This window comes from Globicephala melas, chromosome 2, assembly GCF_963455315.2.
Source record: "Globicephala melas chromosome 2, mGloMel1.2, whole genome shotgun sequence".
Classification (NCBI taxonomy): Eukaryota; Metazoa; Chordata; class Mammalia; order Artiodactyla; family Delphinidae; genus Globicephala; species Globicephala melas.
The window spans coordinates 132,600,366-132,672,454 of record NC_083315.2 but is presented as its reverse complement, the minus strand read 5'-3'; the positions used below and the strand labels follow the sequence as shown (position 1 = coordinate 132,672,454).

The following is a 72,089-nucleotide window of genomic DNA, read 5'->3' as shown; positions in this document are numbered from 1 at the left end:
AATCCAAAGCTTTACAGACAAGCAAAAGCTAAGAGAATTCAGCACCACCAATCCAGCTCTACAACAAATGCTAAAGGAATTTCTCTAAGTGGGAAACACAAGAGAAGAAAAGGACCTACAAAAACAACCCCAAAACAATTAAGAAAATGGTCAGAGGAACATACATATCAATAATTACCTTAAACGTAAATGGATTAAATGCTCCAACCAAAAGACACAGGCTTCCTTTATGGATACAAAAACAAGACCCATATATATGCTGTCTACAAGAGACCTACTTCAGAACTAGGGACACATGCAGACTGAAAGTCAGGGGATGGAAAAAGATAATCCATGCAAATAGAAATCAGAAGAAAGCTGGAGTAGCAATTCTCATATCAGATAAAATAGACTTTAAAGAATGTTACAAGAGACAAGGAAGGACACTACATAAGGATCGGGGGATCAATCCAAGAAGAAGATAAAACAATTATAAATATATATGCACCCAACATAGGAGCACCTCAATACATAAGGCAACTGCTAACAGCTATAAAAGAGGAAAGCAACAGTAACACAATAATAGTGGGGGACTTTTAACACATCACTTATACCAATGGACAGATCATACAAAATGAAAATAAATAAGGAAACAGAAGCTTTAAATGACACAATAGACTAGGTAGATTTAACTGATATTTATAGGACATTCCATCCAAAACCAGCAGATTACACCTTCTTCTCAAGTGCACATGGAACATCCTCCAGGATAGATCACATCTTGGGTCACAAATCAAACCTCAGTAAATTTAAGAAAACTGAAATCATATCAAGCATCTTTTCTGACCACAACACTATGAGATTAGAAATGAATTACAGGGAAAAAAACATAAAAAACACAAACACATGGAGGCTAAATAATACGTTACTAAATAACCACGAGATCACTGAAGAAATCAAAGAGGAAATCAAAAAATACCTAGAGACAAATGACAATGAAAACACAATGATCCAAAAGCTATGGGATGCAGCAAAAGCAGTTCTAAGAGGGAAGTTTATAGCTATACAAGCCTACCTCAAAAAACAAGAAAAATCTCAAATAAACAATCTAACCTTACACCTAAAGGAACTAGAGAAAATAACAAACAAAACCCAAAGTTAGCAGAAGGAAAGAAATCATAAAGATCCGAGCAGAAATAAATGAAATAGAAACAAAGAAAATAATAGCAAAGATCAATAAAACTAAAAGCTGGTTCTTTGAGAAGATAAACAAAATTGATAAACCATTAGCCAGACTCATCAAGAAAAAGAGGGAGAGGACTCAAATCAATAATATTAGAAATGAAAAAGAAGTTACAACAGACACCACATAAATACAAAGCATCCTAAGAGACTACTACAAGCAACTCTACGCCAATAAAATGGACAACCTGGAAGAAATGGACAAATTCTTCGAAAGGTTTAACTTTCCGAGACTGAACCAGGAAGAAATAGAAAATATGAACAGACCAATCACAAGTAATGAAATTGAAACTGTGATTAAAAATCTTCCAACAAAGAGAAGTCCAGAATCAGATAGTTTCACAGATGAATTCTATCAAACATTTAGAGACAAGCTAACACCCATCCTTCTGAAACTCTTCCAAAAAATTGCGGAGGAAGGAACACTCCCAAACTCATTCTATGAGGCCACCATCACCCTGACACCAAAACCAGACAAAGATACTACAAAAAAAGAAAATTACAGACCAATATCACTGATGAATATAGATGCAAAAATCCTCAACAAAATACTAGCGAACAGAATCCAACAACACATTAAAAGGATCATACACCATGATCAAGTGGGACTTATCCCAGGGATGCAAGGATTCTTCAATATACGAAATCAATCAATGTGATACACCATATTAACAAACTGAAGAACAAAAACCATATGATCATCTCAATAGATGCAGAAAAATCTTTTGACAAAATTCAACAGCAATTTATGATAAAAGCTCTCCAGAAAGTGGTCATAGAGGGAACCTATCTCAACATAATAAAGGCCATATACAACAAACCCACAGCAAACATCATTCTCAATGGTGAAAAACTGAAAGCATTTCCTCTAAGATCAGGAACAAGACAAGGATATCCACTCTCACCACTATTATTCAACATAGTTTTGAAGTCCTAGCCACGGCAATCAGAGAAGAAAAAGAAATAAAAGGAATACAAATTGGAAAAGAAGAAGTAAAACTGTCACTGTTTACAGATGACATGATACTATACATAGAGAATCCTAAAGATGCCACTAGAAAACTACTAGAGTTAATCAATGAATTTGGTAAAGTTGCAGGATACAAAATTAATGCACAGAAATCTCTTGCATTCCTATACACTAATGATGAAATATCTGAACGAGAAATTAAGGAAACACTCCCATTTACCATTGCAACAAAAAGAATAAAATACCTAGGAATAAACCTACCTAAGGAGATGAGACCTGTATGCAGAAAACTATAAGACACTGATGAAAGAAATTAAAGATGATACCAACAGATGGAGAGATATATCATGTTCTTGGATTGGAAGAATCAATATTGTGAAAATGACTATACTACCCAAAACAATCTAAAGAGTCAATGCAACCCCTATCAAATTACCAATGGCATTTTTTATGGAACTAGAACAAAAAATCTTAAAATTTGTATGGAGACACAAACGACCCCAAATAGCCAAAGAGTCTTGAGGGAAAAATATGGAGCTGGAGGAATCAGACTCCCTGACTTCAGACTATACTACAAAGCTACAATAATCAAGACAATATGGTACTGGCACAAAAACAGAAACATAGATCAATGGAACAAGATAGAAAGCCCAGAGACAAACCCATGCACCTATGGTCAACTAATCTATGACAAAGGATGCAAGGATATACAATGGAGAAAAGAGAGCCTCTTCAATAAGTGGTGCTGGGAAAACTGGACAGCTACATGTAAAAGAATGAAATGAGAACACTCCCTCACACCGTACACAAAAAGAAACTCAAAATGGATTGAAAACCTAAATGTAAGGCCAGACACTATCAAACTCTTAGAGGAAAACAGAGGCAGAACACTCTTTGACATAAAGCACAGCAAGATCTTTTTTGATCCACCTCCTAGAGTAATGGAAATAAAAACAAAAATAAACAAATGGGACCTAATGAAACTTCAAAGCTTTTGCACAGCAAAGGAAACCATAAACAAGCCGAAAAGACAACCCTCAGAATGGGAGAAAATATTTGCAAATGAATCAACGGACAAAGGATTAATCTCCAAAATATATAAACAGCTGGTGCAGCTCAATATTAAAAAAACAAACAACCCAATCTAAAAATGGGCAGAAGACGTAAATAGACATTTCTCCAAAGAAGACATACAGATGGCCAAGAAGCACATGAAAAGCTGCTCAAAATCACTAATTATTAGAGTAATGCAAATCAGAACTACAATGAGGTTATCACTTCACACCAGTTAGAATGGGCATCATCAGAAAATCTACAAACAACAAATGCTGGAGAGGGTGTGGAGAAAAGGGAACCCTCTTGCACTGCTGGTGGGAATGTAAATTGATACAGCCACTATGGAGAACAGTATGCAGGTTCCTTAAATACTAAATACAGAATTACCATATGATCCAGCAATCCCACTACTGGGCATATACCCAGAGAAAACCATAATTCAAAAAGACAGATGCACCCCAATTTTCACTGCAGCACTATTTACAACAGCCAGGCCGTGGAAGCAACATAAATGCCCACTGACAGACAAATGGATAAAGAAGATGTGGTACATATATACAATAGAATATTACTCAGCCATAAAAAGGAATGAAACTGGGTCATTTGTAGAGACGTGGAAGGATCTAGAGACTGTCATACAGAGTGAAGTAAGTCAGAGAGAGTAAAACAAATATTGTATATTGACCCATATATGTGAAACCTAGAAAAATGGTACAGATGAACCAGTTTGCAGGGCAGAAGTTGAGACACAAATGTAGAGAACAAACGTATGGACATCAAGGGGGGAAAGCGGCTTGGGGTGGGGGTGGGGGTGGGATGAATTCAGAGATTGGTATTGATATGTACACACTGATGTGTATAAAATGGATGACTAATAAGAACCTGCTGTTTAAAAAAGTAAATAAAATTAAAATTTTTTTTAAAAAAGGTGGTTGAGACAACATGTATACAACTTTTTTAAATATTTGGTAAAAATATAAAGACAGAAAGGAGTAGCTAAGATGCATGTATGTATTTAAAATGATTTTTCAATTATCAAACCACATCACCAAGAAATGCAAAGCCTGTAGTAAAAAAAGAAAAAAAAATCCCTCTACCCCAAAACAAATATGGTTAAAATATTGCTTAAAAATTGATTAAATTTTTTTTCTAGCATTTCTCCTATAACAACAATAATAATTATTAGGTACCATTTAGTAAGCTCCTATGCTAAACTGTTTTCTAAATTCTTTAAAAATGTTCTTTCAATGGATGAATGAATAGCTAAAATGTGGTATATACTAATACAACGGAATATTATTCAGCCTCAGTAAGGAAGGAAATTCTGACATATGCTACAACTAGATGCACCCTGAAAACATTACGCTAAGTGAAACAAACCAGACACAATAATATAAATATTGAATGATTCCACTTATATGAGGTACCAAGAATAGGCAAATTCACAGAGACAGAAAGTAGAACAGCGAGGTGGCCAGGGGCCAGCAGAAGGGGAGAGTGGGGAGTTATTGTTTAATGAGGAGAGTTTCTGTTTGGAATGATTTAAAAATTTTGGAAATGGACGGTAGTGATGACTGCACTATATTGTGCATGTACTTAAAGCCACTCAACTGTACATTTAAAAATGGCTAAAGTATCAGTAGTAAATTTTATACGATGTATATTTTACCACAAAAACCTATTCTCATTCATATCTTCAATTCTATAAGATGAGTTATACAACTAATAGATGGATTTGAATCCAAGCAATCTGACTACAGAACCTAGGTTCTTTGCCCATATTTTTAAAAAGAAAGAGAGAATAGTATAAAGAACCTCCACACCGATCACCCTGTTTCAACAGTTATCTGCTTCTGGCCAACCTTGTTTCATATGTTCCCTTACCTATTCCCTGCCCTGCCTCTAGGATATTTTGATGTAAATTTCAGACATCATGTCATTTAATCTGTAAATATTTCAATATATAGCTCTAAAAGAATTTTTTAGAAGTTATAACACTTTAAAAAATCTAACGATTTCTTAATATCATCAAGTATTCTGTTACTGTTCACATTTCCCCAATTGCCTTACAAATTTTTAAGTTTGTTTGAATTAGGACCCAAATAAAACTTACACACTGCAAAAAAAAGAGAAAAAGCACTGGTCTTGCATCCAGCTCCCCCTGTGTCACGTGGAACAGACTACTTAATGTGTCTAGGATCAGGGAGAACAGGTGCTTCATGGATGTTTGGCAGGTTAGTGATATTGTATGTGAATGTGTCTAAAACAATATCTAGGTTTTCTATCTCAGCCACCTTCTGTTCTGACACTGCATTTATTGCAACTTGTAATTTTATTACTTTGTGTTTTGACTTCATTATTTTTATTGTTTTTGCTGTTGTTTATATCCCTCACCAGACTATAAAATCCCTGAGAACACAGAGCACGGCTGTCTTGCTCACATGTGTCCCCAGAGCCTAGCGCATAATAAGTACTCAATAAGAATATTTTCAATAATGTATTAATTCATTCAATAAAAATTAGATTCTCTTGTTCTTTTGACCCCCTGGGTAAGTCAAATATTCCTGAGATAGCAACCAAAGCTGGGTGGCTTTTCCGAGATACTCATTGCAGCATTTACACCCAAAACTACTGAGAAAGGAAACCAGTAACCTCGGGCAATCACTAGACACGGTTCTGGTGTTTACCTGATGAGATATTACTAAGTCAGTCACCTAGGAGCAACTTTAGAATGAAGCAGTCAACCAGCTCACTCCTGGAGGATAGCAGAGTAGGGACGTGTGGCTCTGGCCCCTCCGCCCACCCCTCCTAGGAACAACAGCAAGACCCTCTGGTCCTGGGGGTAGGCTGCTGGGAGAGCAAGCTTCCAGTAATTGCAATGCTGTTTCTTCAAGAGATGGAGGGAAAAGCATTTCAGTAATAAGCAAAGACGAGGGAAAATCAATAAGGATGTGTGTAATGAATTTTTGTTTCCTGAAATAGCCTGGCAGGAGCCTTGCCAGGAAAAGTTAGGAGTGATCAGCGACAAGATTAGAGACACAAATCCAAGAACATTATTCAGCTCTGCAGGCTCCCCTGGTGGAAGAATGTCAGTGTAAGGAATTAAAGAGAGCCCAGGCTTTGTCCAGAAAGACAGTCTTTAAGAGAAGCTGGACAAGGTAACAATAGTATCTATTGGGGAGGAAAACTGTGCTTCTCTTGCCACTTGGAATTTGAGAGGGGTCTGATCAGGTTGGACAAATTGTAATGGTTTTTGAACCCTTCAAGTCAAATAATCATCCTCCATTAATATTATACATATTCCACGTTTGTGCTACCACATAATGGTTATGAGCAGATTTCAACTCTGCCATTTACTACTCATTAACTGTGTAATCTTGGGTAAGTTACTTAACATCTCTGAACCTCTGCTGCATCTTCTATAAAACAGGGAGCTAACAGCACCCATGTTGTAAAGCTGTTGGGAAGATTAAATGAGATAATATGTCAATCATGGAGCTCAATGCCTGCCACAAGGTAAACACGCAATAAACAGTAGTTATTATTGTTATCATCATTGTTAACTAAGCCCACTGTGCTGAGTCCTTGATAAGATCACTGGGTCTTTTGCTAGACTGTTTGTTCACCCTTAACGTGCTGGCATCGTGTTTTCATCCTAGAACACCCTTTACCTGGCAGAACCAATAAACATTAGCCCAACAAAACTGCTGAACTGAAAGCTAGAAATTAGGATAAGGAGTTTCTCACTTTAATCTTCTCCCCTGTATATCTCATCTTAGTTTATGTCTGTGTGTGCATGGTTCACCTGAAAAATAGAGGGAATTCCCTTACAGGGACTTCAAACATCTAACAATTCACTCACTGATGACAGAGCAATTAGCCTCATATTAGCACTTTCTAAAACCACTCTGAAGTAATTTCACTTCTTGCCATAATTACTTGCAACACAGTGAAGTGGTTCTGAACCACATTATCATCATTTTGTTAATTCCTGTAACTAAAGTTTTAAAATCAATTTTATTTGAGGCACAATTTACATGTAACAAATAGACACATTCCAGTGTACGGTGTAGTGTGTTTTGATCAATTTCCTCACTCATGTAACCACCAGATAAATCATAAGGTAGAAAATTTCCAAACAGGCTCCCTTGTGCTCTTTGCCAATCAATCCCTACCTCCACTTCCCATCCCCAGACAACCACTCTTGCATCTATTATAGATTAGACTTGTCTTTACTAGAGTTTGACTTAAATGGAAACATACCATATGTAGCCTGTATTGTCTGTCCTCTTTTGATCAACATAATGTTTTTTCTTTGTTTTTTTGCGGTACGCGGGCCTCTCACCGCTGTGGCCTCTCCTGTCGCGGAGCACATGCTCCGGACGCGCAGGCCCAACGGCCATGGCCCATGGGCCCAGCCGCTCCGCGGCATGTGGGACCCTCCCGGACCGGGGCACGAACCCGCGTCCCCTGCATCGGCAGGCAGACTCCCAACCACTGCGCCACCAGGGAAGCCCCAACATAATGTTTTTGATATTCATTTATTTTGTTGCATGTATCAGTAGTACATTCCTTTCTATTGCTAGGCAGTATTCCATTGTATGACTATAATACATTTTTTAAAAAAATTGATTCACCTACTGATGAACATTCTAGGTTGTTTCCAGTTTTTCTTACTCTTATGAATAAAGCTGCTATGAATATTCATGTACAAGTCTTTTGACATGTTTTCATTTCCCTTAGGTGAATATCTAGGAATGATATTCCAGGGTCATATGACAAGTTTATGTTCAACTTTTGAAGATACTGCCAAACTATTTTCCAAAGTGTCTGTGCCATTTTTCATTCTCACCAGCAGTAAGAACTCCTGTGGCTCCATACATTCTCCAACATTTGGAGTTGTGACTACATCTTAAATGACTTATTCTATTTTACTTGGACCTTCTGAGAATTTCTTCTTCTCTCCCCCATCCCTCCAATTTCTAGAACCTCTGCCATTCCATTTAGTGTCTCTGGAGGGCAGAAGTAAGGTTGAAGTGTTTATTATTAAATTCCAAAACTTGTTTTAAATATACTTTAAAGTGCTCATATGGAAACAATCTAAGTGTTCATCAATGGATGAATGGATAAAGAGGATTGTCTCATATATATATGACAATATTATTCAGCCATGAGAAAGAAAGAAGTCCTGCCATTTGCAACAACATGGATGGACCTTGAGGACCTTATGCTAAGTGAGATAAGTCAGACAGAGAAAGACAAATACTAATACTGTAGGATCTCACTTATATGCGGAATCTGAAAAAACCCAAACTCATAGAAACAGAGGGTAGAATAGTGGTTACCAGGGGCTGGGGAGTTGGGGGAATTGGGGAGACATTGGTCAAAAGAGTACAAGCTTGCAGTTAGAAGATGAATAATAAGTCCTAGAGATCTAATGCACAGCACAGCGATTATAGTCAACAATACTGCATTGCATACTTCAAAGTTGCTAAGAGATGGGATCATGGATGTTCTCACCACAAAAAAATTAATAATTATGTGACATGATAGAGGTGTTAGTTAATGCTACAGTGGTAATCATATTACAATATATAAGTGTATCAAATCAACACAACTTAAACTTACACAATGTTATATGTCAATTACATCTCAATTAAAATAAAATAAAATGCTCAAAAGATGTCAGAAGCTCCTCTACCAGAGAAAGATCTTCCACAGCAGGATCGCTCTTGTTTATGTCACTATAACCCACACATACAAATATACACACTTAAAATCTTCTTATCTTTGGGCAAATGTGGCTCTGGAATAATTTAATTACAGCAGACAGAGGAAAGAAGAAAAAACCCAGCTTCCTTTAGACACTAAACTATTAGCTTCCAGGACCTTACTTTCAACAACTGCTCAGAAAATGGAATTGTCTGGCTCACCTTCTGTGGTGTCCTTCCCTCTGGGCTTGTTTTCAGTCACTCTTGAGCCCAGTTTGGCCTTCATATTACATGTCAGTCACTAAATTCACAGTAGCCAACCACTGCACCTGTAAACAGATTCGTTGCTTCATAAAATTTATTGTCTAGGCTGTGTTTCATTCAGTGCTATCAGTTCTTGTTTTAGAAAATAGAATCTCAATCTGTAGCAAAATGAAGAACACACACAAGGTATTTCATTACGAAGATTTTGACTCAGGGAAATAAAAACCTCATGTACTTTAAATTTCCAAGATTTCAACATAACCATGTTCTTTCTAGGATTAAAAGAAGAATAATAATAAACAACAAATCTTTGTGATGGAAATGCCAAGGTCTTTTTAAAAGATGTGCAAATGATTTCTTAAGGCAAGTAATGGGGTCTATCAGGCTCTGAGGTTCAGATCATGTTTGGATGGTCAGATTATATTCCTTGAGGAGCCTACAGTTATTTTCCAAACCCCAAGTATAGGAAAATGCAAACCTTTTTTTTTTTTTTTTTTTTTTTTTTGCCAAATACTTTCCAGTTTTAAAGCCAAGTAATTTAAGGAAGATGTTTATGCCACTACTCCTTTCTACTTAAGTCATTAAATGTTGTATGACATAAACTCTTTGATACCTTTGAAAGCCATGTGCAAGGGCTTTTCTGAGTTCTTTTTCTTAGAAAGAGAACATTTTTATTTTAAGAATAAATTAGCTTGAACATCAGAAGTTTCCACTTCAGGTGAAAACGCTGAACCCAGGAGGTTTGGGTGAGTTATGAACTTGACAAAATGCACGCTCTGCCATCCCCAGCGATCAGTGCAGCTTCCAGCAATAGAAATGCAATGGTCAAACGCTGCAGGAGCAGAACATGGCCAATCACTGTGACAGGCAGGTGATCAATAATGCTGTCAGCCTCTTCTTAAGGTCTGGAAGGATAGAAGCCCAGGGGCTCCTCAACACTCTAGTAAATGAACAAAAACAAATGCCTCCACCACAAAAACAAGACACTACAAACCCAAGCTAGAAACTCTCATAAATGTGAAAGGTTTTTTGCATTCTTATATATAAGCTGTTATATTTTTTGCAAATAGTAATACTGTTTCATAACTGCATTACTATTTCATAACTATATTTACTATTATATTTCTTATTATATAACTGTATATACTATTACTATGATATATATTACATACCATATATAACTGTTATGTAACTGTACACACTGTTACATTTCGTAACTGTATATACTATTTTATAGCTACATATTACATATGTATGTGTACATGCACACACACACACATATATATAAAAGAAAATACATCAAAATGTTAATAGCAGGGCTTCCCTCGTGGCACATTGGTTGAGAGTCTGCCTGCCGATTCAGGGGACACGGGTTTGTGCCCCGGTCTGGGAAGATACCACATGCCGCGGAGCGGCTGGGCCCGTGAGCCATGGCCGCTAAGCCTGTGCGTCCGAAGCCTGTGCTCCGCAACGGGAGAAGCTGCAATAGTGAGAGGCCCACGTACCGCAAAAAAAAAAAAAAAAAAAAAAAAAAGGTCACTCAAAAAGTTAAGAAAAAAAAAGATCAAGATGAGAAACAAAATCTAACATGACCCATTTGGCACAGTGTGTTGGACTTGGCCTGGGAAAGGGCCTTGAACTTTAAGCCCTGGACACAAAGTTTAGCTTTGGAGCATTCAGTGTCCTACATGAGGCTCTGTGGGCATCTGTATGGGAACCCAAGCTCAACTTGTCTTCACCTCTTTTATTCCAGGGACACTGTTAGGGACTCAATTACTTTACAATGCCTGTTCTTCATGGGAAAGCAGCCCAGACAACTGATTAGATTATTTTTAATCCCTTTTTTAGAAAAGCCCAAGTTGCTACAACTGATGTTCTATCCAACTGGATGAACACAAAGTGAGTAGCCAAAAGGTTCAGTAATTGCTGTAGCTAGAATATATTAATTACTCAGACAGAGGTACAGCATTTTAAGTCCATGGAATTCACTGTCCACTGTCCCAAGCAGTAGAGAAAAAATATCAAGTAGATTCAAATCTCATTTGAAGAATGGAAGAGAAATAAATATGTTAGCATTAACACAAATGGTAATATATAAATAAAGTAAAATTTCTATTAGAGCTATTGATCCTGCAGAGTGTATTAAACCAAAGGTAGTACCAGGAGGAGGTGTTGCAACCTATTCCCTGAACTAGACCCCTCAAGGCAAATGTGAGCATCAACAATGTTTGGCTTAAAACAACGATAAACCAGAATGACAATGTGTTAATTCAGAGAGAAATCCATTTTTTATGGGGACAGTAATATATCAATCCATGTGACTAGCTCATGGCATAGTGAAGTGCATAGGCATCTGAGCTAGACAGATCTGGGTTCAAGTCCTGGGCCCTGCACTTAATTGCTGGGTGATCTTGGGTAGACATTGATCCCAAGGTTTAAGCCTTGGTAACAAGAAAATGTTACTGAGGTGTTTTGCATTAAATTAGATAATGCATACAAAGCACTTGGAACATTGTCTACATATGGTGACAGCTCATTAAATGTTAGCTATTATTATCCCATTTTATAGATGAAATTCAAAAAGGTGGAGTAATTTGCCCAAAGTCCCAGAGATAAAACACAGATGTGAATCCAAGTGAACCAGGTCCTCATATACAGATCATAGATAATGAAAAAAAAATGATAATAAGTTCCATATTATCAGAAGGAGACTCAAATGTATTCTCATTTCTGTAATATTTATAATCAACCCTGACCCATGTTCGGGGAGGAAAGAAAAATCTCTCAAATTACCTTTCAAAGGTAATTTGAAACTGCCTGAATTGAGGGTGGCATATTCAGTTGTACAAGATGTACACTGCACAACTCTAGAGTTTGCCTTTCACACAGACAGCAGCCTTAAGGGTACCTGACGCATGAACTGCAGAACCACTGTTATGCACTGGGATTAAGAGGACACTGGGAGTGAGGAGCTAAACTGCAGAAGCTATATATTGTTAAGGAGCTCCTGTAGATATAATCAGAACTTTCTATCATTTCCAGAAGCACAGTGCTTCTGGAATAGTGCTCAGTACCACTACCACCTCTCTTTGCAATGCTAAACAGTTCTCTCTTCGGAAAGGACAAAGCACTTTTATAAGTATCCTCATAATACCAATTGTTACTTTGGTAGTGCTTAGTCACAACAGGATCCACTGTTTAAAACAGCTCTGGGCCAAAAACCTAAAATAGGATTTTGATGTGTAAAATAAGTGCTCTGAGTGATGAAATGATTCTAAGAGAATTCTTCTATGAAGCAAGAACAGGCCAGTCATCAATATTCCCCAGCTGCCAGGACTGGGTGGGCTGTCCACTTGTGGGCCTTAGTTAGAGCTAAGGCTCACCCTCATTGTAGTGTTTATTGCAGTGCTGAGCACGTCCGCCTGTGTCCTGGGAGCTTCCCAAGCTGGGAGGCTCTGGCGAGCCAGAAGGACTGTGTGTCTCATCTCTGCATCACCAGTGCCTGGCACAGAGCAGGGTATCAATAAACGTTCAGTGAATGGATGAATTTATAACTTCTGAGGAGGCCTGATTATTAACAGATCCCATATTTGTAGAAAATTTTGTTGCGAAACTGAATTTTTGTCAAAAACGAATCAGAATGACTTGCCTGACCCAGGGCTGCTGCTAAAAAGCTTTTCCTCCCACATCACAGCCAGCAAAGGAAGGCCAGGCACCGGAGAAAAATCCCAAGACTCTCTGGGATTCTCATGATATTGGGTTCATCCCAATCTAGTCCAAGAAGACATGTTCTGTTCTTCACTTGGAGTAAGGCATGAAGTGGACTATCTCTATAAGTCTTCTCAGGACCTCACTCAGTGACATTTACCCTTCAAAACTCTCACCAGAGCTATGTTCTTTCAATTGAGTCCCTTCTAGGAGGACACCGTAATAACCATACATTTATCTGTTTTTGGCTTCCTGAAAGTCTTGTTATGATGCAGGCAGAACAAATCTATTTCCACACTATGTTCAGTAGACTTCCCCCCACTCTTTTGGCCCACTGCTATTTTTAAAAAATATATAAGGAAAATATTTTAAATATAATAATTAGTAATTATAATAATGACATAAATAGTTTTCGTGACAGACACTGCTAGGATACACACACACACTACTATAATATATATACAAATGTGTGTGTGTGTGTGTGTGTGTGTTTACACAGTAGGCCCTTGGTACCTGCAGAGGATTGGTTCCAGGACATGTCCCCCACAACGGATACCAAAATCCACGGATGCTCAAGCCTTCTATACAAAAGGCATAGTACAGTTGGACTCCAAATCCGTGGATGCAGAGGGCTGACTGTATATGCTAAAAAACTTTATATATTTTAAAAATCTCAGAAAGTCCTTACAATAACAATACCATGTTAGTTCTGTTCACCAATTCAATTCAACTGATGGCGAGTCTGAGGCTCACTAACTCCCACTGTCACATAAATAATAAGCGGTGGCATGTGGATCAGATCTCAGACCTACCTATAGCCCAAACCCCACTCTTTACACTAAGCTTCACCAGTAAAGCCACAAAGCTGCCCCATCCTGTTAGGTTCTTAACATATTTTTTAAAATTCATGCAATCCCCTCCCAACCTTCCAGCCTCCCAAATAATAAGTAACCAAATAATAAGATTGTCTCCCAGGGTGAGATTCCATCTGTGCGATGAGGGGTGCACACCTAGGGCTTTGATTTAATTCTCTTGCACTAAACTGATTAAGTGCAGAGCAGTTTAGAATCTTTTATAATTTTATTAGGTTAGATCATTAGATTTCAGAGATGAAATGAATGGAAGCCTGACCTGAGACTAAAACAGCCAAATCCAGCTGCATGGAAGGTTCCTCAGGGCTAGCTTTCAGGACTCAAACACTCAATAATACTGCAAAGCATGACACTCTGAACAACAAGGATAAAATTTCGATATTAAAATAACTTTTATGGTGCCAGGAAGTACAGTGACATGCCTTTGTCTTGAAGCAACATGCTTTTGCTTTAGTGAAACCATAGATTATCGATTCTCAGAGTCGGGAACACTGTCCTAATGGATTTGGTCTCGAGTTATATTACTACTACAGCCATTAACTCATGCAACTAAAAGCAAATGACTTCACCTCCTTGTGCCTTATCTCCCTTGAACCTTTCCCGAAGAATTTAGAAAAATGAGGGCATTCAATTAAGAAAACATTTGAGTCCACATGTAAAAGACACAGTAAAATGGAATGTGTAGCTGCTTCTTATGCTTCTTGCTGGATTCCCAGGGTCAGAATTCCTTGGGCAAAGCCACTTTTGTAATATTTCAACAGACACAAAAATAGCATCAGGTGTATATCATACCTGGCTCAGTCCTGAGATGGTCATTCTTCTCTATCTCTATACTCCTTCTTGAGGTCCTATAAAATGTTCAAAACCCGCCACATGGAGTTCTCTCCAAGCCTCTAATTTCTAGCCCTAATTCCTCATCCTGTCCTGAATTTTACATCTCCAGTTAACCATGGACTATCTCTACTTGGATATAAAAATTAACAATCCAAGCACTGCTTTGCCACCATCCTCTCTCAATTTCTCCTTCCATCCGTGGTACCAGGTTCTCCAGGCTCAGAACCTCATCCTTTTTCGCCTCCCACATCAGACCAGTCACCATGTCCTGCTCATTTTTGTTGCTATTGATATCTCCCTTTTTATTTCTTTAGTTCCACTCTTAATCCAGGACTCTTTACCTTATCTCTAATTTTTTGGCAGTTGCCTTCCATCTCATCCAGATTCCTCTGATTTTTCTCTATATTATTCTACACATAGATCCATAAGAAAGAACTCTCCTCTTGACTGTCATATATACTCTGATTTCCATCATGGGGCCTTGCTCTTTTATCTGTTCTCCCTACTCCATTACCCTCACAAGCTTCTTCTCCATGTTGCAACCTTAACATGGGCCCTGTCCTCCAGACAAGCTTATTTGTGTTCTGACTCCAATCTACTGCTTGCTTGTTCCTATTATTGGTATTCCAAAAGAATTAACTGAATCAAAGAATGGATGGATGGATACACAGAACGGGTGTATATGCCCAAACCTGAACTCTCCTCTACTATCTCTGTCCCTCACCACAATAATCAGAGCAAAATACATTCATAAAGCCTTTGGAAATGGATCATCTACACAGACTGCTGCTACTCAGAATTGGTGTTATTCTTCCCTGGGTTCCTGTCTCAGACACATGATTTTCAGTTTCACGTGTGTGTGTTCTCCTTCCTTGTGGCAGAGATTGCTAGCTCTTTACCAAACCCAGTTCCTCTTCTTGTATGTAACTGGGCATGTAACTGGACTACATTTCCCAGCCCCCTTTGCAGTTGGCTAGGTGTAGCCATGTTACTACTGGACGATGGAATGTGAGTGAAAGCAACGCGGGCCACTTCCAGGCTGTGGAAGCTTAAGACCAGGTTGTACCTCTCCATGCTTCTTTTTCTGTTTCCTCTGGGGTGGGGAAAAGCAAAGAGCAAGTGGCTTTGGGAGTCAGGTGTTGAAGATGGCAGTGTTGCCACCAGCCTGGGCCCCCAAAGAGGAGAGTTAGCCACTAACCTGGAACATTTCCCTGGATGAGGGTATAAAAACTTCTGTATTTCTGGGGCCACTGAAATTTTGCTGGATCTTGTTACAACAGCTCAGCCCTCTCTAAATAATTCATTCCTCAACTGGATCACGAGTGCCCTGAGTAGTTGCAGCAGCATGAGCAGTCAGGACTACACCTGGATGTGCATCAGAGCTGTAGAAACACCTTGAGTAGGACTAGATAATCCAGCTGAAGGTATAAAGCAAGGTGGACTAGGCTGAGCTCTGGGATTCCTCCTAAGCGTGGATGTAGCTGAATCACGGACAAGGAAGAAGGCATCTTAGAAGAATTAATGTGTGATCAGTGCTGGAGACTGTTGAGGCAGAAGCCTGGAGAATGGATTAAAATAGCACTAGGGATCATTCTCACTGGGTTTGGTTCTATTGCTAAGTTTGTAAAGAATACTGGGCTCTGTTCTAGAAGAGCATCGGCTTTTCTTCTAATCATACCTGGTAAATCTTTCGGAGTCTTATTTCTGCAGGTTCATGATTATTTCCTTATCTGTGCCATCTCCCAGGGATAGCACAAGGTTGGACTGAAATAAAGTCTTCTGAGTCCCTACAACAGGATGGGCTAGAGTCCTGAAAGCTGGGTTTGGGGGCAGGGCTTAAACTCCATTCACATTGCCAGGACAGCTCAGGCCAGGCAAAGTGGCAGAAGGCTAAAGAAAAGAAACTCTGTTCTGGGGCTTCCCTGGTGGCACAGTGGTTGAGAATCCGACTGCCAATGCAGGGGACACGGGTTCGTGCCCCGGTCCGGGAAGATCCCACATGCCACGGAGCGGCTGGGCCCGTGAGCCATGGCCGCTGAGCCTGCGCGTCTGGAGCCTGTGCTCCGCAACAGGAGAGGCCACAACAGTGAGAGGCCCGAGTACCGCAAAAAAAAAAAGAAAGAAAGAAACTCTGTCCTGGACCCCTGGATCAGACCCCCTTCCAGAGGATTGAGGGTACATAGGAAGATCTGAGGCTGGTGAAGGGGTGCAATGGAGAAGCATTTTGGCATTGTGCTAAGGCAGAGGAGAAAGCAATGGAGGTAGGATGGGTCTTTAGGTCACTAAGGAACTGAAATTTGTAGATTTCAGGTTCATTCACTGGAAAAACAATTATACAACATCTTTTAAGTTCCAGGAACTACAGAGGTAGAATTCTGATGCTACGTGAGCATCTAAAGAAGCAGTGTACCTATTTTTTAATAAAGCTAAATGGAAACCAAGGGCAGAGTGTATGGCCATATCTCTCCACCACAAGGTCTTCCTTTGCTGAAATTGTTGAAATTTTATACAAGTGTTTCAGCTGGGCTATTTTGAAGTCCCCATCTTGAACAGTCCATGGGTAGGAAGGGGATGAGGTAGGGAAAAGCAGCAGCACAGGTAAAAGCCATGATCTATGGGTAAGAGGCATCCCCAACCAGGATGTCAAGGTGTAATTATAAGCATAAGAGTCTCTAATGTGACAGTTGGAAGAGTGGCAGATCAGAGAGCTAAGAATTGCCCTTGAATGAAGAGTCTTCTTACTTCAGAACTTGATTAGCAACATGAAATCCAGACTGGGCTGATGGACAACATCATTCCCTGGTCAAAAAGCCAGGGGTTCTGATGTCCTCAGACCAAAGCTGGAATTTAATGACAAAGCCTTGGCTCTCCAAGTCAGAAGCCAGGCAGACATTTGTCTGGAAGTTAAGAAAGAAGACAAAGAAGGGTCATTACACGTGACCAGAGTCAGCACAAAAGCATGCTTGGTCCCCTCCATCTGTTATTACGTCTCAAGTGAAGCCTTTCTTGCCAGCAGTGTTCCCACAAGATCAAGTCATTCAGTTCTGTAACGAGCTTATGTCAGGTTATAACTTATGGCCCATACTGAATTTAGATGCTCTATACCTACAGTGTGAAGAGACATCTTAGATCCCCCAAATTTGTATGACTAAGGCCGATGATGCTTTCTTCACTGCTAGAAAAACATGCTCTTGGGAAAGGAATCATTAAACTCAACCACTCAAGGGGAAGTGACTTTGATAATATGATATAGTGTTCATTCTAGGGATGTTTATACTTTAACCAGCCAGGAGAAGTCTTTATCTCAAAGAGTCAATCAACCACGTTGAAGAACTGGGAGATCAACATAAGTCTAATAACTAGGCTCTCCCACATGTTCACCTTTCACCAGATAGGTGGCATATGTAGGGAAGGGTTGAGGTGAGGATTTATGGGATTTTCTGTACGGAGAAGAGCAGTGAAATAGAAGGACGAGGGTCTATTCCTACCTTCAAGAGTAAATAGCTGTAGGACAATGTCCAAGCCACTTAGCCTTTTTGTAACATATTCTGCATAAAATAAGAAGAACAATACTTTTTGCTCTTACATGGGTATTATGAGGATCTAATGAAGTGTTGGGTGTGGATCATTTTACTAAATACATATGAACACAAAACATATTATTGTGCTAATGTTGCCAGCATGTGAGTGTGTATGTGAATTTGTTAAACAGCAATGTGGAAAGTAACACAATACTTTATACTCTACACAATACTTTACAATAATAATTCTCAGCTTGTGCCCCACCCAAGCAGCAGAAGGTGACTCTTCCCATCAAGGAAACAAAACACACACAGATGTACTGAGACACAGAACATGCATGTAGGACAGCAAACTCAGGTTAGAGAGAGAGCTGCCAGGCCAAGGAACAGATCAAAGTTAACCCATGATAAATGAGTAAAATAGTCAGACAGGGATTTATTGAATCTATGCTGTTAATTTTTTAAAAATAGCCTCCCACAAAAATAACTGACAAAATCTTGCTATTGGGTTGGCCAAAAATGTTCGTTCGGGTTTTTCCATAACATCTTACAGAAAAACCCAAACGAACTTTTTTGGTCAACCCAATACTTAAAGTAAACTTTAGAAAGCAGAAATAGGAATAACCCACAGATATCAGCAAGTGATTTGAAACAAGGATGCTAATTCCAGGGCAGACAGCCTGGTGAGGTGTGATGGAAACCAGGAGTATGATTCGTGGCCTAAAATAAAGTGTAATTAAGGAATGGGTGCCTTGTCAGTTTCACTAGCTGACTACTCCAGAGAAGGACGGCCACAGCTCTGCCATCCATGGTGTGAGATAAGCGGCATTCACAGCCTGCTTTGGTGCCACCACAGTGCCAGGTTGGAGCATTGACAGCCAGGACCTGGGGCTTGAAGATGAACCTAAAAGGAAGGGGCAGCGGAGATGCCCCAAGGTGCCTGAGAAGACAACTTCCCTTCAGCAGTACTGTGAGTTTACTCCTGCCCAGATGAAGGTTGGCTGGGGTCCCAGTGATTTCCTGGGAGGGGCTGCACCAGACACTATGGAGACCCTCATTCCTTAGTGCACACCAGGCTGGTGTGGTCTCAGGAAGCAGAGTGCTTGTGTATTACCAGAGAATAGCTCTCCATTTTAGAGTTAAAGAAAAACTTAAGGAAGTGAGTGACTGCTTTCCATGGCCTGCTTGCACCCTGCATGTGCTTTACAACTTTAAAAGCAACTGGAAGGCAAAAAGTTAATAATAGTTAAACATTCAGACAGAGTTGGAAATGGATTACTTTTGTTCCTTAGAGTCTGTGTAGCCAGCTTATGTCTTTCTTTAGCAAGGGATGAGGGACCACAGAAATTGTAAAAGAAAGCTTCTAGAGAGCAGTACTTGGTGAGCTGTAATACGTTTACTTATGAATTAGCCTTTAATCAACAGATTTAATATTAATTAATAATTCATAAGCTGCTCTTCGCATAGAAATGACATAATTATGTCTCTGGTTCAACCCAAAGTGTCCACTGAAGAATGTATAAAATGTTAATTAGTAGTGAAAGGCAGTTAGGAAAAAAATTCTTTTAATTATGTAATAATGCTCATTACAATGGGTAATCAACAAAACTGCCAAATTAGTCCTCTGGTGGCATTTTTCTATATATAGCAAATAAACTTTTGTTTGAAGAAAACGTGTGTTTGAATAGACTAATTTTGAATTGCTTTCCTGAAAGGAGCAGCAGTAAATCCCAGAAACAGTTAGAAATGATCTTGTAATCTTTCAATTCTGTGAGCCAATAAAGATGGGTCAGATAAAGGAAGGAAAAAAGTCCCAAGTATTCCTCCAATAGTTGAACAAATGCTCAAAACTTCCCCTGATTTGAACCGATGTGATATTATCTTTTGGAGACCTCAGCTGTTTCTGAAAGAGTTCAGGTAGCAGAAGCATTATTATAAACAGGGTATTAATGCAGCACCTATTGAATACAGAACATCAAAGAAAGGGAAAATGTGATCCCTGCCTTTTATTGATAAGACCTCAAAAACTGAGTCTCCATCCATCCTACATGTGTGAGCTCCATGGCCAAGAACTCACCAAACACATATTCATGAGCAAAGATGCAACTTCATCCATCATTCATCATTCACTCATTCATTCATTCTGCAAAAACGTATTGATTGCTTTCCGTTTTCAGGCCCAGTGCCAGAACCACAAAGATGGCCAAAGCATGACTTCTGCCCCCACAGAGCTTTCGGAAGTAGTTTGAGGAGTAGATCTGAGGTCTGAAAACCGAACCATCCTAGATTCCCATACATTGTAGCCCCACCCTCACCACATCACAGCCATGTGAAGTTGGGCAAATAACTTCCCTAAGGCTCAGTTTCCTCATCTACAGGAGGACGATCTTATCTACTTTGTGGGGTTCTTTAAAGGTTTCAATGGGTTAATGATGTAAAGTGCTCAGCCCGTGCGTGGCAGGAGGCAATGCAGACTGCCTCTTCTCTGTCCTTCACGTCTTGGGTGGTGGTGATTCGTCAGCTTCAGCTGAACTTAATACACCTTATGATATAAAGACATTTAAGGAATGGCTACGGAACTTAATTCAAATTAACCAACATTTGTATTAAGTGCTGCCCTAGATGCAGGGAACATAAAGGGGAAAGCTCTAATCCCTCCTGCCAGGAGCGTCAAACCTATTTCTCCTTGTCTTGGGCCTTGCGCCCGCACTTTCTACCCATCCTACTTGTCCTCATCCCTCCTAGGACTTTGCCTCTATTAGGTCGTCATCTGTGATCAGTTCTCCAGTCCTGAGAACTAGTCTCTAGTCTCTCTGGCCACTTTCATTCCTCCTCTGCGCAAACCCCCAGGTCCTGACCTCTGCTGCCCATCAGAACCTCTGCTCAGGCCTGCAGAGGCCAGACTCATAATGCCCCTGCAGGGGCTCAGGTCAGACTGTCCTAACCCCAATGAAGAGAGTGGAAATTCACTCCCTCCCCCACCTTACCATAGTCCTTTCCATCAGGAAGCAAAAGAACAAAGCTCTGCAGACCCTGGCGCTCCAGCCGGGAGCAGGAAGTACAAGTCTTTGGTCATCCCACTCTGGCTCAGCCTCTGAGGGTCCCCTTCCAGCTCGCTCCCACCAAACAAGTGCCCAGTTGGCCCTGGTAGAGTTGCAGAGCCTTCAGGCTCACCTCCAGATGAGTGCAGAGCTCCAGCAACTGAGTGGGGGCGATTGAGAAGTCTTGGGCACTTTCTGATATTCAGTGGCTCAGAGTGCCTGGCCCACAGAGGGTGCGTAATACGTGTAGAATGTAAAATGCATGAATCTGATATGTAGGCCACCTGCTGTCTACCAGCCTATCCCAAAGCTGGGTATGACCAGAGCTTAATCACCCAGCTTAAGCAGACTTTCTGAGACCCACTCTGCCAGGAGGCTATCAACTGTCAGACTTCATGGCTCTAGCAGAGGCACTGATCCATCCTGGGGCATGTGAGTCCATGACAAATGCCTAGACCCTGAACTGGAATGAGATGAGTCTGCCATGGTGGACATGGTCCAGGCTGGACCAGGAATCCATCCAGCAGCAGCCTGCCCAGGCTGAAATATATGAATCCATGCCTAGAGAAAGCAACTGACGCTGCTGAGATATCCTTACTGTAGTTTTCTGCTGCCAGGACATCCCTAGTTTAAAAAGGAGGGTTACAGCAATCCCACTACTGGACATATACCCTGAGAAAATCATAATTCAAAAAGATACGTGTACCACAATGTTCATTGCAGCTCTATTTACAATAGCCAGGACATGGAAGCAACCTAAATGTCCATCGACAGATGAATGGATAAAGAAGATGTGGCACATATATACAATGGAATATTACTCAGCCATAAAATGGAACGAAATTGAATTGTTTGTAATGAGGTGGATGGACCTAGAGTCTGTCATACAGAGTGAAGTAAGTCAGAAAGAGAAAAACAAATATGCTAGTGCACATATATGGAATCTAAAATAAACGGCACTGATGAACCTACTGGCAGGGCAGGAATAAAGACGCAGAGGTAGAGAACAGACTTGAGGACACAGGGTGGGAAGGGGAAGCTGGGACGAAGTGAGAGAGTAGCACTGACGTATATACACTACCAAATGTAAAATAGATAGCTAGTGGGAAGCTGCTGCATAGCACAGGGAGATCAACTCAGAGCTTTGTGACCACCTAGAGGGGTGGGATAGGGAGGGTGGGAGGGAGGCTCAATAGGAAGGGGATATGGGGATATATATATACTTATAGCTAATTCACTTTGTTACACAGCAGAAACTAACACAACATTGTAAAGCAATTATACTCTATTAAAGATATTAAATTTAAAAAATTTAAAAATACAAAGGAGGGTCAGGGACTGTGCATAAAAACCAGGAGATGGGCATGAGCCCAGGGCAAGTGCAGAAATACTCTGAGGTTTGTTACATCTCAGCCAGTTCTTCTACCTGCCCTCCTCACCCAGAAATTACTCTTTTTAAATGGATATAATAAACAGTGAAGAACAGATTGGATAGACAGACGGATGGATGGTGGTGGGTGGATGGATGGATGGATGGATGGATGGAGATACAGAGGGAGGGGGGTTTAATTCAAGATACTTTCCCAGAAGTATGAGAATTTCAAAAGAGAATATAAACCTTTGCAATGGAAAAGCCTCTATATGGAAATCCATGGGACAGCCCAGTTGCCAGCTATGTGGCAGCCAGCCCTCAGACACAGGTTTTCTAACTCCAAGTCATCATCCCAGGCTGCACTTATACATGGCATTATAGCCTTAGGGAAATAAATACGGATAATTAGCTACTCCTGCTTTTAAAAATTCATTCCAAGACACAAAACCTGCTATAGAACCAAAGTTGAGATAATAATTTGGGGACAATGATGACAGTATTCAGACAACTGAGACAGGAGGCAACACGACATTTTTTGACTCATAAAACCATTTTCCTATTACCCAAATCCAGTTTAAGTCCACACAACAGCTGCTGATGGTGCTGTGTAATTCCCTAGAGGTACCTCCTCCTGAAGAGAGAAATTTAAACCACTGACCGCATCAAATCCTGGTGAACTGTGGCCATCAGCAATGACCCTGAGGCTAATCAGATCTCCATTCTCTATAAGTAAAGATGCCCAGAAGTGCTGGATATGTTTGGGTGGCCTCCTCCTGGAGCTACATTCATTCTGAAGCTATAAAACCACAGCAACCATTTCTATAAAATTTGGATAATTCCAGTTTACGCTATTGGTTTTCATCAGGAAGGCTCACATATCAAAACTAGCTGTAAAATATTAAATGAGCAGTAAGGACAGATTCTTCCATGACAGCCTCCTCAATGCTCACCCTGGGGTCACTGCAGGTGCTGAGTTCCAGGCATGGCAATAGGAACATTTTTGCCGTCCCTCTATGATCACTAGCCATGTGAACCTGGGATGCTGGTTGGCTCTGTAACTCAGATGTTAGCTGGAGTTTCACAGCTACTTCAGATCTAGATAAGATGGATTTACAACCTTTACCAAAACCCAAAGCCCTGTCCGCAAAATTCCTCAGCTCCCCATGGGCTTATATTTCTATATTATCCTTGACCTTAAATTTCCTGCTTCTGCTGAAATTTTGTTTTTCGCTTCGCATCCCTTGATCTCATCTGGAATTGACCCAAACTTGGTGCCCACTCTCCAAAATCCTCAGCTTCAAAACAAGTTCAAATAATTATTATTAACAACTAAGATTTATTGGGCGCTTACTGTATATCAGACTCTATTCAGAGCACTTATGTGTATGTTTTCATTTGATCATCCCAACAATACTTTAAAAAATATCCAGAATATTACCTGTAGCAGAATCAGGATTTGGGGATCACAGGAAAGTGGCATCACATTCTGCACAAAAGAAAAACAACTTCTAATTGTCTTGGTCTGTCTGGCTTCCCTGGTCTTCAGTTCCTTGCAACCTCATCTTATTGGCTTCTACTGTCTCCCATCATAAATTTGCTTCTCACTTATTCTGTCTGGTATTAGTCTAGGAATCTTACCTTATGCAGGGAAATCCTGCTTACTTAGAGCACCTATTTCCAAATTCTCATGTACGAAATGACTGTGGTGTTCAGCACAACAAGGTGATTCACTCTGCACAGTGAGGACTTTCCTGAGAAGGTAGCTGGGATTATAAAAATCAGGTTTGGTTGATACTTGTGTCATGGTTCTTACTTGTTGTTATTATGACTGTAATCCCCAAGAAATCAAACCAAACATCAGGAATAGAGCTGGACTCATTTGTGGACAATCACTGTTAAGATTTTTAGTTTAAATCTTTTGCATTGATAGTGCATTTTCATGTTCTAAATTCAAAGAGTTCAAAGGATATATGGTGAGAAGGCTCCCTTCCACCCTGGTCCCCCAGCAAGTGAGTTCTTTTCCACTGAGGGGAATAAATTTTATCAATATTTTGCATATATTCTAGGGATACTTTAGGCATCTACAAACACACCCTCTTAAATTTCACCCTTCCTCTTTTTATTACAATGGCTTTAAAATGGTAGCATGCCATGCCACTGTTAGGCACTTTGCTTTTCTCACTCAACAATAGCTCTCAGAGGTCATTCCACATCAGTATATAAAGAGCTCTTCATTCTTTGTTACAGCTGCATAGTATTCTCTTGAGTTCCGTAATGTATATGAGCAGTCCCCAAAGTGGGGACATTCAGGTTGATTCCAATGTTCTGCTATTATAAACTATAGTTCAGTTAATAACTTACACATATATCATCTCACATATGTGCAAGGGAAACGACTTTTGGAAAAAACAATCGTGAGAGAAGTGCTGTAGAGAGAAACAGAACCTATCTACAAAGCTACACAGATGCAAAGCTACCAGGTCTTACACTTCACACAAGAGGAGTGGCATCCAAGTGTGTTCCCTCAACTCCCTCCTCTCCCTTAGCATCTTCACTCATTTCCTGCTTCCCTCCAGTCTCAGAGGAAGGCCTGCTGCATCAATGATGTCTTTTTCCATCAGTTATCCTCCCTCTTTTGCTTCCTACCTCAATCCCTCCCTCTGAATTCGTTCCTTCCACTCAGCCTACAAATATGCTATGTCTGCCAAGCTGAAAACAACCAACCAACCAACACTTCACTGACTATTATCTCTTGGTTGTCTAGTCCAGTTTTCTTAAGTTAGTATTTGTGGAGCACTCATTAGGTGTCAAGCACTATTCTAAAATCTTACATGGATTAACTCATTTAATCCCTGACAACCCTATAAGGAAGGTACAAAATTATCTTGCCCAGTTTTTGTTTTTATTTTTAATAAGGAAATAGGCACAGAGAAGTTAGGTGACTTGCCCAAGGTCACACAGCTAGTATACGGCAGAGCCAGGGTTTGAACACAGCATCCTTGCTGCAGAGTTCACAAGCTTGATCACTACACTGCCCTCTGCCTGCACACTTCTCAACAGAGCCATCTCCATCAGTATGTCTGCTTCCCACCTCTGACTCACCCCTTAACCCTCCATTCTTAACTAACTTCTACCCTTGCTATTCTACTTAAACTCTTCTGGAAAACTACCAGTGACTTCCTGAGAACCAAACCTAAAGAATCTCATTTTACAAATGTTATTTTCTAGTCATTATGCCAAGCAAATAGAAAAAGTACAAGACGACACAATTTTTACTCTCAAGGAGCGAAGAGTTTTGTACATTAGAAAAGGCAATCACGACACAGTGTGACCTGTGTAAAAATATAAATGTGCACGAGATACAGAAGAGTGTTTACCCCACCGTGAGTGGCCCAAACACGCTTTGTGAACGACACGGCACCTGAACAGCATTTTGAAGGGTGAATAAGAATTTTCCAAGCAGACAAAGGTAGAGAAAGTGTTCCAAAGAGATTGCAAAGGGCAGATACTGTTTGAAGGGCTCAGGTTCAATGTCTTGGGGAATAAGCAACAGTTGACTCTAAGAAGATGGGAACAGAAGGGTGGGACTGATTGATAGATGATATGGTGGGAGAAGGGGCTGGAGAGTCACGAAGGGCCATAAACGCAGAAGAAATGAAAGCAAAAGTAAACAAATGGGACCTAGTTAGACTTAAAAGCTCTTGCACAGCGAAAGAAACCACCAACAAAATGAAAAGACAACCTACAGAATGGGAGAAAATATTTGCAAATGATTAGACTAACAAAGGGTTAATATCCAAAATATACAAGCAGCTCATACAACTCAATATCAAACAAAAACAAAAACACATACACACACAATCCAATCAAAAAATGGGCAAGACATGAATAGATATTTTTCCAAAGAAAACATACAGGTGGCTAACAGGCACATGAAAAAATGCTCAACATTCCTCATTATTAGAGAAATGCAAATCAAAACCACAATGAGGTATCACCTCACACTGGTGAGAATGGCTATCATCAAAAAGTCTACAAATAGCAAATGTTGGAGAGGGTGTTGAAAAAAGGGTACACACCTACATTGTTGGTGGGGCCAACAGTGGAGCAGCCACTATGGAAAACCGTATGGAGGTTCCTTAAAATAAATAAATAAATAAATAACTAAAAATAGAACTACCATATGATCCAGCAATTCCACTCCTGGGCATAGATCTGAAAAAATGAAAACACTAAGCCCAAAAGACACATGTCCCTCTATGTTCATAGCAGCACTATTTATAATAGCCAAGGCATGGAAGCAACCTAAGTGTCCATCAACAGATGACTGGATTAAGAAAATGTGGTATATGTATAAAATGGAATATTACTCAGCCATAAAAAGGAACGAAATACTGCCACTAGCAGCAATGTGGATGGACCTAGAAAATATTACGCTTAGTGAAATAAATCAGAGAACGACAATACAATGTGATATCACTGATATGTGGAATCTAAAAAATAATACAAATGAATGTTTATACAAAACAGCAATAGACTCACAGACACAGAAAACAAACTTATGGTTACCAAAGCATGGGGGGAGGAACAAATTAGGGGTATGGTATTAACAAGATACTATACATAAAACAGATAAGCAACAAGGACTAACTGTACAGGGAACTATACCCAGTATCTTACAGTAACCTATAACAGAATATAATCTTCAAAAAAACTGAATCACTATGCTGTATACCTGAAACTAACAAGAGGGAAGGAGCCAGCACTACCTCAATCCTCCCTATTCAACTCAATCTCCCTTGGAACTTTTGTGCCTGCTATAAGCCTAGTACATGCTCTTTTCATAACTGTTATAAAAATATCCTAACTGGTTTCTCCATCTCCATTCTCTCTCCTGCTGGTAGGACACATGTCCCATCCCTACTCAATTATTGCTATGATTTCCCATGGTCTTGTGAACCTGCTTTGACTCATATCTGGCATTTCAGACTTGGATTCATAATCTGAATCCAAGTCCCTTCTATCTTATCCTTAACCTGCTCCTCTCGCCACCCTCCATTCCAGTTCAACTGATCTCCCATTTCACCCTTATCCACTCCGAGAGCATTTCTAATAAACGTGCCCTCTCCATTCCCATTTCCCTACAGCATCTCCCCCAGAAATCCTTCTTCCTGGACCCGCACTCCTGCAGGAGCAACTCATTCCTCTTCTAGACTCATGTAGTGTTTTATCTGTACCTCTCTTTTGGTCTTTTTGGCAATATAGTTATTTGTGTATTTATTCAACATTCAACAAGCATTATTTAGAATCTATGACGTGCCAAGCCCTGTGCTAAGTGCTACCTATACAGTGGTAACCAAAACAGGGTGCAGGGCAATTTCACACCCTAAGGAACATTTGACAGTATCTAGAGACATTTTTGGTTGTAACACTGTGGGAAAGAAGGTGCTATTGACATGGAGTAGATAGAGGCTAAGGATGACGCTAAACAGCCTGCAAGGCACACAACATCCCTCACCCAACAGAGAATTATCTGGCTCCCAATGTCAAAAGTGATGAGGTTGAGAGATTATGTACAAAATGCACAGGGGCGGGTGGGGGTGGGAATCTGTTTATTGTTTAGTTTAACATCCTCCAAAACACCCAACATAGGGATTTGATAGATAAGCAGCTCCTAAGTATTTTTAGGAATAAAAAATGGTACCCTTAGGATCTAGAAAAGGGATAAGCTTTAATTAGAAAAAGCAATAAGAAATATTAATTTCACAGGGGAAATCATAGCCTAAACTTCTCTGTTATGGGTCTGGTAAATTAAGTTAGTATTTTATGTTCCACTGTTGTGTTTTCTTCATTATAATATTTATCATGTAAATCCACCAACTTACATAACTCACTGGGAAAGCAAGGGATTAATTAAGCAATTTCAAGATGCATAAGTACATTAATATTAACAAAATATATATGGTGGTGGAGGAACACATTAAGAGACATAAATCAAAGGTAATATAGAACAAACTTACTAGTGGAAAACAGGCTTGCAATGTCTAGAAATGTTTTTCTTTTGTATCTAATAACGTGACAGATTCCTGGAACAATACTCCTGTTCATTACAGGGCTATTAATTTCATCATATGTACCTTGTGTGAACTTGCTTTATTTCATTTGTGTGTATGTGAAGGGTCAATAGAGGTCACTGCCATGGCAATGACTTGGCATATCCACAGCTTTTGAAATGGTTCTTGTACATCCAGCAAAGACAAACATCTGGCAATGGATCGGTTCAGGATGTGCTAACAGGGCCCACACACAGACATGCATTTCAGGGGCAGGCTAAATGGAAGCTCCAGCCAAGTCCAGACTCTCCCCCATAGATGGGGCATTTTCCTCCCCAGCTATCCAAGGGAGATTTTACTCAAAGGCATAAATCTTTAAAATTCCAGCCTTAGAAGTATACTGAGAGTTGATCTAATCCGACCCTTTCATTTTACAGAAAGTGAAACTGAGGCAGAAGAGTTTAAGTGAGTTGCCAAAGGCAGAGAGCTGGCTAGCAGATGCCCTGGTTTGGATGCCTTCTGACTCCACTAATTCTCCCTGCATTTTCTTACCATTATATCCTTCTGATTTTAAACACATCTCCTACTATTGAACGGAGATTACATTTAATATGCCAGTTGCTACTCACTTGTCTCTTTATTTCATGTATTATTTGATTTCGAATGCATTTTATAGTTCAGAGGCTTTGTATATATACCTTTAACCAAATATGGATGCATCTATATATTGATTTGTTCATTTGTTGATGTCTAATGGTCAGTGTTTGTGTAGCAGCCAGTGTCTAACCAGGAAAATGGAAAGTATTCCAGGTATTTCAGAGGGGATTTAATACCGGTAACTGGTTACAAAAGTGGTGAAAGGATTGAGGGGCCCAAAACGCAAAAAAATATTCCAATTTAAGTAAGCCCTAGAGGAGCAAAGGGGAAATTATGTCCAAGGGGTTCATGTACACTGCCACTGTCAGAAACTGGCTGCTGAGCAAGAACCAGGGGAGGCACCTGCTGCCCACTGATACTGCTGCCCAGAGCTGGAAGATGAAATAGCTCCTCCCTTTCTTCCACCTTCCAGTCACCCATCAGTACCTCCCACCAGCAGAATCTAATAAGCCAGCTGGCTAAAAAGTCTGGGAAATGTAGTTTACAGGCTTCCCGCCCCAAAAGTAGAGAGATGGGTGAAGAAGGATCGGTAAGGCCCTGAGCAACCGCAGACAGCATCTGGCGCCCACCCCAATGGAAAATCCTTTGTGCGTCTTGCGCAAGAGCAAGCTGCACATGTATTTAAAACTGTCCTCACTGTTGCTCCCATATCTGCCAATCTCCCATCATCTTTTTTTTTTTTTTTTTTTTTTTGCGGTATGCGGGCCTCTCACTGTTGTGGCCTCTCCCGTTGCAGAGCACAGGCTCCGGACGCGCAGGCTCAGCGGCCATGGCTCACGGGCCCAGCCGCTCCGCGGCATGTGGGATCTTCCCGGACCGGGGCACGAACCCGTGTCCCCTGCATCGGCAGGCGGACTCTCAACCACCAGGGAAGCCCTCTCCCATCATCTTTTAACACTGCTTTCCTTCCTTCCTCCCTTCCTCACATATCATATGCTAAGCAGGGCACTTGGCACCGGGGATACAAAGTGAACCAGCCAGTGCTCCTACTCCCATGAGGGTTAGATGCTCGTAGAGGGTAAGACACACAAACATTCTGAGCTCTCCCTAATTCTTTCCTTTCCGGATTTTTGTTCATGCTTTCCCATTCCTAACTTTCCCAGGATAGCAATTCCCTTATTTAAATGACATGCCAACGCTGCTTAATATTCATGCTTTAGAATGCTGTTTACACTTCTACTGTGAATGTAAATCATTTGTCTAATAGGACGCTATTCCAAGATTAAGAGAGGATACGAGTTAATGAGTGTGTGTGATTTCCAGAAGTATGTTTGAATTTCATAGTCTTATCCTTCACAGCTGAGCCTCAGATTCAGTTGAGGCTTTCTGTATTTCCATTATAATCAATTTGAGCTTATAAATAATAAGCTTTGTCAAAACAAAAAGGACAGAACTATAGTTTATAGAATTTTCTCATAGATCCTCCCTGAAAAAGTGCATAAAACCAGTTTGTTCACTGATTCAAGTGAATGAATTGACAGTTAACCCTGCGTTGCTGCTGGGTCCTGAGAATACAGAAGAAAGTAAGAAAGAGTCTCTGTTCTCAAGGAGCCTGTAGCCTAGAGGGGGAGGTAGACGAACAGAATTAACAGTGACAGCGCAGGGTACAAAGTGCCTAATCGTGGGGTAAGAACACAGAAAAGGGGTATCCATGTCAGCCTGAGGGCTCAGGGCAGTTTCCAAGAAAAATGAGGCTTTAGATGAAATGGAAGGGTGCAGACAAGTCAAGTGAAGAAGGGAGAAGAAAGAGGAGGCCTTTTGACCCCCCTGCACAAAGCACTGGAGGGTCATGAGACAAGAGTGAAGGAAGGTGCAGGAGTGACTTCCATGAAGGAAAAAATGAGATGACGTGACGGTTGTTAGGAGGAGTTGGGTTATGGAAGGATTTAAATCATGTGCAAAAGGCTTTATTCTGAAGGAAGTGAACCAGCCACCACCTTTAGAGGAAAGAATAAGATCACTCTGGGAGCACCACGGAGGGTGTACCAGAAGGGCTCAAGACTGAGACTGCAAGACCAGTTGAAAGACATTGTGGTAAGAAATGACAAGGACCTAAACTATGCGACTGGAGAAGAAATGAAGAGCAGAGGGCAGGGATGAGAAATATATAAGCTAGAGAGGCAATAAGATATAGTGAGAAGTGCTGTAAGAGCAGAAGAAGGATCTAGAATGATTCCCGGCGTGCTGAGTTATGTGACCAGCGGGCCAGTGGTCCAGTGACCAAGGCAGTGAAGTACAGGAGCAGGAAAAGTTCAGGGCAGGTATTGGGGTGGTGGGAGATGGCTGGATGAGAAGACTTTTAACATGCTAAATTTAAAACACTTAAGAAACATCCTAGTGTTTGGTAGAAAATATGAATATGGAGCTCAGCAGACAGACCTGAGCTGTCTACCCAGCTTTAGGAGTTGTCTGCTTTAAAGAGAAGCCAGAGATGGGCAAGAAATCTCACAAGGAGAAGGAGGAGGCCAAGGACAAATCGCTTGAGAACTTCCATGTTTAAAGGACATACAGAGTAAAAGAAACCCACAAAGAAAATTAGGAAAGAATGGTTAGAACTGCAGGAGAAAAAGTCTGTGTGTGTTCTGCCTTATCTCGTAAACCTCCAAGATGCATCCTCCAAGTTGCTTTTGCTGGAAACTAGGAGACCATCCTTCCACTTCCAATTCTTCATTGAGTTCCATTAATGGTATCTTCAATATATACTACAAATCCAGTGCCACTGGTAGCAGCCGAGTCCTGGTTCAAGCCGCCATCTGCTCTCTACTGATCTATACGATTGCCTTCCACTCATCCCTAATTCCCTCTTGCCCAGCTGTAAGCCAGAGAACCTGTCTGTTTTGTTTAAACAGCACAACATAGCTTCTTGAATGAATACATGATCAAATGAATGAATGTAGTAGCACTGCTGGAAGACACTGGTGACAGCTGTTCTCCTGAAGGAGTGGAGGGCATTGGGGTTAAGTCTTGAGTTCCCTATGACGTTAGGCACCCTGATTATTCTCTGTGACCAGAGGTCACTCTCCTGTCATTAGGGAGAAGAGCCAAAATTAAATTATTTCTTAAGGTTGAGAATAAATCCTTAAGTATTTATGCTCTCCTTCCCATTGAGGACGCGGAATTTTTGCTGGATGGATAAAAATGTCCATTATACCCATTATATCACAGCATTAACTGTCCAAACCTTGAATCTTCCTTATGATTCTTCTTCAACCCAAATGCTGATATACCATAAGTTTCAATGCCCTTAATGAGATCCAGGACCAAATCCCCCGGGCCCCTGATATTCTATTTCCATGTCACATCTAAGCAACTTTCAGAGAGTCAGGTAAGGAATTCTGTGCCTTCTACATTTGACTAAATTGAGGAGTAGTAGCTTTCACAACAGAAAATTTGTCTCACTTGGTCAACATCTGCCAGATTATTACTGCACCTTTCTGCAACCTTCATGAGGTGTGGAGTGAGTGTTTTGAAGGGAAAAAAAAATTTCTCTAACAGTATTTCTCAGGAGCCAGTTGCCAGAGTTGGCAGAGAAAGAGTAAAACTCAGTTGATGAGGAGGGAGGGGTAGCGTTTTGGTGTAAAATTTGGGCCCCATTAGAGCTTGGCAGCACCGACCTAGTGGAAGTCTGGGAGCATCCCTTGGATTCCAAGGTCCGGGGAGCATCTCCAGAAGAAGACAGGCAGACAAGTGCGGACCTTGGGGCCGTAGCCAGCATGCCCAGGCAAGAACTGCAGCCCGATGTCTATTGCTTTGCTGCCGTTTCCTATTATAGATGTCCCCTGAAGGCTCTAGTACTGGGCACCATTTTTCAGACAGAAATTTAGTAAAGCAATTGGCATCCACCTGGGCCCCATGGCAAGTGGGAATAAAGCTTGTTGTCCCTTAAACTGACAACGTGGTGATGAAGAGGTCTCCTGTGTCTCCCTCTGTTGTAGTACTCACCCTCTGGCCCTGCTGGATATGAAAACTGTTTCCAGTAGCACCTTGCTAGGAGGCGGCGTGTATTAAACCTGTTCTCCCAAACTGAGCTTGAAGCAGAGTGTAGGCACCGAGCTGGATTTGGAGCCTGGTAACTGTTGATGAGACCAGATTGTCCTCAAGGTCTTTTCATCCCAGAAGAAAACGCTGAGATTTTCAGGACAGAATTTAACCCTCCCTCCCAGCTGCCCTGCGAAGTAGGCAAGTCGTCTTGGGGACTGTCAAAGTCAGAACAGCTGCAGGGGAAACCTGATGCGGGGAGGGGTCCAGAGAGGAGCACAGGGGAAGATGCTGCCTTGCCAGCAGGCACCGAAGATGTCCTCCAGCTGGATTTAGCAGCTAAATCCAGAAGTGGGTTCACAGCAGGACGTCCAGTTTTCCAAACTGGATATAGAAGAAAACTAGTCTCCCCAAGATTTTGAATTTGCTCCAGACTGACTTTTAAGAGCCACAGAGATTCTCCCAGGGGGTCAGAAGGAGAGCCCTGGAGTCCTGGGAAGGTGCTGTAAAAGTAGCCCTGTTAAGAAGCTGCAGGAAGAAAGTGGGGCTTCCTGCCCTTCCTTGATATCCCTGTGACCCAGGCTTCCTAGGTTTCAGTAGCCTGGGCTTCAAAGCTGGGCCATTTTAGTGGTACCAACAAACCCACCAACAAACCCAGAAGGTGCCTCCCTGGAGCACATCCATTCAGTGTTAGGAAATTTTCCATTTCTGTCTCCTGCTGAGTCCCTCCCTCTTGGGTCTCAGTGCTCAGTCAGGGAGGGGAATCTTCCCTGCTTGTGAAAAAACACAGGCCCTTCTCAGGTGTGCTCTGTGGTTTAACACTGACCCTACTGCAGAAGCATCTGAGGAGCTCTTAAAGAACGAAATGTTCAGACCCCACCTCTAGAACCACTAGAGGTAGTGCCCAGGAACTGTAAATCACTTTAAAAAGAGACTCGAATAATTATGATGCAGCCATCCACAGACTGGCTTGGAAACCACAATCCTGTAAAACAAGAGTCCAGACTTGAAGTCAAATTCCTTCTCTGCCACCAACCAGCTTAATATTTAGGCAAAGCTATTTTAACATCCCCGGGCCCTGATTTCCTCATCTCCATGGTACAGGTAATCTACTGATTTTGTTAAAGCAGTGATTTTTATTTGTATTTTCTTGCTGCCTTCTAAGACAGCATTTTCCATGAGATTTAGTGTCCCAGAGGAGAGGGCAGACCAGTGGGGACCCCTCCCTTTTTAATACATGGGGAGCCAGGGCTGGAGACTGTGGTCTTCAAACTTCCAGAAACTTCTCCCTTGCCAAGGCACCCCAATCTGGAGAGTTGTATGGGAATCAGTGTTATCTGCTACACTTTCCTACCTCCCTCTTCCCTCACGGTACAGAGGAAGGTAGACAACGCAAAGAAAGGAAGCTGACTCAAATCTTACTAAGAGGCATTTTCCTAAAGTGCAGAACCTCTGGCAACAAACGAAAGGACACTTTGAAGTATTAGTAGCTGCAAAGCCCACTTGAATTGCCATGACAACCCTCCCATCCATTTCATTAAGAGATAACATTTCTAGCGCAATTGTTTTTTTGTTTAATAATTACCCATAAAACTATGTAATATGTATATATATATAGTTTTGATCAATTTACTAATAATAATTCTATTGGAAACTTAATCCATAATACATTTTGTAACAGGATGCTGTGGTGACTCCCCCAAAATTAACAATTTAAAATTTTCAATGTATATACATATTTTTGTTGAAGAGCAGAACGATAGGGTGATTAATAAAAAGACTTTCAAGCATAAAATATATCACATTAGGATACAGTTCTGCAGGAGAAGCGAAATGGAAATGCAATTTCAAAAAGGAAAAGAAAATATTGTAAAATTTCCAACTTAAAGAAAAGAGCTTGTTCATGTGTTTTTTGAACCATGGGTATTAAATCACTATGGTATTTAGATTTCACTGGGTAAATTTAAAAGAGCACCATAACAGTTTTATTCTAAAATGTCAATATTCACAGGGAGGAGGAAGGGTAAGCTGGGATGAAGTGAGAGAGTGGCACGGACATATATACACTACCAAATGTAAAATAGGTAGCTAGTGGGAAGCAGCCACATAGCACAGGGAGATCAGCTCAGTGCTTTGTGTGGGTGGGATAGGGAGGGTGGGAGGGAGGCTGAAGGGGGAGGAGATATGGAGATATATGTATATGTATAGCTGGTTCACTTTGTTATAAAGCAGAAACTAACACACTAAAAAAATACAAAATAAAATAAAATACGATCTGGGGGGTGGGGATGGTGGTGTGATGAACTGGGTGATTGGGATTGACATGTATACACTGATGTGTATAAAATTGATGACTACTAAGAACCTGCTGTATAAAAAATAAATAAAAATAAATACGATCCTCATGTATTGTACAACACAAGGAATATAGCCAATATTTTGTAATAACTGTAAGTGGAGTATAATCTCTGAAAATTGTGAATCACTATATTGTACACCTATAACTTATATAATATTGTACATCAACTATACTTCAATATAAAAACATCTAAAGGAAGAAAAATAAATATGAACCTCATTTTAGAAAGAAAAATAAATAAATAAAATGTCAGTATTTACAATAAGACAAAAATTACATCCTTTTGCAACTCTATTGTTTAGATGAAAAACATGCAATAGCAACCTGAAAAGGAGGTCAGAGCTTCCCAGAAGTTTTTGAGGGGCCACACAAAACAAGAGTATGAGGACCACGGGGCTGTATCATAGGGTTGTACTACAACCTATGCAAGGAGCCATGGTCCTTTGCAGCCCAGGGATCAGGGTAAGAGAGGCCGGGAGAGCGATGAGTCAGCGCACTGTCCTCCCATAGAGGGCGGCCTGAGGTTGCCATGGCCCATGTGTGGCATTCGGGAAGTTTCCACGAGCCCCAGCACAGACGGACGATCACCTGCTACAGACTTCACGATAGCACGGATGATCAGCCCCCAGTAGTGTGAGATTCATGTGACTCCGGAAGACCAGATGGGCCCATTTACCCTCCCTGGTCAGCCAGCCCATATGCAGCAGGGCAAGAAGTGTCCAGCAGCCCGTCCCCTGACTGTGGAATCCCAGTGAGTCCTGCCAACACCCAGGACTGTCTTTGGGGATATGCAGCAAGAGTACGTGCTCATCGAGGGAGAATGAGTCATCCAAAAGACACCAATGGAAACAGCCCTGATAGGGAATTTGGCTTAGAAAATCCTGACTATTGAAACAGGAAAGAGGCTATAAACCAGGAGAGATGGAAGTGTTGTTAATTGGTGAGACTCAGTTCCATGCTACCCAGCAGGGCGGGAGCAAGTCAGTTGGAGAAAAGGGTTTACATTGTCTCTGTGCACAGTGTCATCTGAGCAAATACACCATCCTATTGCACCTGTAAGTGAGGCTAACGATACTTATGTTGCAGGGTTCCCGTAAGAATTACAGAGAATGAACATAAAGTAACCCAGCACATACGTGCTCTGTGAAGGGCAACTACGACTGTTATTGTAAAATCTGTCTGCCTCCACTGCTGCCTTGAGGTGATGAGAAGATGCCTGGACCATGGTCCCTGGGGCTGGTGTCAAGCTTTCCCTACCTTTGTGTGGCAGCGGCAGCCTCTGAGAACTGAAGCCCACTTCTAACAGAGGCAGGAGGACACCTCTCCTATCATGTTCAGTACTTTATCCCTGGGTACCGTGGGTGCTGCTCTGGGCTACAATATCATACAGAGCCAGAGAGGAACCAGTTCTGAGGAAAAGCCCTCACACTCTTCTCAGAATCAGTTCTCTGATAACTGGGGCACTGTTATTAGTAGGCCTGACCCTTCCTTAGAGCAGGTTTGTTCCCAGGGAACACCCCATCCTCCCTGCAAACAGGCCCTCAGTGAGCCCCACCCTAGGAGTCCCCGATAAAGCTGGGTCCCAGAGGGTGTAGAGCACCCAGCCCCGGAAGCAGATTGACCGTCAAACTACTGAAACATAAGCTTCCATGCTGCTTCCCAGACCCTGTGCCTAATGTCATATTCTTTCTCTCAAACAGAGCCATCCAAAATGTGAACAGCTCTGGCTCCACAAAACCTGGATCTGTTCCATCCAGACCTTATTCGTACTCTCTCTGGTGAGTGGAAGAAAGAACTGGGCCTCCCGTGCTGCTATTGTGAGAAAGCCCTAACTGTGTCAGTGATAAAAGCACCTCCACAGATTGAAAAAAAAAAAAACCACTTCCAAGTTAGATTTTCTCACCAAGTTCCCTCAGGTAATGAATTCATTGATCAAACGTTAATTAAGCACCCACCAAGGGCAGGCACCAGGCCAGGTGCTCCCAGCCCATACCGGGAAGATCCTACAGCCAAGTGGGGGCATCTACCAGCACATCGCCTAAGCAATCTCTGCAAACTCTTTCCCTTGGGGCTGATGAGCAGCCTAGAGGCACCAGCATGTGCCGCTCTGGGTCAGCTCCCCAAGGTCCATCAACTAAAGGGTTAACACGGCAGGAGATGGGAACCATACTGGTTGTCAAGATTTTCATATTACCCCTCCTTCCAACTAGTATTTTCCAAGTCCTTCAGTTCGACTGGTCTTCATTAGGGACCAAAAACAAACCGAGGAATAGTGATCATTCTGATCATCTATACAGGAAGCCCAGGTAAGCCTGGATGGCCTTTGGAATGCTCTCTACCATGCACATAGCCATATATAGGTAGATCTTGCTTGAAGAGAAATCTAACTCTAAAACTTAGGTCTAAACAAAAGGCCAACTAGGAATTCTAATTCCTTTTACAGGATTGATGCAAGATAGGATTCATTTGAACAATAGCTTTCTCCTAATGCATTTAAAATATGTTCTACCAGAAGCTAACACAACGTTGTAAATCAACTATACCTCAATAAAAAAAACATGCTCCATTTATAATAACTAATTTATACACAATTGCCCAGGAACATGTCCATGGGGTAAAATGAGTTCAAGCATTCATTCTTTCATTCGACAAAATTTTATTAAGTATCCACTATGTGCCAGGCACTGTTCTAGATACAGTAGTGAACAAAACAGACAATGGCTATTTTCATGGAGCTGACATTCTGGTGGGAGTAGACAAATAGCCACTAAATATGTAATAGGTTAGGATGGGATAAGTGCTATATATAAAATAAAACAGAGCAAAGGCGGTATCAGAGTGACTGGGTAAGGAATGGGGTGCTATCTCTACAGGGAAGGCCACTCTGCTTGGTGATGTTTGAGCTGAGAAGATGTGGGCAGAGGAAAGAAAGGGAACATGGCTTGAAGTCAGAGCATGCTTGGTGTGTTTGAACAACAGCAAAGCAGGCTAGCGTGGCTGGGGCCTGGTGCAGCTGGGGTCGAACCTGCAAAGGGGAGTGTGGAAGAGTATGAGGTTGGAGAACGAGCCAGGACTTATGTCTGAACTGCCTGAAGCAGACATTTGTTCTGAAATAGTCCTCGATATGCGCAGCATATAGTCAGGACCCAGAATCTCCCTGACTCCTCTAGAAAATTCAATAATAAAATGATAAACCAAATTTAGGAACTCTAAACACATTTTAGATTAAAAAAAAAAGTTCCTTCCAATATCCTGCAACTTTACACCAGGATATCCATGGCAGGCTGGACACAGTATACAATGATTGCTTCTCACTAAGTAAATGTGCTGTCAGCTACCCAGGCCTAGAGAGGAAAGGATGGTACTCTCACGTACTTAATTCCACTCTGCTTTTGATTAGGTCTTTGTGTTGCACCACTGACTCCCAGAAGGCTTTCTGATACACCAGCTGCTGATGGCCTGGTATGCAATATTCACTAGAAAGGTTATTCTCTGATGCTGACCTCCAGTTTCCTGATGATAAACATGAATGAGCTAAGAAGCACATTAAACCCACCCCAGTGTCATTCCTGCCCCAAAGAGAAGTGCTCTTCAAATTCTCACCTCTTCCTTCCTTTATCCTACACTTTAAAAAATTAAAATATATCAACAACTTTCGTGAGTTATTTTTCCCCCTTCGTATCTCTGAGGAATTCCGTTACTAGTGTATGGGAAGGGCCAGTGTCTCAGGACCCCATGGAGTCATGCCACAATAATGTCAAAGAAGGATCATTTCTTTATTCGGGGAAATTACAGTCACCTAGCATGCTTGACTGTAGGAAGTTATCAGGTAGCATCTCAGCAAGAGAAAACTGTTTCTAGAAACTGCTCAACTAGGCAATCCATCTCTCAAAAGGATTTTAGCTTCCTAACCAAGCAAAAGAATAACATGGAGGAAATTTAGTAAATAATGACCCAACTCCCAAAAGCTACTAGCAAGTGTTTATTTTGTTTTGTTTTTAGATTAAAATAGCTTCTATAAAAACAAAACATTTCTCAATGTAGAAATATATTAATGCAATTCAGAAAAGCATGAAGGAGAAAGTGAAAAACTAGTCACTTGATATCACTGAGAGATAACCCATGTTAACATTCTGGTGAACACTTTTTCAGACATTTTTATGCATGAGCACACACAGATAATTTTACATAAATAGAATCAAAGCATACTTAAAGTTTTGTGATTTACTTTTTTTTCACTCATGTATTGTGGACAGCTTTCTAAATTATTAAATATAGACCTTAATCATTATTTCAACTAGATGCACAAAATTCCATTATACAAATTGAGAGAGTCACGAAATCACTTAACTACACTCATACATGCGAAGAAATAAGGCTTCTTTATGGGTCATAAGTGGAGCCTTTCACCAGTTAGTGGAGAAAAAATAATTTAGTCCAATTCCATAATCTCAGTACAATCTCATAATGTGAATGGTCCTCAAAGGATAATATTCTTTTCTAGGCAAAATTCTTAATCTCTCATATTCATTTCTCTCCCACATATTTTTACTAATAAAAGTGTGGCTGTATAACAGGAAAGGGTACAGATTATGTGACATTATGGTAACAAGGGAGAAGGATTCTCAGGTGCACCTCCCTTGCCTGGTCTGCTGGATCCTAGCTGGGACTTCCAATGATGTGGCAGGTGTTACCTGCCTCCTGAACAGAGGCTGTGGAAGTACAACTGGCCATCTTGGTTTTTTGTTCAGGCAATGAGCGAAATCCACCCATGATAGCAACCACTATATACCACCATGGTCAGGGTGATCCCCAGGAAGGAGTGGGGCTCCGAGGCAACTCAACCAGTGTAGGGGTGCCCAAGGTAGCACACTTGAAAGGAGACTACTGCTGACATCTTCCATTGCACCCTTGGGTATATACTATTAAAGACAGACATCTGCAAGCCTAGGGTGGCTGCCTGATTATCCCACCCAGGAGACAGACCTGTTGCAGTCTCTTTCAGTTGACCCTGATCTCAAAGGTCCCAACTCTGGCAGCCTCTTCCACCTGCCCCCAGTCCCTGCTCATTCAGTGGGGCTCTCAGCACCCCCAAAGCTCCGTGAGGTTGCAGTGGCTAGTACTTCCTTGGCCCGGAACCCTCCTGATAGCAGTGCCTGTGATCAGTAAAACACCACCCAGTTGGGTTTAGAATTCTCTTAGGGGATCCAGGTGTCCAATCACCTGCCTCCCCATCCTCTGTGGGGTCCAGAGTTCCCCATCTTTGAAGTCTTCCTCTCTGCTCTGTGCTGTCAGGGTATAGCGGTCCCACTGCACTCTAGCCTCCCCCATCCAAACATGGAGCACATTCCTCTTCAATCTGCAAGCTCCATGAGGGCGGAGACCACATCTGCTGTGTTTACTATTGAGTTCACACTGCCCTGCAAAGGATATTATACGTGCTCAAGGCACATTTGAGGAATGAACAAATGAATGAATGAATGAATGAGGTTCCTGCACCAGTGTGGCCCTGAGAGGAGCATTTCCTGCCTAGCACTTGACTTCTGTAATCCTGGGGATGCTGTTTCTGTCTTCTGGGTCTGTCAGAACTCAGACAGGATCCCTGGACAGGATCTTGTTCCTACTCCGACAGAAGCTTCCCTGTGTCTGGACACCAGATTGGATGCTAACAGCAGGAGTCATGAGGGGAGTTAGGCATTCAGAAACACTCTTGTTTCCTGACATCTGGAGAGAGAGAGACAGAGAGAGGGAGGGAGAGAGCACACTAAGTGCTACCAGGAGACAGCCATACCCCATCTAAGCCCTGCTTTGCACTGCAGTGTCTTACACTTATTAAGAGGTGAGAATCCCCCATCATGATTTATCAACTCTAATAAGTACATTTTATGGTCCAGGTCATATCCTTTCATGAGCCTCATTATTTTAAACCAGTTTTATAGCAATAAGAGAATAAAATGTACCATAAATTATTTTTCACTAAGCATCAATTAGCAATTCTGTTTAAGCACTACTTCTAAATCCAAAGGAAGAAAGTTGTTTGTGCTAAATAATATGTTGCTATGACAGGGTGTCAAAAATGTAAGTTCATGTTAATTTTAGTCCACTGAGATAAACTATAAGAGTCTTGGGGCTTCCCTGGTGGTGCAGTGGTTGAGCGTCCGCCTGCCGATGCAGGGGACACGGGTTCGTGCCCCGGTCCGGGAAGTTCCCACATGCCACGAAGCGACTGGGCCCGTGAGCCATGGCCGCTGAGCCTGCGCGTCCGGAGCCTGTGCTCCGCAACGGGAGAGGTCACAACAGTGAGAGGCCCGTGTACTGCAAAAAAAAAAAAAAAAAAAAAAAAAAAAAACTATAAGTCTTTTACTTTCATTAAAAAATACTGCTTTTTTGACAACTGACAAAAAAAAAAAGCCTGTGGATTTTTGTTGCCATTGTTTATTTATTTCCCTCACTTAAAAAAACAAGTTACTGATATTTTTCTGTGAGTAGCTGTAATTGGCTCTGGCCAGCCAATAAATTCAGGGAGGAAATTAGGGTTTTTCTTGTGCTATGAGTAAGTTACCCAGGAACGTTTTCTAATTACCTTGTTTTATGACAACTGCTTCTACTCAGGAGGTATTTATTGAAAAATCCCTTCAACTACTTCAGAGATATACTTCGAAAGCAAAAGTATTATTTATTTCTAGCTTTTTGCTAGAGTGAAATACTGCCACTTTTACCTGGATGGAGGTGGGGAGATGCCATCCTGCTATGCTGTTATCTCTGACTCAGGGCAAAATCAGCTCCAAACCATTGTGTCTCGTGGCCCTCGTTCATCTGAGCAGCTTCAGCCCAACGTGATCACTGGTCTGTTCCCCACAGTGTCAGCTGGCACCATCTCATGACCACCTTTAAAGCAGGATCCTTCAGAAGTTCTGTGCTGCAGTTAACCTCTCTTCCCCTTGGACTGTCCTCCAGTCTTGCTCTAATAGAACCTCATCCTGGAGATCTACTCGCCGGCCTGGTGCTCACAGCCAACAGCACTGTACTATGTACCTAAAGTTTTCTAAGAGGGTGAATCTTAAGTGCTCTTACCACACACATGTACACACAAAATAATAATAATAATAATAAAGGAGGCAAGAGGAAAGTGGCCCCTTTTGCAAGGTGATGGATATGTCTGTAGCCTTGAAGGTGATCATGGTTTCATGGGTGTATACTTATCCCCAAACTCATCGAGTTGCATACATCAAATATGTACAGCTTTTCCCATGTCAATCATACCTCAAGAAAGTGGGTTTGTTTGTTTTTGTTTTGTTTTGTTTTGCGGTACACGGGCCTCTCACTGTTGTGGCCTCTCCCATTGCGGAGCACAGGCTCCGAACGCGCAGGCTCAGCGGCCATGGTTCACGGGCGCAGCCGCTCCTCGGAATGTGGGATCTTCCCGGACCGGGGCACGAACCCGTGTCCCCTGCATCGGCAGGCGGACTCTCAACCACTGTGCCACCAGGGAAGCCCAATAAAGTGGTTTCTAAAAAATAAAGTTTTTTTTAAATTAGGAAAAAAAGAAAAAAAATTGGGTCATATCTCTCTTTCAGCTAATGACCCAGCATGGCTGGCTGCTAAAATTATGTTATATTTTTCTTCCACCAAGATCACCACTCCTGCTCACAAGCTGTAAGAGAATCAGCATTCTATTCACCCAGGAATAAAAGGTAATCATCACGAGGCATTATGCTGTAAAATTCTATTTCCAGGCTTATAAACTCAAGTTATGAAAGACAGGTATACCCAAAATTAATAGGAATAAAGCAATACTTTGAAAAGGCATTAGTAAAACCAAAGCTGATAACTTAAAGTCCGGTTAAAATCAATATTTTCATATTTAATAACAAAAGCAAAGAAAGAGTGGCATCAGGAAGCCAGGAAAAGAGATTTTGGGAAAAGGATCTCATTCTTGGAGTTAATGAGTTTCCCTACACAAGTTCCATGAGTTCAAGAATGTTGATAACATCACCAAGTGGTATTTCAGAGCCAAGATGGAATCACAGAGCTATGTAGCACGTGTTTCGTAAGTTCAAGTTTCAATGAGGATCTCTGCATTTACCCAAAAACCTTTGAAATAATTATGTAAGGATGTAATCACGATTTTCCACTTACCACACTGTTGGAGTTGTTTTGGTGTATCTCAAAGTTTTTGGAACAGCAGTTTGAGACAATGTGATTTGATTGTGTGAAATTTTCCAGGGTGAGTGCATAAGCATGTAATTCATGTTTTTAAATACATGCTATGAAATGCACGTTGCTTATTAGCTTTCTAGCAATCTCCCAACTCTTCTATTTTCATCCCTTTAATTTTTATTAAATGATTTTCTTTTTTATCATTATCTTCCTTATTCCCAACTTCAAAGAAATAATTATTTACATGACCCTATTTTCTACTAACCTTTGAAAGTATTTTCCCTACCAGCCCCCATCTTTTTTTGGTGATATTTTGTGCAACGGTTCTTGGTAGTGGTGTCCAGCCATAACAGTTAGCATTTACTGGCCACTTACTATGTGCCAGGCACTACATTATCTCATTTAATTTACTGAAAGCACAGTTCTAAATTCTCCTGTTGCTTTTGCTTGGGAGAATTTGTTAAAACCCCGTTTATTAGTGTGAGAATTAGCAGCAGCTTTGCTGCTTGAAGTAGACTAAAAGCAAAATCCGCTCTGTATTCAAGCCAGGGTACTGAATGTGGCTGCCAGGTCCAGCTGGCCATGGGAAATGTCTGGATGATTTCATTTAACGCCTTTAGAAATATTTCTCACTGGGCTAATTCAAGGAAAATGGCTTGTCACGGATGATATCTGACTATAATAAGCGGCTAAAATGCTTTCCCAATAAATATTGTAAAATGAAACAGGTGTAAAGCCACAGTTGAAAAATCAGCAGCCAAAGAGTGCCGCAGGGATTATGGGCCAACTTTCCAGCAGAAGGCTGATCCCTGGGAGGTGGCAGGGATCCGTGTTAGCCGGGCATTTTCCCCAATGCTTCCAAGAAAGTCATCGTTTATTCAAGCATTCATTTAATAAATATTGATATACTACATAGAGGCATTCTACTGGGTCTTAGCAGGACTCAAAGATTAATGCACTTCAGCCTTAAGGAGAGGCAGGCTAGTGGGAATCAGAGGACCTGGTAGGATCTGTGTGAAGCCCTGCCACCCCACATATGCATAGATTGCTCCCTGCTGCACGTAGAGAAAACCCAAGTCCCTGAGTTGAAGGAGGTGCCAAAGGGCCATCAGTCTGGATTGGTTAGAGAGAAAAGAGCTGCAGAAGAAGCTGAAAACGAGCAAGGTGGTAGACGCTGGTGGCAGGAAACAGCTCCCCTCTCCCCTGGAGGAACACCAGGGGTTTAGAGACCTGCAAGGTAAGAGCTGAGCCCGGGCGAGTGGCCTGTGAGGACTGCCCGTTGTGTGGAGGAGCTGCAGCGGAGGCAGGCAGTGGAGGAGAGCCAAGGGCATACCTTGCGGGTTGGTCAGCTGGCTTCTGTTTGCCTCCAAGTTGTTGTGCAAGCTGAGCTCAGGGCCAGCGCTGAGAGAGGAGTGAGCAGCACGTCCAGCATCCAATGCAGAGAGCGGAGGGCTCAAAATTTAGTGTATTCAGCGGAGCTCCACGGAAGTGGGAGCTGTGAGGCTGGCCTGAGGAGCCACCCACCCTGAGGCTCGCATGTCTGCACAAAGAAGGGAGAGCCAAGGTTGTGTGGAAGCCGATGGCCCTTAAGGGAGAGAAAGGGCCCTGTGATTTTCCTGTGCTCCCAACATGTGCGTGACGATGATGATGCGTTGAGTGTTTCCTACGCGCCAAACATTTTTCTAAACATAGAAAAATGTTATCTCATTGAATCTCTATAACAACTCTATGAGGTAAATATTATTATTATCCCCATTTGGCAAGTGATAAACCTGAGTACAAGAAAGGCGACACAACTTCCCCATGTTCCCACAGCTAATACCCACAACAGCTGGATTTCGAACCCTGGCTGCCTGCCCTAGACCCACACTGTTCATTACTGAGCCATTCTGCCCCCTGGAAAATGGTCATGCTTCAGAGAAATGAAAATCCATAAAGTCATGATGCCAGGCCAGCATCAGTCAACACAGGCATCTAAGATGCATCTCAAGAGTGTATAACTGAGACACCTCAGCCACATAAGTGCAGCACATGGCTTTTACGTTTATTTGCTTAAAAAGTCTTCATTCTATCGGACTTGGAAGCGGAGCAGGAGAAGCTCGTGCTGACGGGGTGAAGGTGCCAGCAGGTCCTAAAAGCCAGTAGGAGAGCAAACCATCCCCACGATGCTCTGTGTGAATGCTCAAGGACACTTTATTACAATTCATGTGTGAGTCAAGACCTGTCCATATTTACAGCATGAGCTTCCAATGGCCAACATCTCTTAAGATTCTAATATGTCATTGCAAGTACACAAATGTACTTGTCCAGTAATTCTCTTATATCTCAAGTTGGAGTTTAAAAAAAAGGAAAATATTACTCCTGGATTTCAGGCTTTTGGTGGGGGACAGAGGGAGAAGGAGACTAATAAAGGCATATTTCAAAAATATTTACGTTCACATGAAAACCTGTACATGAACGTTCACAATAGCTCTATTGCCAATAAGCTAAAACTAGAAATAACTCAGACATCCTACAACAGGTGAAGAGTTTACAGCGGTACAGCCATACCATGGACTACTACTTAGTAATAAAAAGGAATGAACTATTGATACATGCCCCCAAAGTTGTACTTGCTACTCATTAAACTCCATTTCTGTAGCGCTGACCACCTATGCTTTCTTTTACATATTCTTATGAACACTTGGAAAAAAGACTGTGGCAATCCCATAATAGTCTGGGAAATTGAGTGCCTGGGCAGTTTGTGTTAGGGGTGGCTGTCACCAATGTTACACTGAGTTATGTGTAAGTAGTGGTATGCTGGAGTCAGCTTGTACCATTCATCACCCCAACTCTATGCTCAATGACATCATAATGGTGCCTAAAATTAGCCATGGTGGGAGCATTTACATCACGGAAATCAGCAAATCAGAGGTCACTTCCAACCCTGAGAACTTGTTATTAAAGCTTTGCCAGGATGTCACTGTGGATGTCATGTGAATAAGTTATTTTAGGAAGTTCCAAAGGTGGGAAGTGGGAATAATCCAAGACAGGGAAATCTAAATCAGTTCATATATTGTAGCACCACCACTGTATGATCCCTCATGTATCACCACCCTGATAATCAGTTCTGAGCCAGACACATTTCTCAAGCCAGAAATAAGACTTGAGGGGAAAAACCTGGGAGATGTGAATAAGGAAAATATCTGAGTTTTAATAAACAAAGTCCTTTCACATTTTTCAAGGAACATGAAAAATAAACCAATAAAATGTCACCCAACACAGTAAGACAAGTTGCTGAAAGGGAAAACACCTGGGCAAGGTCAGTTTTGACCACCTGCAGGTGCCATGTATCTATCTTGAGGAAGGTGATTCAGCACCTACAAGGATCATTGCCTGAGTGACTTCCAAACATTATTAAAGATCAAAACTTATATCTTAAAAAAAGCATTTGACAAAATCCAACACTCATCCTTAAAGGGAAAACAAAAACAAGAACCTCTTAGCAAACTGGGAATAAAGGGGAACTTTCTTAACTTGATACAGAGTTTCTAAAAACAAAAAGAAAAAAAATAAACAAAAATAAACCCAAAAAACCCTATACAACTAACAACATACTTAATAAAGAAATGCTGAATGCTTTCTCCCTAAGATTAGGAAGAGGGCTAGATGGTTTCTCTCTCTCTCTTATTCAACATATGACTCACAACTCATTCAACATAGTATTGGAAGTTCTATGTTGCAATAGGGCAAGGAAAAGAAATAAAGTACATTAAGATTGAAAAGGATGAAATTAAAATGTCCCTATTTGCAGATAACGTAATTGTGTAGAAAATCCCAAGGAATTTACAAAAAGAAAAGAGAAACCCTTCTAGAATTAGTAAGTGAGCTCAGCAGAATTGTAGGATACAAGGTCAATATTTTAAAAATTAATTACATTTCTATGTATTAATAATGATATATGGAAAATGAAATTAGAAACACAGTACCACTCATGACCCAAAAAATGAATACTTGGATATAAACTTAACAAAACATGTACAGAATCTTTATGCTGAAATTTACAAAACACTGATGAAAGAAATCAAAGACCTAAATAATTGAGGGACATATGAAATTCATGGATTCAAAGACTCAACATAGTAAAGATGTAATTTCTCCCCAAGTCAATACATAGCTTTAATGCAATCCCTATCGAAATCCCCAGCAAGATTTTTTGGCAGATACAGACAGCATTATTCTAAAATTTGTATGGAAAGGCAAAGAAACTAGAATAGCTAAAACAATTTTGAAAAAGAAAGTGGGAGGAATCACTCTACTTGATATTAAAGACTATAATATACTACAGTAATCAAGATGGTGTGGTACTGTCAAAGGGATAAATACATAGATCAATGGGACAGAATACAGAACCCATAAATAGACCCACACAAATATGCCCAACTGATTTTTGATGAAAGTGCAAAAGCAATTAAATGCAGGAAGGATAACCTTTTCAAAAAATGGTACTGGAGCAATTCGACATCTGTAGTGAAAAAAACAAAACAGAACAAAAAAGGAAGAACCTGGACTTAAGTCTCTTAACTTACAGAAAAATTAACTCATAATGAATCACAGACCTAAATGTACAATGTAAAATTAAGTGTTACAGCTCTTTTAGAACTGGTCTGGCAGGTTTCTGGTCCTTACCAGAAGACCTCCATAGGGGGGAAAAATGTGAAACTAGAACTTTTAGGAAAAAAATAGGAGAAAAATTTGGGGACACAGGACTCAGCAAAGAATTCTTAGACTTGACTAAAAAAGCATAATCTATACGAGGAAAAACTGATAAATTAGACCTCATCCAAAACTTGCAACTTTCCTATGTAAAAAATCTTAAAAGGATGAAAAGATAAGCCACAGACTAGGAAAAGATACTTGCAAACCACATATTCAACAAAGGACTAGAATACATAAAAACTCGACACTAAAAGACAAATAATCTAATTACGAAATTAGCAAAAAACATTAATAACGTGTCACCAAAGAGGATATACAGATGGCAAATAAGCACATGAAAAGATGTTCAATAGCATTATCCATTAGGAGAATGCAAATTAAAACTACAATGATATCATCACCACACACCTTGCAAAATGGCTAAAATGAAAAACAGTAACAGCACCAAATTCTGCCAAGAATGTAAAAAACTGAATCATCCATAGACTGCTCCTGAGAATGAAAAATAAAACTCTGGAAAACTATTGGGCAGCTACATACAAAACAAAAATACGACTAACATACAATCCAACAATAACACTCTTGGGCATTTTCCCCAGATAATTTTAAAATGTATGTTTACATCAAAATCTGTGTACAAATGTTCATAACAGCTTGATTCATAATAACCAAAAACTGAAAACAACTCAGATGTCTTTCACCAGGTGATCATTAAACAAATGTGGTACATCCATACCATGGAATACTACTCAACAATGAAAAGGATAAACTATTGACACACATGGCTTGGATGAATCTCCAGGGGATTATGCTGGGTGAAAGAAAGCCAATCCTAAAAAGTCAGACACTTTATGATTTTATTTATATAACATTCCTGAAAAAACAAAATTATGGACATGGAGAACAGGTTAGTCGTTGCCAAGAGTCAGGCATGGGAGTTAGGGGGAGGTATACATGGCTATAAAAGGGCATGAGGGATTCTTGTGGTGATAAAAATGTTCTTTACCTTGACTGTATCAATGAGATATCCCAGTTGTAGTAATATGGTTTTTTAAGATGTTAGCTTGGGAGAAATGGCACAAATGGTAACAGGATCTCTCTGTATCATTTCTTAGCAATGCATGTGGATCTAAAATTATCTCAAAATGAAAATTCTAATATTTTTAAAAACCCTGTATCTTGGGAACTTGATTGTTTCTTTTTACATATTTATCTGTATTTTTTTTGCTTATAACTTTTTGTAAGTTTCTTTGAAAATATTAGCCTGTCTGTATATTTATGAGACTTTTAACATGTTTGATCATTTGACACAGTAATTCCAAGCCCAGAATTATAGCCTTAGAAAAAATTCAAAATGCAGAAAAAGATGTTCATTGTAACAATATGTGCTAACAAAAAATCCTAAAAGCAACTCTGTGTCCAACATCTAAGGAGGGATTAAATAAAATATCATATCCAAATGATGGAATATTCTGCAACCACTGAGGACAATTTTTTTAAACATCTTTATTGGAGTATAATTGCTTTACAATGGTCTGTTAGTTTCTGCTGTATAACAAAGTGAATCAGCTATACATCTACATATATCCCCATATCTCCTCTCTCTTGCATCTCCCTCCCACCCTCCCTATCCTACCCTTCTAGGTGGACACAAAGCACTGAGCTGATCTCCCCATACTACGTGGCTGCTTCCCACTAGCTATCTGTTTTACATGTGGTAGTGTATATATGTCCATGCCACTCTCTCACTTCGTCCCAGCTTACCCTTCTCCCTCCCCGTGTCCTCAAGTCCATTCTCTACATCTGTGTCTTTACTCCTGTCCTGCCCCTAGTTTCTTCAGAACCTTTTTTTTTTTTTAGATTCCATATATATGTGTTACCATACGGTATTTGTTTGTCTCTTTCTGACTTAATTCACTCTGTATGACAGTCTCTATGTCCATCCACCTCACTACAAATAACTCAATTTCATTTCTTTTTATGGCTGAGTAATATTCCATTGTTTATATGTGCCACATCTTCTTTATCCATTCATCTGTCAATGGACATTTAGGTTGCTTCCAGGTCCTGGCTATTGTAAATAGAGCTGCAGTGAACATTGTGGGACATGACTCTTTTTGATTTATGGTTTTCTCAGGGTACATGCCCAGTAGTGGGATTGCTGGGTCATATGGTAGTTCTAGTTTTAGTTTTTGAGGAACCTCCATACTGTTCTCCATAATGGCTGCATCAATTTACATTCCCACCAACACTGCAAGAGGGTTCCCTTTTCTCCACACCCTCTCCAGCATTTACTGTTTGTAGATTTTTTGATGATGGCCATTCTGACCAGTGTGAGGTGATACCTCATTGTAGTTTTGATTTGCATTTCTCTAATGATTAATGATGTTGAGCATTCTTGCATGTGTCTGTAGGCAATCTGTATATCTTCTTTGGAGAAATGTCTATTTAGGTCTTCTGCCCATTTTTGGATTGGCTTGTTTGTTTTTTTTGATATTGAGCTGCATAAGCTGCCTGTATATTTTGGAGACTAATCCTTTGTCAGTTGCTTCGTTTGCAAATATTTTCTCCCATTCTGAGGGCTGTCTTTTCGTCTTGTTTATGGTTTCCTTTGCTGTGCAAAAGCGTTGAAGTTTCATTAGGTCCCATTTGTTTATTTTTGTTTTTATTTCCATTGCTCTAGGAGGTGGGTCAAAAAGGATCTTGCTGTGATTTATGTCATAGAGTGTCCTGCCTATGTTTTCCTCTAAGAGTTTGATAGTGTCTGGCCTTACATTTAGGTCTTTAATCCATTTTGAGCTTATTTTTGTGTATGGTGTTAGGGAGTGATCTAATCTCATACTTTTACATGTAGCTGTCCAGTTTTCCCAGCACCACTTATTGAAGAGGCTGTCTTTTCTCCACTGTATATTCTTGCCTCCTTTATCAAAGATAAGGTGACCATATGTGTGTGAGTTTATCTCTGGGCTTTCTATCCTGTTCCATTGATCTATATTTCTGTTTTTGTGCCAGTACCATACTGCATTTAAGACAATTTTAAGCCCTCAAATTTCAATCACATGATGAGTTGAAAATTTTTAACATAATGCTAAGGGACAAAATGAAGGTGGAGAACTGTACATTCAACATGATTTCAATAATTTACAATGATATGGATAGAAAGAGGGAAATACTCCAAATGTTAGCAATAATACTGTCTAGGTGATAGAATTACAGATGAGTTTTATTCTCCTCTTCAATATTCTTTTTGGTTTTCTGCGAGGAGCTTACAACTGGTATGATCTTGGACTAGCTGTTATCCTTTCTAAGCCTTGGAGTCCTCACTCATTAAATGGAGATAATAATAGTACCTTCCTTATGTTTGGTATTAATCTATAGTGCTTCGTAAATTATCTGATACACAATAAATGTTATTTATTTGACAAGCATACATGTATAGTACTCACAATGTACCAGGCACTATTCTAAGATCTTTCCAAATATTAACTCATTTAGTCCTCATAACAAGCGTCTGAGGTAGTACAATTATTACTGAATGAGGAAACTGAGGCAAAGAGAAATTAAATAATCTGCCCTAAGTTATACAACAAATAAATAGCAGAGCTGGAGTCTGAACCCAGATAGTCTGGCTCCAAAGTCTGTACTATTAATCATTACGCTATTTAGCCATTGTTTATTACTATTATTATGGAGTAAAAGTAAAACTTTAAGTCAGATCCTAAAATAATGAAAAAGGCAGAATTTTTCTAGACAGGTATGGTTGATGACAACCAGCATAGAGAAAGAATGGCAGAACAGATACATTGCTAGGAGTGCTTATGGAATTTGGAGTCATATAATTTGAACTGGGTATCAGTTCCCTCAATTCTAACCTATATGGCCTTGCATAAATTATTTAATCTGTCTGGGCATGAACTGAATAATCTGTGAAATAAAATTTAAAAGTACCTACATTTCAGGTTCATTGAGAGGATTATTTAAGTTAATACAGGTAAAGTAATTCTATATAGTAAATACTCAACGAATGCTTATTTCTTTTCTCCTTGTTAACATCTAAAACAGTTTTTAAATAGGGCAGAACACATTCAGATGATCACATCAAAGAACATGCCTCATGATAAATAGACCATGTCCTGATTATCACCAGCAAAATAAAATTGATGCATGGTATCTAAGTGGCTTAATGGACCATCTTGACTACATAACCCAAAGTTCCTGGAAAACGTAGCACCTACAGAGTGTGTAGTTGAATTATCTCTTGGAGCTTGAATACCCAGCACAGACAGCAAGCGGGTGATTCTTGGTAACATTGTTTACTTGATAAATACAGCAGACACTATAAAACACCCCTTGCAGAGTCCTAAGACTTCACAACATCAAAAGCAAATATACACCATCCGGTCTTTATGGAGCTTTATGACCCAATAAAAATGGAAACAACAGACCACTGCATCAATATACAAACCCCATATAACAGTGAGGCCCAACAGACACTGGGGTATACCATCTGCAGCTAAAGAAAGGGAGAGTGATCAAGTATAACTAAACTATCTGTAGCAGGTCCAAACAGGTAGTGTGGTATTACTTACAGCTGGAGACAGTTGGTCAGAGAACCTTAAGGGTGGTGACCTATGAGTTTCCTGGTCACAAGGTTTAAAAAAATAGCCTTTCCTACACAAAGTGTGAAGCTGAGGGAAAATGGATTATCTGCTATGATACAAAATGTGTCTTACATTGATCATTTTAACAGTCAGGTAATTTCATATTTCATGTCAATAGCCACAACAATTAGTAAAATCCCGTGTCTAGAAGTCATACATGCCAAAATTGTGGAAGTTGCCATGAAAAGAACACAGCCTTTGGAGCTAGATGGAGGTTGGCCCCCTGACCCCTCTCTTTACCATTAAGGTGACTTTGAGCAAGATATTTAAGTTCCTTTAATTCTCAGTTTTATTCATCTATAAAGTGAAAAAAATTACTTAAGCTTGAAGAATTATTATAAGATTATAGACTAGGTATGGAAAGGAAAACATCAAGTGCCCACTAAATGAACTGCTATTATTATTATTATTAAATTTAAAAGTGTGGGAACTCTTACCACTCAGCCATAAAATAGGGTGGAATCTTGCCATTTGTAAAACATGGATGGGCCTTGAGGGCATTACACTAAGTAAGTCAGGCAGAGAAAGAAAAATATCATATGATATTATCTCAGTTACATGTGGAATCAAAAGGAAAAAACAAAACAAAACAACAACAAACCAAGTCCATAGATAGAAAGAACAGACTGGTGGTTGCCAGAGGGGAAGCTGGATGGGGAAGTGGGCAAAATGGATGAAGAAGGTCAAAAGGTACAAACTTCTAGTTATAAAATAAATAAGTCATGGAGATGTAATGTATGGCATGGTGACTATAGTTAATAATACTGTGTTACATGTTTGAAAGTTCCTAAGAAAGTAAATCTTAAATGTTCTCACAAGAAAAAAAAATTTTTTTGTAACGTGTATGATGATGGATGGTAACTAGACTTATGATGGTGTTAATTTTGCAGTGTATACAAATACCGAATCATTATGTTATACATCTGAAACTAATATAATGTTATATGTCAATTATACCTCAACAAAAATTAATTTATTAATTTTTTTCAAAAGAAATCATGCAAATTCTACAAAACTCTTTCAGAAAATAGAAAAGCAAAGAACAGGTCCCACCTCATTTTATGAAACCAGAAGTCATTACCCTGATACCAAACCAGGTAATAAGAAGGATAGAAAAGAAAAAAACAAGAAAAGAAAGACCAATATTCCTCACGGGCATAGATGCAAAAATCCTCAACGAAGTATCAGTACATTGCATCTGACAATACATAAAAAGAATAATGCACCACAACCAAGTGGGGTTTATCCAGGGAATGTAAGGCTGGTTCATGTTTAAAACTCAATCATGTAATCCACAACATTAACATTCTAAAGAAAGAATACCATATGATCATAGTAATTGATGTAGAAGAAACATTTGAAAAAAATCAACATCCATTATGACAAAAACTCTCAGCAAACTAGAAACACAAGAGAACTTCCTTGCCCTGATAAAAGGCATCTACAAAAACCTAGAGCTAACATCATGCTTAATGATGTAAGCTGAATGTTTTATCCCTAATACAGGGAACAAGGTAAGGATGTCCACTCTCACCAGTCCTATTCCGTATCAGGAAGTCTTAGCCAGTGCAACTGGCAATAAATAGAAATAAAAGACACACCAAATAGAAAGGAAGAAATAAAATTCTACCTATTCATATGTGACACAGTTGTCTACATAAAAGCCTAAGCAATCTGAAAAAAAAAGAATAAGTGAGTTAGTAAGGCCTCAGAAAACAAGGTCACCTCACAAAAATTAATCACATTTCTATATACTACAATGAACATGGAAAACCAAAATTTAAAAATACAGTACCATGCAGAATAGATACAAAAATGAAATATTTAGGTATAAATTAAAAAAGTATGTACAGGATCTATATTTGAAAACTACAAAATACTGATGAAAAGATTTAAAGAAGACTTAAGTAAAATAAGGGACCTACCATGTCTTATGTATAGAATGTTTGTGTCCCCCCAAAATCCATATGTTGAAGTCATAAGCTCAGTGTGGCTATAGTACCTCTAAGCAAGTAAAGTTAAAAGAGGTCATAGGGGCTTCCCTGGTGGTGCAGTGGTTGAGAGTCTGCCTGCCGATGCAGGGGACACGGGTTCGTGCCCCGGTCCGGGAAGATCCCACATGCCACGGAGCGGCTGGGCCCGTGAGCCATGGCCGCTGAGCCTGCGCTTCCAGAGCCTATGCTCCACAACAGGAGAGGCCACAACAGTGAGAGGCCCACGTACCATAAAAAAAAAAAAGAAAGAAAAAAAAAAAAGAGGTCATAGGGTGGAGCCTTGCTCTGATAGGAATAGTGTTCTGATAAGAAGAGACTGAAGGAGCTCACTCTCTCTCTTTCTCCAAGGACAAAAAGAAGAAGTCATGTGAGCACATAGTGAGAAGATGACTGTCTGCAACCCAAGGAGATAGACTTCACCAGACACTGACCCTGATGACATCTTGATCTTAGACTTCCAGTCTCCAGAACTGAGCAAATAAGTTGCTTAAGCTATCCAGTTTATGGTATTTTGGCAAGGTAGCCTGAACAGATAAATACACCATGCTTATGGATTGGAAGACTCAACGAAGTAAAGATGTTAATTCCACCCAAGTTGATCTAGAGATTTAATACCATTCCAAACAAAACACCAATCATATTTTTTCTAATTCTCAAACACATATGGAAAGGCAAAGCAGCTAGAATAGCCAAAACAATCATTAAAAATGAGAATAAAATTGGAAGAACCACACTACTTAAATGTACAAGTTACTAAAAATTACAGTAATCAAAAGAATATAGTATTGGTCAAAGAACAGACATATAAATCAATGGATCAAAATAGATGGCCAATAAATAAATTCATGGAAATACAGTCAATGGATTTTTGACAAAGGTAAAGATAATTCACTAGAGAAAGAATAGTCTTTTCAGCTACAGTGTTGGAAAACTTGGATATCCTTATATCCAGTAAGAATCTTGGCCACTGTCTCCATTAGTACTTTTAACCTCATAACTTACACAAAAATTAAAAAGTATCATCAGTTTAAATGTAAAAATAAAACTCTCATATTCTTAAGAGAAAACCTTGTGACTTACGGTTAGACAAAGAGTTCTCAGACATGAAGCAAAAGCACACACAAAAAAGAAAAATTAATAAACTGGACTTCATAAAAATTATCACCTTTTGCTCTATGAAAGACACTGTTAAGAGAATTAAAAGATAAGCTGCAGACTGGGAGAAAATATTTGCAATTCACATATCCAACAGACAGTTTGTATCCATAAAGAACTCTCAAAAGTCAACAGTATGAAAACAGAGAACTCAATTTTTAAATGGGCAAAAGACTTGAACAGACACTTCAGTAAAGAAGATGTATGGATATCAAATGAAAGATGTACAACATCATTAGCCATCACAGAAATGCACATTAAAACCACAGTTAGATATCACTACACACATATTAGAAAGACTAAAACTAAAAACATTGACAATACTAAGTGCTGACAAGGATATGGATCAATAAAGCTCTTATATGTTTCTTTGAAAATGCAAAATGGTACAACTTTTCTGGAAACATTTTGGCAGTTTCTTATAAAGTTAAACATACACTTACCATATGATCCAGAAACTGGAATTTCCTAGTATTTACAAGGTATTTACTATAGAGAAATAATAAACCCTTGTTCATACAAAAGCCTGTTAATATTAACTCTATTCATAATCACCCACAACTGGAAACAACCCACTGTCTCTCAATCGGTAAAAGGATAAACTATGAGACATCTATACAGTAGAGTACCACTAAGCAAAAGGAAGGAATAAACTACTAATGTGTGCAACAAACTGGATGAATCTCAAAGGCATTATCCTGAGTGAAAGAAGCCAGTATCCACAGGGATGCAAGGATTCTTCAATATCCACAAATCAATCAGTGTGATACACCACACTGACAAACTGAAGAATAAAAAGCATACAATCATCTCAATAGATGCAGAAAAAGCTTCTGACAAAATTCAACACCCATTTATGATAAAAACTCTCCAGAAAGTTGGCATAGAGGGAACTTACCTCAACATAATAAAGGCCATATATGACAAACCCACAGCTAGCATCATTCTCAACAGTGAATAGATGAAAGCATTCCCTCTAAGATCAGGAACACGACAAAGATATCCACTGTTGGCCCTTTTATTCAATATAGTTTTGGAAGTCCTAGCCAGGGCAATCAGAGAAGAAAAAGAAATAAAAGGAATCCAAACTGGAAAAGTAGAAGTAAAACTGTCACTGTATGCAGATGACATGATACTATACATAGAAAATCCTAAAGATGCCACCAGAAAACTACTAGAGCTCATTAATGTATTTGGTAAAGTTGCAGGATACACAATTAATACACAGAAATCTCTTGCATTCCTATGTGCCAAAAATGAAATGTCAGAAAGAGAAGAAAGAGAAGTTAAAGAAACAATCTCATTTACCATCACATCAAAAAGAATAAAATACCTAGTAATAAACCTACCTAAGGAGGCAAAAGACCTGTACTCTGAAAGCTCTAAGACACTGATGAAAGAAATTGAAGATGACACAAACAGATGGAAAGATATACCATGCTCTTGGATTGGAAGACTCAGTATTGTCAAAATGACTATACTACCGAAGGCAATCTACAGATTCAATGTAATCCTATCAAAGTACCAATGACATTTTTCACAGAACTAGAACAAACATTTTTTTAAATTTGTATGGAAACACAAAAGACACCAAATAGCCAAAGCAATCCTGAGAAAGAAAAATGGAGCTGGAGGAATCAGGTTCCCTGACTTCAGACTATACTACAAAGCTACAGTAAGTAAAACAGTATGGTACTGGTGCAAAAACAGAAATATAAATCAATGGAACAGGACAGAAAGCCCAGAAATAAACCAACACACCTATGGTCAATTAATCTATGACAAAGAAGGCAAGAACACACAATGGAGAAAGATAGTCTCTTCAATAAGTGGTGCTTGGAAAACTGGACAGCTACATGTAAAAGAATGAAATTAGAACATTCTCTAACACCATACATAAAAACAAGCTCAAAATGGATCAAAGACCTAAATGTAAGGCCGAACACTATAGAACTCTTAGAGAAAAACATAGGCAGAACATTCTTTGGCATAAATCACAGCAATATCTTTTTTGATCCGTCTCCTAGAGTCATGAAAATAAAAACAAAAACAAACAAACGGGACCTAATGAAACTTAAAAGCTTTTGCACAGCAAAGGAAACCATAAACAAAACAAAAAAACAACCCACAGGAGAAAATATTTGCAAATGAAGCAACTGACAAGGGATTAATCTCCAAAATATACAAGCAGCTCATGCAGCTCAATATCAAAAAAATGAACAACCCAATCAAAAAATGAGCAGAAGATTTGGGGCTTCCCCGGTGGCGCAGTGGTTGAGAGTCCGCCTGACGATGCAGGGGACACGGGTTCGTGCCCTGGTCTGGAAGATCCCACATGCCGCGGAGCGGCTGGGCCCGTGAGCCATGGCCGCTGAGCCTGCGCGACCGGAGCCTGTGCTCCGCAATGGGAGAGGCCACAACAGTGAGAGGCCCACGTACCGCATAAAAAAAAAAAAAAAATGAGAAGATCTAAATAGACATTTCTCCAAAGAGGACATACAGATTGTCAAAAAGCACATGAAAAGATGCGCAACAACACTAATCAGAGAAATGCAAATCAAAACTACAATGAGGTATCAGCTCACACCAGTCAGAATGGCCATCATCAAAAAATCTACAAACAGTAAATGCTGGAGAGGGTGTGGAGAAAAGCGAACTCTCTTACACTGTTGGTGAGGATGTAAATTGGTACTGCCACTATGGAGGACAGTACGGAGGTTCTGTAAAAAACTAAAAACAGAACTACCATATGATCCAACAACCCCACTCCTGAGCATATGTCTGGAGAAAACCATAATTCAAAAAGATGCATGCACCCCAACATTCATTGCAGCACTATTTACAATAGCCAAGGCATGGAAACAACCTAAATGTCCACTGACTGAGGAATGGATAAAGATGTGGTACTTTTATACAATGCAATATTTCTCAACCATAAAAAAGAACGAAATAATGCCATTTGCAGCAAAATGGATGGACCTAGAGATTATCATACTAAGTGAAGTAAGTCAGACAGAAAGACAAATATAATATGATATCACTCATATGTGGAATCTAAAATATGATACAAATGAACTTATTTACAAAGCAGAAACAGAATCACAGATTTCAAAAACAAACTTATGGCTTCCAAAGGGGAAACGTGGCAGGCAGGGATAAATTAGGAGCTTGAGATTAACATACACACACTACTATATATAAAATTGATTACCAACAAGGACCTACTGTACAGCATAGGGAACCCTACTCAATATTCTCTAATAACCTATATGGGTAAAAATCTGAAGAAGAATGAATATATGTGTATGTATAACTGAATTACTTTGCTGTACACCTGAAACTAACACAGCATTGCAAATCAACTATACTCCAAAAGAATTTTAAGAAAAAAGCAGCCAGTATCAAAAGATTATGTTTTGTAATGATCTCATATATATGACATTCTCAAAAAGACAAACCTATAGTGATGGAGAACACACCATTGGTTGTCAGGGGCTGGGATGGGGGGAGGTCTTGACTAAAAAGGAGTAGCACAGTCGAAATTTTTTGGGTGGTGCAGCCATCTGTACCCTGATTGTGGGGATAGTTACACAAATTTTTAAATGTGTTGAAATCCATAAAAATGTATATACAAAAAGAATAAATTTTACTGTATATTAATTTACAAAATATTTTTTTAACAGAAGTAAAAACATTGCATTGCTAGCATCGTTTTGACCAAATTCCATTGGGTTTGATAACTGTATTACAGTGACCATGCTGTGAGTGTCCAGAACCAAATTGCAAATTTGGATATAACATGATAATGTGGACATGAACTTGACAGTGTTGTATTTACTGGCTTAGAGTAAGGAAACACACCATAATCTTTACTTGGTATTTGTTTACCTTATAGAATTGTATAGCAGAAGTCTAACTTATCATAAGTAAGACTGCCTGTCTAGAGACATTTACAAGCTATTCCTTGATGATATGATGGGCCAAATCAAGTTGGATTTTATGATCAATATTGTTCATAACAAAGAGACTGAAGCCAGGTTGGCTAAAAGAGTCAGTCTTCTTCAATCTACTAAATTCTATTTGCTATGTCTTATTCTCCTAGCGCTGCCTGTTTTTAATAGACATCTATAATACAAATGGTCAGAAATTCCCTGTTCAGATATCAACTACAGCCCACTGTCTCCATTAGTACTTTTACTACGCCAGAATTTAATTGGACCTGAGAGCTTATGTTTGCCAACTTTTTCTAAATATAGTGCTTTCAAGCTTTATACAGAATATGATACTTGGGCACTTAATACTTTGCTTTTTCTTGCTTGGAAATCAGTGACAGGTGTGGGTGGAAAATCTCTGAGCAGAGTTAAAGCAAACTGATAATGAAGAAGCTCTAGAATAGTATCATTTCTAAAGACATTCACTCATTCATTTACTCATACATTCATTTATTCAAGAAATATTTACACAGTAGCTATGTGATAGGCATTATGCTAACGAATAAGACAGTCAAGGTCCCTGCTCATGCAGCTTACAATTGGATGGGGGGGGGTCAAAAATAATCAAATAAATAGCCAAATAAATAAGACAGTCACAGATTATAATAAGTACTAGGAAGGAAAGTCCAGGTGAGGTGATAGAGAGTAATTGGGAGAGGCCACCTAAGAGAGGATGGTCAGAAAAGGCCCACTAGCAAAGTAAGATTTGAGCCAAGACCTGAAGGATGAGAATGAGATGGCTGTGAGGAAATGAAGGAATGGGATTCCCAAATGGTGAAGGAAAATGCCCAAAGGCAGGAGAAGGCTCAGTGCATCTGACTAACAGAAAGGCCAGTGTGTTCATGGAGCAGTGAGTGAGAGAGAAGCATGGTATGGAAAGATGTCAGAGGAGTGCAGTAGACAAATCAGGCATAAACTTGTAGGTCAAGCATTCTTTTCTTTCCAAAATAAACAGAAAGCTACTAAAGAATTTTAAGCAGGGAAGTGACATATATAATTTGTTATTTTTTTAAATCTCTCTGGTTGGTACCTAAGAGAATGGGTTGAAAAGGGGCAAAGATGTACCCAAGTTAAGAAGCAACTGTAGAAATTCAAATAAAAGATAATGATGACTTGAACGTAGGTAATAATGCAGATGGGGAGAAGTAGACAGATTTTAAACCTGCTTTGGATGTAGAGTCAACAACATATGCTGATTGAGTAGACATGTGGAGGGTTGAAGGAAAGGGGGAAATCAAACATAACTCCTATACTTTTGGCTTGAGCATCTGAGAGTTTGACAGTGCCATCTATTGAGAAGGTTAATACTGGAGGAAGATTCAGTTCGTGAGAGAAAGAAACTCCTCCGTTTTGAGCACATTAGTTTAAGAAGTCAGTTAGACATTCACATGGGAAGAAATGGAAAGTAACTGGATATGTGAGTAAGTTGCTCAGGTGATAGGTCTAAGTTACACTTAACCAGGGAATATATTGAACCCTTGGGGAAGAGCTCAGGACTGAACTCCAAGGTGTGCCAACATTTGGAAGTTAAGTAGAGAAGAAGTAACCAGCAAAGGAGGATGAGAAAACAAGGCCAGTGATGTTGAAGCCAAACCAGGAGAGTTCAGTGCTTTGGAAACCAAGACATGAAAGTGCTGGCAGATGGAGAGGATGGTCAACCAGCCAACAACTGGAGTGGTTGATGCCGTTCAAGGGTCAAATCAGATGAGGGCAGAGAACAGCCCTTTGGACTGACAACATGGAAGACACTGATACCCTTAAGGAGAACGTTTTAGTGGAAGGAAACCAGTTTTAATGCAGAAACTGGACTAAAGTACAAATGAGAAGTAAAGAAATGGAGGTGGTAAGCATAGGTAATGCACTGTGAAAGTTCAGCTATTCAGGAGAGCAGATAAGTGGGCTCAAGGGAAAGTTTTTCAACATGGGAGAGCTTAGAGAATATTTATGTGCTTATGGAAATTGTCAGCCAAGAAGGAAAAACTGGTGATGTAGGAGAGAGTGGACACAAAGGAAGGAGCACTGTTATGAAGAGGCAGGTGATCTTTGATAAAAGAAAGGGCAGAGATGGGTACACGTGCTTAGTTAATCCTTGTAAGGTAATAATTAGGATGCAATGCCTTTAACCTGACTCTCCAGATTAAAAACTGTGTGTAAGACCCAACCCAGAGAGGCTGATCTGTTTCCATCTCATGTATCCCCGGCCATCATGCTATCATGAGGGCAGCTGGCCCGACAAACCCAGCATGCCTCCCTCCAAAGGGAATTGAGTGAGGAGAGGAGCCACATTCAAGAAAATCTGTAATCGTTGCTTATCCCATGTGTATTCAGTTTCATGCAATGTATGAGTAAACTGATTTTATGTTGTTAATAAAATAGAGTTGTCAGTTATTGTCTATCTAAGGTTTTTCGTGAAAACTTAGAGGAGACCATGGTTTAGCCTGTAACATATCCTACCAGTGAAATCTATCAGCAATACAAGAAGGCTTATGAGAGTAAGAATGTCCTATTTCAAGTATGTTAGTGGTATATGGTGGGCTGGCTGGGCTGTGCAGTATGCTGAGACCACTATGGCAGACAAACTCGAAACCGGGACAGAAGCTTCCCTACACAGACAGGATAACTAGAAAAAATGGCTATAGTTTCCTGGACACTCCGCGCCCTTTAGATGATTAAAGGATTATCCCTTCAGGTAGCAGATTAAATCCAGGCATCATCTAAGGGTGAACATTCACTCCGATAGAACTGCAAAGCCGGCTCTCATTGGCTATGCTCAATTACAGGACAGAACTACACCCACAGGATGAAAGCCACAGTTATCTTCAGCTGAGCAGGGGTTAGTAAGCTGAGAGCAGAGTGCCAGGATCCAGGGAGAAATGAACCAGTCACTTCCACCAAATCCTATGAGGTCTGGGTAGTGAATATTGGCAACGCATTTAAGCTTGCTGGGCAGTGCTGCTGACTCCAGAGATTTCTTTTTATCCCTCACCCTTTAGTCATGGTTAAGCTCTAATAAGGATATGTTTTTACTAAGTGATTTTAGAGTCACTCTTTTTGGAGACCTGAATGGCCTTCTCTATCAAATTTTCTACTAAATGCTTATTTTACCATAAAAATATATACAAACACACACACGTGCACACACGTCCTAAAGATAGTCCAGAACATATTCTAATTTAGCCTGTAGGAACAGAGCAGGAAGCTATCATACAATCAAATCTTTCGACCCATAAACCTCACCAAATCTCTTAGAGTCATTAAGAAATTTCTGTAATCCCATGAGAATGCCTCCAGAGGCACGTGCATGATGGCATGCACACAATTATGACTCACTTAGCAGAGTCAGCATCTCTATGAACAAACACAAAACCCAAGATTAAACACCCTTCCACATTAGGGCAATCCAAAAAGCTCATCTTCTCTTGGCTTCAGAGCTGAAGCTATTGCTGAATGTATCCTCTGAGGCACCGCGCTTCCCATGATCAAGAAATTCTAAGTGTTCTTAGGGACCCTGGTGTGACATTAAGCTCCATCCCTAACTGAGTGGGGCTAAGAACAACTCTTTCTGTTTGCAGAACCTGCTACAGATCTCACATTTCCTTCTTGAGTGTTTTCTCAACTCTCCTTAGAGTTATTTTCGTATTTCATTAGTGGTTAGCATATGGTTCTTCCTTGGAAAATCACTTATTTGAAAATGATGTCCCCAAAGCTTTTCTTCTCTCCCAGGCAATCTCTCAATGGCTATGCCTCTCCAAGAGTCATTGCCTATTTCTCTCTCATGCAAACTGAAGGCCTGCAGGGAGATACAAAAGATCCATTTTTCTTAGCTAAACCTTGAACATATCACATAGGTCACCTATGTGCTCTTAAATACAGTTTTCTCAGTTTCATTTGCCCTTTTACAGCACTGGGGGCAAATCACATTCAACTTACCCTGGACTTTTGATTCATGTGAAGGAAGATGTGATGGTGGGATAAGAACAAGAGAGAGAACTTTGAGAAACACAGTTTATCCCTGCAGACACTGTTTGTTTCCCCTGGGAAGAAATAAACAAGGCCTCAGGCCGGGAGCTGAAGATGGAGGCACACAGGTATAGCGATAACTAAACATTAGGGAGAGGAGTGGGTATCAGCACAAATGTGCTGCTGACCATGGTCCTGAGAAATATTTGCCTATTAGGGTCTAATCTTCCTAATACTGAGATACTGGTGACTCTGGTACAACCCTCTTCAGGACTTCTGAATCAGGTGAGGAAGGAAGTGGTGGCAGGGAAGAATGGAAGAAAGCAAGAGAGAGATGGACAGAGGTTCTCAGAGAAGCGTAGTCATTAACTAATTCCCAGGAAGAAAAAAAGACTTTCTGGACAACATTTTCAATTAATTGTAATCACTAAGAAAGAAACAACTAACCATACCTAAAAATCAAACATCTGAGGGTAACTAAGAAATTTTGTACCAGAATATGCAGAGTTGTACAAGGGGAGGCATGAACAAATAAGTATGACCAGGAGATGAACAGAGCATCAGCTGCACAGAATCGAAATGTCATTGTGAGTTGAGTTATAACAACAACCTCCTCTCATCCCTCTGCATTATCTCCTTGGAGGATCTTGTCCATTTCCATGGCTGCAACAGCATCTAATGCTGATGACTCCAACTTCATATTTCCACCTGTGATCTCACCTTTGAGCTCTAGAAATTAGTATCCAACCGCCTACTTCCCATCTCTACTTGTATGATTCATAAGATATGAATTCCCCAATTGAACACACCTATAGAGAGAGAACAACTGGCAGCACAGAAAAAAAAAATACTTCAGTAGGATAAATACAGTATCAGACAGTGTAAACCACGCGACAACATTCAGGACAAAGGAAAAAATTCTAACTGGATAGGAAACTTGGACGTGAGACAGGGGGCTTATTCAGAGAGGATAATGAAAAGATGGAAACTCAGAGGCACTTCCTGCTCATGATAACTATAAATAAAAGCAATTCCTTTCTGAATACCCTGCAGAAAGAGTTGTAGCCAGGCATGTCTTCCCAGTCATATCTATACCCACAAATAGGAACACTGTCAAATAATGATAATAAGATTCTCAAATCCAGAAACTCGAAGGCTGAAGGTAAGACTGAAGGAAACTCACATATACTGATAAACCCAGGAAAGTGATGATGGAGTCATCATGTTCCAAAGCCTCAGAATTCCAGAACCAAGGCTTGCAGGCCGATATCTTAAAGGAAGTAAAAGTAGCATTACTTTACACAGTGGGTAGTAAATTTATGGAATTCTTAGCTCTAGTGGTAACAGAAGCTAAAAACATAAATCAAGTTGAAAATTTTTGGATCCCTTTCTTGGTAGAGGCATCATTGTGTATTAGCAAGGGACTTTTATTTGGGGGAAACATAAATGGTTGTGTAAGCCTGAAGTCCTAGAGAGATTTGTAAATGCCATCCTGATACCATCTTTCAAATAAATGCAGAGGTAAGACAAGACTGCCCACAGGTTACAGAACATGGAGCTGATAGAGATCTGAATGTCAACATCTTAGACTAAGTAAGACCAGAATTGAGAACTGAGATAACCCAAATGCCAAAGACCAGAATTGAGAACTGAGATAACCCACACGCCACATGTAAAGTAACAGAATGGCATTTAATAGCAAAAAGACAGAAGGAGCAAGTTCAGAGGAGAGGAAGGAGGTAGATCCTGGAAAGATGTTTCAAGACACAAACATAGGAGCTTATCTAGGGGGTAAGGGCCTGGCCATGGATGAGGAGCAGGTTGTCATGGGCACAAAGCTATGGCACCCCTTCAAAGGTAAAGCCTGCCAACGGACCAGTGACCTTTCCGTATACTCTTTGGAACATGAAATGCACACACAGATTATAACATCCTCTAAAACCATATTCTAGTATGAAGATTGGCGTGCTGCATGAGAAGGCTCACGCATGCACACACACACATTCCCATAAAGTTTTTATTAGCATCAAAAGCCAAGAGAGGAGGAGGGAAAGGATCCTTTGACCCAAAGACTGAACAAAGTTTTTCACAATATGTCATGCACATGAGAATTTAATGAGTCACAAATTCCAGGGGGTATTTTTTTTCCTCAATTTTCCAGTTTGTTCTGTTTTGCAAATATTTGTACTCAAATGATAATGTGACTTTTGTTGAACAGCCACACTGACTCCCTCATGAAGAGCTTTATTTTGAGCCAGAAGACATCTGCTAAATTGAGATTTACAAAGAACTTAATAAACCCCAACATAAATAGATGAGCTCTGAATATTTTATTCTGAGCATTCACTTCCTTATGTACTCGCAAATTATACACCAGTAGGCAAAGCATCTCAAAAGAGCGATGAGTAAATCTCCTCAGAATATTTTCCTTCTGAACACCTTGGAGATGTTCTTCCATTCAAAGCCATTAATCAGGGAGGTTAGACACTGCCTTCCTCATAAGCAATCTTTGTTTCTACCGGCTACTGATGCACAATGTGGGGAAAGACAAAGCCAGTGCACTGGAGGATTATGACAGTTGATGACTGACATCAAGAATCCATAATAGGACAAGTGGGAAGATGGCGGAAGAGTAAGACGCGGAGATCACCTTCCTCCCCACAGATACACCAGAAATACATCTACACGTGGAACAACTCCTACAGAACACCTACTGAAGGTTGGCAGAAGACCTCAGACCTCCCAAAAGGCAAGAAACTCCCCACGTACCTGGGTAGGGCAAAAGAAAAAACAGAGACAAAAGAATAGGGACGGCACCTGCACCAGTGGGAGGGAGCTGTGAAGGAGGAAAAGTTTCCACACTCTAGGAAGCCCCTTCGAGGGCGGAGACTGCGGGAGGCGGAGGGGGGAGCTTCGAAGCTGCGGAGTGCACAGCAACGGGTGCGGAGGGCAAAGCGGGGAGATTCCCGCACAGAGGATCGGTGCCGACCGGCACTCACCAGCCCGAGAGGCTTGTCTGCTCACCCGCCGGGGCGGGCGGGGCTGAGAGCTGAGGCCGGAGCGCAGGGAGAGGACTGGGGTTGGCGGCTTGAACATAGCCTGAAGGGGTTAGTGCACCACAGCTAGCCGGGAGGGAGTCCGGGGAAAAGTCTGCACCTGCCGAAGAGGCAGGAGACTTTTCCTTCCCTCTTTGTTTCCTGGGGCATGAGGAGAGGGGTTTAAGAACGCTGCTTAAAGGAACTCCAGAGACGGGCGCGAGCCGCGGCTAAAAGCGCGAACCCCAGAGACGGGCGCGAGCCGCGGCTGAAAGTGCGGACCCCAGAGACGGGCGCGAGCCGCGGCTGAAAGCGCGGAATCCAGAGACGGGCGCGAGCCGCGGCTGAAAGCGCGGAATCCAGAGACGGGCGCGAGCCGCTGCTGAAAGCGCGGAATCCAGAGACGGGCGCGAGCCGCGGCTGAAAGCGCGGAATCCAGAGACGGGCGCGAGCCGCGGCTGAAAGCGCGGAATCCAGAGACGGGCGCAAGCCGCGGCTAAAAGCGCGGACCCCAGAGGCGGGCGGGAGACGTTAAGGCTGCTGCTGCCGCCACCGAGGGGCCTGTGTGCGAGCACAGGTCACTCTCCACACCCCTCTTCCGCGGAGGCTGTGCAGCCCGCCACTGCCGGGTACCCGGGATCCAGGGACAACTTCCCCGGGAGAGCGCACAGCGCGCCTCAGTCTGGTGCAAAGTCACGCCGGCCTTTGCCACCGCAGGCCCGCCCCGCACTCTGTGCCCCTCCGTCCCCGCCGGCCTGAGTGCGCCAGAGCCCCCAATCAGCGGCTCTTTTAACCCCATCCTGTCTGAGCAAAAAACAGACGCCCTCCAGCGATCTACACGCAGTGGCAGGGCCAAATCCAAAGCTTAGCCCTGGGAGCTGTGAGAACAAAGAAGAGAAAGGGAAATCCCCCCCAGCAGCCTCAGAAGCAGCGGATTAAAGCTCCACAATCAACTTGATGTACCCTGCATCTGTGGAATACCTGAATAGACAACCAATCATCCCAAATTAAGGAAGTGGACTTTAGGAGCAAGATCTATGATTTTTTCCCCTTTCCTCTTTTTGCGAACGTGTATGTGTATGGTTCTGTGTGAGATCTTGTCTGTATAGTCTTGCTTCCACCATTTGTCCTAGGGTTCTATCCGTCCATGTTTTTTTTTTAAATTTTTTTCTTAATAATTAATTTTAATAACCTTATTATACTTTACCTTCGTTCTTTCTTTCTTTCTTTCCGTCCTTCCTTCCCTCCTTTAGACAACGAATCATCCCAAATTGAGGAGGTGGTCTCTGACAGCAAGATTTAGGATTTTTCCCCATTTACCTCTTTTAGTGAGGGTGTATGTGTATGCTTCTGTGTAAGATTTTGTCTGTATAGCTTTGCTGCCAACATTTGTCCTAGGTTCTTTCCGTCCCTTTTTTTTTTTTTTTTTCTAAATAAGAAGTTTTTAATTCAATAACTTTATTATACTGTATTTTATTTTTACTGTATCTTCTTTCTTTCTGTCTTTTTTCCTTCTTTCCCTCCTTCCTCCCCTCCTCCCTCCCTCCCTCCCTTCTTTCCTTCTTGCCTTCTTTCCTTCTTTGCTTCTTTCTTTCTTCCTTCCTTCCTACCCTCCTTTCCTTCTTTCTTTCCTCATACTTCTACTAATTCCCTCTACTTTTTCTCCCTTTTATCCTGAGCCTGTGGATGAAAAGCTTTTGGTGCTCCAGCCAGGAGGCAGGGCTCTGCCTCTGAGGTAGGACAGCCAACTTCAGGACACTGATCAACAAGAGACCTCCCAGCTCCACATAATATCAAACAGCGAAAATCTCCCAGAGACCTCCATCTTAACACCAGCACCCAGCTTCACTCAACGACCAGCAAGCCACAGTGCTGGAAAACCTATGCCAAACAACTAGCAAAACAGGAACACAACCCCACCCATTAGCAGAGAGGCTGCCTAAAATCATAATAAGGCCACAGACACCCCCAAACACACCACCAGACGTGAACCTGACCACTAGAGAGACAAGATCCAGCCTCATCCACCACAACACAGGCACTAGCCCCCTCCACCAGGAAGCCTACACAACCCACTGAACCAACCTTAGCCACTAGAGACAGACATCAAAAACAGGAGGAACCACAAACCTGCAGCCTGCAAAAAGGAGACCCCAAACACAGTAAGATAAGCAAAATGAGAAGACAGAAAAACACACAGCAGATAAAGGAGCAAGATAAAAATGCACCAGACCTAACAAATGAAGAGGAAATAGGCAGTCTACCTGAAAGAGAATTCAGAATAATGATAGTAAGGTTGATCCGAAATCTTGGAGATAGAATGGACAATAGATTGGACAAAATGCAAGAATCAGTTAACAAGGACCTAGAAGAACTAAAGATGAAACAAGCAACGATGAACAACACAATAAATGAAATTAAAAGTACTCTAGATGGGATCAATAGCAGAATAACTGAGGCAGAAGAACGGATAAGTGACCTGGAAGATAAAATAGTGGAAATAACTACTGCAGAGCAGAATAAAGAAAAAAGAATGAAAAGAACTGAGGACAGTCTCAGAGACCTCTGGGACAACATTAAACGCACCAACATTCGAATTATAGGGGTTCCAGAAGAAGAAGAGAAAAAGAAAGGGACTGAGAAAATATTTGAAGAGATTATAGTTGAAAACTTCCCTAATATGGGAAAGGAAATAGTTAATCAAGTCCAGGAAGCACAGAGAGTCCCATACAAGATAAATACAAGGAGAAATACGCCAAGACACATATTAATCAAACTGTCAAAAATTAAATACAAAGAAAGCATATTAAAAGCAGCAAGGGAAAAACAACAAATAACACATAAGGGAATCCCCATAAGGTTAACAGCTGATCTCTCAGCAGAAACCCTACAAGCCAGAAGGGAGTGGCAGGACATACTGAAAGTGATGAAGGAGAAAAACATGCAGCCAAGACTACTCTACCCAGCAAGGATCTCATTCAGATTTGATGGAGAAATTAAAACCTTTACAGACAAGCAAAAGCTGAGAGAGTTCAGCACCACCAAACCAGCTTTACAACAAATGCTAAAGGATCTTCTCTAGGCAAGAAACACAAGAGAAGGAAAAGACCTATAATAACGAACCCAAAACAATTTAGAAAATGGGAATAGGAACATACATATCGATAATTACCTTAAATGTAAATGGACTAAATGCTCCCACCAAAAGACACAGATTAGCTGAATGGATACAAAAACAAGACCCTTATATATGCTGTCTACAAGAGACCCACTTCAGACCTAGAGACACATACAGACTGAAAGTAAGGGGATGGAAAAAGATATTCCATGCAAATGGAAGCCAAAAGAAAGCTGGAGTAGCAATTCTCATATCAGACAAAATAGACTTTAAAATAAGGACTATTAAAAGAGACAAAGAAGGACACTACATAATGATCAAGGGATCGATCCAAGAAGAAGATATAACAATTGTAAATATTTATGCACCCAACATAGGAGCACCTCAATACATAAGGCAAATACTAACAGCCATAAAAGGGGAAATCGACAGTAGCACATTCATAGTAGGGGACTTAAACACCCCACTTTCACCCATGGACAGATCATCCAAAATGAAAATAAATAAGGAAACACAAGCTTTAAATGATACATTAAACAAGATGGACTTAATTGATATTTATAGGACACTCCATCCAAAAACAACAGAATACACATTTTTCTCAAGTGCTCATGGAACATTCTCCAGGATAGATCATATCTTAGGTCACAAATCAAGCCTTGGTAAATTTAAGAAAATTGAAATTGTATCAAGTATCTTTTCTGACCACAACGCCATGAGACTAGATATCAATTACAGGAAAAGATCTGTAAAAAATACAAACACATGGAGGCTAAACAGTACACTACTTAATAATGAAGAGATCACTGAAGAAATCAAAGAGGAAATCAAAAAATACCTAGAAACAAATGACAATGGAGACACAACGACCCAAAACCTGTGGGATGCAGCAAAAGCAGTTCTAAGGGGGAAGTTTATAGCAATACAAGCCCACCTTAAGAAGCAGGAAACATCTCGAATAAACAACCTAACCTTGCACCTCAAGCAATTAGAGAAAGAAGAACAAAAAAACCCCAAAGCTAGCAGAAGGAAAGAAATCATAAAAATCAGATCAGAAATAAATGAAAAAGAAATGAAGGAAACAATAGCAAAGATCAATAAAACTAAAAGCTGGTTCTTTGAGAAGATAAACAAAATAGATAAACCACTAGCCAGACTCATCAAGAAAAAAAGGGAGAAGACTCAAATCAATAGAATTAGAAATGAAAAAGGAGAGGTAACAACTGACACTGCAGAGATAAAAGAGATCATGAGAGATTACTACAAGCAACTCTATGCCAATAAAATGGACAATCTGGAAGAAATGGACAAATTCTTAGAAATGCACAACCTGCCAAGACTGAATCAGGAAGAAATAGAAAATATGAACAGACCAATCACAAGCACTGAAATTGAAACTGTGATTAAAAATCTTCCAACAAAGAAAAGCCCAGGACCAGATGGCTTCACAGGCGAATTCTATCAAACATTTAGAGAAGAGCTAACACCTATCCTTCTCAAACTCTTCCAAAATATAGCAGAGGGAGGACCACTCCCAAACTCCTTCTACGAGGCCACCATCACCTTGATACCAAAACCAGACAAGGATGTCACAAAGAAAGAAAACTACAGGCCAATATCACTGATGAACATAGATGCAAAAATCCTCAACAAAATACTAGCAAACAGAATCCAACAGCACATTAAAAGGATCATACAC

The 72,089-nt window shown here is 40.5% G+C and overlaps 1 non-coding gene across 1 annotated transcript; it reads left to right on the top strand.

Annotated features, from left to right (window-relative positions):
* Window positions 1-48,396: 48,396 nt before the first annotated feature.
* Window positions 48,397-48,457, top strand: LOC115852497 (U7 small nuclear RNA). Its single transcript, XR_004039174.1, has one exon. It is a non-coding gene; the product is annotated as a U7 small nuclear RNA (small nuclear RNA).
* The last annotated feature ends 23,632 nt before the right edge of the window (window positions 48,458-72,089 follow it).